The following is a 72,089-nucleotide window of genomic DNA, read 5'->3' as shown; positions in this document are numbered from 1 at the left end:
TCGACGATGTAGCTAACGACTTTTTTCATCCAAATCTAATGAAATGAAAAAGGTTTCTTGAGAATGTTCTCAGCTTTCCATTGATATAATGTCTTTCAAATTAGGAGTTAAGTAAGTAATTATTACATATTTTCTAATGGAGTTAGCTACAAAGTGTTGATTGACATACTAATTGAAAAATAGCTATAACTTTCAAACCATATAAGATTTTTGAAATCCAAAAGGATGCGTCACATTCTATGCTTTGAGTAGTATAAGAAAAAAAATTTGAATTTTTTTGAATTAGTTAAGGTGGTTAGACATGGGAGTTTTGTAATTCTAAAAATAGTATAGTAGAAAATTCATAATCAGTTATTTATTTAGAATAAAAATACCCAAAAATATGCGTCACATCTGGGCATGAGTCTACTTTTTATATCTATAATTATATTTAAAAATATTATCTTTTAATTTTGATTAAGGTGGTTAGACATACACCTACTTTTTATTTTTGCCCTGAAATTTTTTTAGTACTACATTAAAATCCAAATTTTTGACCAATCAAATAATTTTTTCTCTAGATAAGGCCTAGTAGTTTAGAAACTACATTCAATTTCCTATAGATTATTTTCTTAAAAATTTTTGATATAAAGTCCAGAACCACTTTAAAATTATGTGTCAAGTTGACATAACCCTAATTTGCTAGTTTTCCATTGCCACTTAAGGCCATAGTTTGGTTGACCATGATCCTGCACATGCCCAAAATGGTATTTTAATTTAGGACTTCTCGCATATACGTTATTTTAAACCTTAATTTTCTTATTTTTCTTTTTGGTTATGTACTTAGTAGAGGTAGGTACTAAAAACAAAGTAACAAATTTTATCTTATCTCCCTCCCATCACTACTTCTTGATATGATGTTTTCTTCTCTCAATGCTTCAAACTCATATCAAGGGCTTTGACATTTAAACTTGGTAATAGTTGCTATTATGAAGGTGTTTTGATTAGATATATCTTGCTAGAGATAGTGGTTTATGTTGACTTAAATATGAGACATATTATTATACAAGACTTTTTTGGTGTTATTTTGATTACAGTAATAAGGTTTTAAATATTTATTATCTTATTTTTAACTACCTTTATTACCTTAGTATTGAGCATTTGTTATCTCTTATTTCCACTATGAGTAGCTTTGGGAGTTGATTGACCTTTTTTTTTGGGTGTCCCTAATTTTGTGGTTGGAAATATCACCCTATAATATGAATATTGGGTTGGAATAACATAAATTTTAAATATGATTAGATTGACTTTCTATTTATCCCTCTTTTGAACTAAAGTTTTAAGAAGGCAATAGTTTATATGGTATAAATAGTATATAATTTATTTTTACCTATACTATGGCTATTGCCTTAGAGAATTTGAACTACAATAAAATTTTCTTCCCCATTTTGTGAAGAGAATCCATTCCTTTATTTCAATGGCTCTTCATATTTGATTTTTTAACCCTGGTTTGTCTTGGTAATAATTTAACCCTAGAAATCTACATATGGTTATTGGTAAATATTTGAAGCCCTTATGGGTGCTTTGATTATGGAAACCATAGTTCTCCTATGATTATTCATAAGTCAAGATGATGGGCCACCTTATGAGGTATATTTATTTTGTTAAACTTGTTTTTAGGAAATATGAAGTAGACTTAACTCTTATTTTAACTTTAAAATATTTTTGAAAAAATTATCTTTCACTTATAATTTAATATTTAAAAACTACAACATTAAATATGATTTAGTTAATTTCTATTATGGCTTATTTTTCTTAGACAACAAATGATCATATAGTATGAGCAAGAGACTACCTTTATTTTTTGTGGATATGTTGGGTTTTTGGCTATGATTGCAGGATACAAGACTTAAGAGAGGCTTTAATCAAACACCATCCAAAATGTATTTGTTATAATCTTATGTAAAGTTTCTACTATTGAATTATTATAAATAAGAAAGACCCTATCTTCTAAATGGACAACAAAATGCAATCATTCCAAAAATTATATTTTATAATTTTTTTTGTAAAAGAAGGCATGACTTCTTAAAGACCCCACACAAGGTATGAGGCATTTGTATTTTGATATATAAGACATATGTCCTAAGTCAGACTAGGGGTTTTCTTACCCCATCCCTTTTTCCCCAGTGCTTGTACTTTGAATAGGGTTAAATTGCAAAAAAACAAAATACTTGTAATATTAAGAAAATCAAGGTAAAAGCTTATTACTGAGAAAAAATAATTAAATTATTTTTCCATTTAAATAAAAAGATTTTAATTTTATAATAAAATTAAAAAACCCTAATAGAAAAAAATCATTAAAAGAAATTTAAAAATCACCTTGCAAGGGTTTGACTATAAGTCACTTGTGGACTTTACATTACCCTACATACGTAGGTCATATGGGTCATATACCTATGATTACAAGACCTACAACCACATGTACATTATATTGTGTAGGGCTTGTGATTGTAGGTACTTGCATACTTGCGAGTTAAAAATATTTTTTTATTATTAAAAAACTAAAAAAAGGCCTTGAGTAACCTTTATTTAAATAAATCTTAGTTTTTTTAAATTAAAAAATAAATAAAGAACAAACAAGAAATAGCCTACAACACAACGATAAATTGTGAGTGTTTATTGAAGAGGTCTTGGGTTCAAATCTACTCACGCTCATGTTTAATGAATGATAAAAACAATTAATTCCAATACATAATAATTAATCTTGGCTTCGGCCTCTTATTGATCAAAAATAAATAAATAAAGAACAAACCATACCATAGGCCAAGAGGAGTTTGTCATTTCAAGGGCAATATTGTCAAATATGAGTAAATGAATAATTATTTATGAGGTTTATGGATGTTCTAAGTGTCATTCCAATATCACATTTGAGCCAAAATACCCTAAGTTTGTAGATCACTCATGGAACTATTAAGCAACATCCACCTTTGAAAAACCCTAGATTTAGTCTTTGTAATATGATTTGAGTGAAAAAAATGACAATATTGATTAAAAATAACCTTTTGAATCTAATGGTGGTCTCAAATTTGACTTAACAAGCCTCAATATTGATGTACAATAAAAATTATCTCCAAGATGACTATGCAATGACACTCTAATGGATCTAATACCATGTAAGAATTTTCATCTATCTCTGATACTATTGGTGTAATTAAATATTACTAATTATTAAGTTTACTTATGACAATGCATTTTTATATTAACTATCATGTAGACACATAGGAGTTTGCATTTGATTTTAGGATATGGTGTTGGAGAAATTCACTTGAAGTGGAGTTAGTTGTCATCTCATTTTTTATTTTATTTTTGTGAAATCCACCTATTTATCCTATTACATTATTATTGTCTCATTGTTATACATACTTTATTGTACAATGGGGGATGATACACCACTTGGGGATGTGTGATTATACCTAGTGTGATTGATAGGTTACCACTTGCATATCTCCTAGTTATTATAGGTTTCTTATATATTTAGGCATATCTACATTGTACACATTTGAATTATTGATTCAACATCCATTATCATTTGATTAATATTGAATCAAAAATTTGATCTTTTTATTCTATCTCTCTTATTTGTGCTATCAATTGGGCTTCTATATCTTGGTGTTGTCGTTCTTTGCCTTAGGCATATTCTTATGTGGTATCAAAACCATAGGAGTTTCATTGCATAGTCATTAGAGAACTATTTGCTTCATTTTTTAAGGGCCATAAATTAGATACAAGATATTTGTAGTTACTGGGAGTGTCCAGAGAAAGTTCTAACTTCACCATTACACTTGGGTAACCATTTCGATTAATTTTGACTATAAGTTTTCTTATATTTAGAAAAACTCAAAATTGAGGCAAATTTTTGTTGCAAATTAGGCAAGTGGGAAGCCTAATCTACAGAATTGCTAATCCATTTTCAAAAAAAATCCAATTGATTTTTTAATTGGGGCAATTTTTTGTCATGTTTTCATACTTTTTTTTTTTGAAAAAAATACTTTTGGTTGGGCTCCTCTATATTATATCAATTTATAGACATTCTAACATCACTGCAAGAATGCTCATCATACAACCAAGTAGAGTAAGCTATTTGTTATTGTCATCACGTGATTCATTATTTAAATAGAAATATAATCCCAATTCTAAATAATATAAAAGTATTTATTTTAACGAGCCCATCATGATCCAAACCCCTGCCTACCTCACCCAACAAACTGGCCAATTGACACATCTTTGTTAGACTCATCACTACATTCATAGAGACATTTAACCAAATAGAGTAAGATATTTGCTATTTTCATCATGGGATTTATTATTTAAATATAAATATAATCCCAATTCTAAAGAATATGGAATAATTTATTTTAACTAACCCATCATGATCCAAACCCCTTCCCACCCCACCCAACAAATTGGGCAATCAATACATCTTTCTTAGACACATCACAACATCCATAGGGACATTTAAACTTACCTAGCTTAGTGACTTCATCCCTAGCACAAGCTTGACCCAACATAGAATTTGGTGGCATAAGACATTGCTTTAGTATTCTACACATGAGAAAAATGACAAGACTCCACTTGGGTCAAATTTCTAAGGTACATCCAACACAAATTAGGCAACCTCCACACATCCGATCATCCCTTGGAAAATATCTACCATTAGCACATTATTTGTTAGTGTGTCTCAACGGTCATTCTTTTGACATTGAAAAGGCATTTGGAGATGCAAGGTGTTGCTAAAATTGTCCCCAAACCTAGGACTCCTAAAACCCCCATATCCTCAATGATTTAAAATGTTATTAAGGACTTCAAAACAATATCACTTCCCAACAATAGAAAGAGAAAGGGGGGAAAAACTTGCCTTCTTTTCTAAAAAGGCCAAAGTGACCATCTAGGAGATTGTAAGTGAAAAGGAGAAGGAAGAAAATGAAGAAAATAGTAAAAATGGAAGTAACGCTTGGCAATCACATTGATTGTGTACCTGCGTTGTTGAAAAAGGAAAATTAAAGAACTTTGTAGACTATGAAACAAAGGAAGATGAGTAGTGGGGTGGTGAGAATAATGAGGAAAAGAGAAGTGAGAAAGCCGACAAAGAGGAAGGGGAGGAGGAGAAGAGGAAAATCAAACTAAAGGCATGTTTTAGAGAGTATAAAAATGAGGCAATTGATCTCACACATGATATGATGATAGAAAAAGAGGAGACTGATAAAACTAAGATAAAATGGGCCTATGAAACCCAACAAAATGGGACATGTTTGAATGTAGAACGTCTATTAATGAGTTGGAAAAGGTTATAGCTAGGGTCACTGACTTGAAAGAAAAACATAGAGTGTCTCCAAATTTAGTTTGAGGTTAATACATAGTTCAATCACCTCCCTATGCTTATTATAGAAAAAGATCTTGGGAAATGATGAGAAAAATGAACAAAACTAGAAAGAATTATTTAAGTTCCCCATTGAAGAATTGTCCAATTGTAAGGAAACTTGGCAATGAAGAATATAACCATTTCCACATAACCTATAATAGATCTGAAATAAATACGAAATTAAAATCACATGCAAGAGAATAGACAACATACCCAAAAATTGTGACACAAGATATACCCTGGGAAATCCTCATTGAGGGAAAAACCCAGCCTCCAAAAGCATCCATCACCATGTATTATTCAGCAAAAATATCATTGCCATACAACCATGGAAGCCTTCATGGCTATAGCCACAACCGAGAAAACTATGTGAACAAGCATGAATCCACACATCCCATGCCATGCTTCCAACCTTCACAAATGCTCCCTTGGCTAACCTGTCAAGCCTTGTACCACTCAACTCTTGCCTTTCTTTCTCTTACTCTCTACAACAACTACCCTTGTGACTGCTTATATAGTAGCGAGTCCTAAAAAACCACTAAGTAGTATTACATAAACCATGTGCTAAAACTATGTGCTACCTAACCCACTGACCCCACATTTAATATTGGGCATTTAATTCTTTTCTCCAATATTAAAAAATTACATAAAATATTATCACAATGTTACAATACAACTCATCAAGAATATTCCATGGGAATCTTTACATGTTGCACATCCATCTAGGTGGAACATTACATGATAAAATAAAATAATAAAATATAAAATATTATGCAATGTGTGCAACACCCATTATCTCAACACCAATGTCCTTGACCAAGTTGGCTGCAAAGTGAAGGATGCTTGCTAGGGATAAACTCCCTTTAGTTTTTTTCCATTGTTGTTTATGGCCCTAGGTGGCCCTATGTGAAAATATACAAAGATGCTAAGAATTTAATTAGTTTTAGATAGCTCATTGGACTATGGCTCCAAAGGTTAAACTTTTACTTTTTGTTATGTTGCTAATTGTTAGTTTTTGATGTTAGTATGCTCAAAATGTGTTGTAATTATTTACATTGTTAACTTTATGTCTTTTAGACATTGTTTATATCAATAATACCCTTGTTTTGCTACTTAATAATGTAAAAAATAAAACCATCAACAATAGAATAAGAACAAAAGAGAACATTACATTTTTCAGATGTTAGACTTGAAAAAGAATCACATTTTTTGTTATGTTGCTAATTGTTAGTTCTTGACATTAGTATGCTCATAATGTGTTGCAATTATTTATAGTGTTAACTTTATGTCTTTTAGACATTATTTATATGAACAATACCCTTGATTTGTTACTTATCAATGTTAAAAATAAGACCATCAGAGATAGAATAAGAACAAAAGAGAACATTGCATTTTTCAGATGTTAGACTTGAAAAACAATCACATTGGATGAATAAAATATTTTAATAATATATGTAAGACTAAAATAGCATATAAGATCCTTAAATAGCACCCACCCCAAAACCCCATGCTAAGGATCTTAATGGCTCGTTTCACTATTGGAATTAACAAATGTAGCATTTGTCTGTTATTGGAATCTGTCAAATGTAAGATTTGTTAATCTAGAATTTGATTTTGAGAATGTGATTGGACCCATTCGGTTCACCTAGAATTTGATGGGAAAGATGTTTTTGGTATGTTTGGTTGTACAAATTTAGAATACTCAAAAGACATGATTTTTAGGTTCTTAGTCATCTCTACTGATGAAAATTTCAAGAATTGCTATTATATTCAAAAGACACAATCGCCATATCAACAATTATCTATGCATGCCTAGAAGAAAACAATTCTTCATGTACATTGAAAAGAATCCTAGTGCAAAACATTGAGCGAGGGTATGAAAGGAACTTGAAGGAAGGAAAGCTTGAACAATGATAAGACCACTATCTTCTATCCACATAGTCATAGATAATTTGTTGATAACCTTCTCATCATAGCAAAACTACCAATAAGGACCCTGCTAACATACACCCAACACATGGAAATAGTGAATATAAAAATCCTTGACAAAAATAATGTGTGCAAGGTTACAAAAAACAAAAGAGCATTCATAGTGCAATTTCAGAGTGTTGGAAGAGAGGCTACAAATATAGAAATCCATTGTGGAAGCCCTAGATATGTGGAGCGGGTTTCAATCTGATCAATGGAATAGTGCATAGAGTGAAATCCTTCACCAAACCTAAAAAAATTATGGAACATGGATTAGGGGAAATGGAAATTGGAATTGCCAATCCCAATTACACTTTGTGAGGTAGAAACAAAAATTCCTCATTTAGACTAAAATGGAAATACACAACTCAAATGTTAATTCTGTTTTGGCACATTCAAATGGGACAAGCTAATCTCCAAACAAAAAGTGAATGCTATGATGTATAAGATATAATATACCATACATACATATGACATTCATCATATCATACACTGACAGTAGCAGATGAAATAGAGGAGAACAAATGGTGATGACAAGAGAAGTGGTGACGACAACAAATATTTTAAATTTTAAAAACTTCCACTTATAAAACTCCCCCCAAAAAAATTTCAAAATATATTTTTGAATCCTTCCCACCTTGCTTCTGCATTTTCCATTTTCATTTTCTTACAGTGATTTTTTGATACATTTCATGTGGTGGGCAATGCTTTTAGGAAGCGACTATTCTTCTGCATTTTCTAATACATTGGATTTGGTTTGAATGAGGTGAATTGGATTTCCATGAGTTCAATGAAAGAGAGGTTTTTCATGGAAAAATAACATTTTCATAGCTTCCCAAATCCTTCGACCCAAATGGCATCTTGCATCGATTGGAAAAACCCAAGTGAAGATAGACAAATCGAGAAAGAGAAGGGTGGTGTTGAAGTAAAATTTGAATTCCAATTTTGTTGGAGGTTTTTTCTGATGTCTCCAACTCTGGACAACCATAAGAATGGCCACAGAAGGGCATGAGGTGAGAAATGTTTTTTGGACACCCAAGAATGATGATATTCATTCTAGTTTTAAGTTTTATGGTTGTCCTAAGTTCCCCTACACATTAAATTAATGTATGCCTATTATTTATCCATGTAAGAAAGAAAGAGAAGGAAACAAGAAATGTGAACTCTTTTAAAGAGAAAGCAAGGCATTGAAGCTTGTTCAAAGGATGGATAGAGGTAGCTCACCCTAGAATCGATAGCCTAAGGAAATGTTAGATCTGTGCAATATTTGTTTTGCATGAAAGAAGTGAAGAAGAATGAAATTAAATCAAAAGGTTTGATCATAATTCCTCCATGGATCTATGCCTCAGGCTTGAACCAAATTACACAAGTTAGACGTCATAAAAGATATATCTCAGAGCATTGTGATACACACACATATTTTTTATCTTATTGAATGAGAGATTCTAGATCATATTTGATTTTTTATCCTACTAATGAGAAGTTTTAGATCTCAGAACAAACTATTCATTTTGATATCTTTCTATAGTTATAGTTTTCATTTGAATTTCAAGATATTTGAATATCTATATTCTAATTTATAGCATTAAGTTTCTTAAAAGACATTATCATTTTTAGCATTGTCTTTTTTATAAGTGCCTCCCCATAGATCAAATATGAGAATCAACCAGAGCAAAACTAGTTGATAGTGAGAAAAATGTTTAAAGGTTATTTATTGTATTTTGTGTATGTATCAACCTTGGCATGTTTAATTGCATGCATATGATTTTTTTTCAGCGGGTTGAATCCCGCACATCTCAGGTAATACATTGTGCAAGACTTTTAAAAGTTCATTTTAAACTTCTTTTAAATCGACTCATTTTAACAAAGTGTGGATTTTTATCAAAAAGATCACAAAAAATGGAGCTCAAACATTTCCACCACTATTAAGGTTCTTATATACCACTGACGCTTTTCTAAGCCACTATGGATGGAGTCAAACTCTATATTGGAGAATATAGATGACTTGGGGATTAAGCGTGTGGTGAAGAGATTAGTTATAAAGTGGAATATGATGAGGATTAGAGCTTAGGAAATTAAGCCATAGATTCTTCTGCACCAAAGAAAATCGGAATTGATTTTAAATTTATTGAAATTTGTGTGATGTTTAATGTGATTTTTCATTTGTTGTTATTTCATATTATTTTAAAATAACTATTATAAGTTTCTCCACAATAATCGTATGAATAATTTTATTTTCTTCTTGTATTTTTTAACTTTTAAATTCATTGTTTTTTGGGTGATTTTTTCTATAATCATTTTGGAGTTTTGTTTAAAAAAAATGAAAGTAAAGATGTTTCTATATTTTCTATTAAGTTTTTAGTTTATTTTATTTTATTGGTAATCGCTTTTGATTGGAGCTATGAACCAGTGGAGCCACAATTGGGGGTCTCATCCCATGGTAATTCTAAGGTATTAACACATCTAATATTCAACTCTAAACACACCTAACTTCACAATCAACTTTGAAATCACATCAACTTAGAGTCAACACTGTCAAGATCGCCAATCACCTTATCACTCCAATCATATCTCCTTATAACTCCCAATCCCTTATCACTCCATGGCGACTCCCCTTATAACTCTCGAACACAAGATGATGGTAACAACTGCATGGATACATAAACCCCAAGGAAGAAGTGCACAAACCAACACCAAGAAGATGCAATAGGCACAGTCAGCAACAATCATGGTGGGAACAAAAAGAACAACAAGCATCAAGACCTTAATCAACTAAGGTTTGTGATGTTTACCATCACACTGTGGGGTGAACCCCAATTTTAAGTTTTATTACGTTTCTAAATTTTGATGAGAAAAAATTAGAAATGTGTAAAAAAAATTTATTTCATATTAATAAATATCAATATACAAAAGTAGAATGAGAATTAAAGTATTCATATATTTTTCAAATTTATATAATTCAATTACTAAAAATTAAGATATTGTCAATATTATTTTTTCATATTTATCAATATAAATATAATAAGAAAATTTTATTTTGAAAAATTTCTATAAAATATTTGTTCTTTAGAATTGTTTGCATCAATGAAACAATGAGTTTCAAGATCCATCGTGACTATAAGCGAGAGATAAAGAGAGCATAAACATAACATAAAAATCATGAAAATAATAATTAATAACTTATTTTCTAACCATGGTACAGCCTGAGTTGGCCTAGTAACTTAGTAACTTATTTAATAATAATTAGTACAGCCTGAGTTGGCCTAGTGGTGGAAAACTTGTACTCTTGAAAGAGAGGTTACAAGTTCAAATCCCACTGGGGGGTAGGGTATGTACCCCTCGTTTGTAGCGCCAAGCGCCTCTCAAAAAGAGTATGAGGTAGTCCCATATCACTGTCACCATGCGTAAACCCAAAAACTATGGCATAGTGTCGTGGACTATAAAACCTCCTTTCCTTTTCCTTTTTATGGAATTTTCTTTTTTAAATTTTGTCTTTAAATAAAATAAGACAACCATATAGTTCTGAATTAGTTGTACTCTTATGTAATTGATTTGATTTTAAAATTATTATTATTTCATCTATTTAAATTCTTTATTTTGAAAGAGAAACATTATATTTTAGATCAACAAATTATATCAGTACTTAATAGTAGGGTTTAACATTTAGGATTGAGATTTACCATAATCCTTTAGGCTCATTTGGTTGTAGGCATAAGAATGGAGAATAGGAATGAATATTGGGAATAGGAATGACTATTCCAATAACAACTATTTTTTGGATGGGTATACATTCATTTTAGAGGCAAAATGGGAATATGTATTCTTATTCCCTATTCTAATTGACGAACCAAACGAAAAATAGAAAATGTATAATAACAAAACGGGCCCTTAGTTTAGGATTTGGGATTTGGGGTTCGGTATTTAAGATTAGAGCTTTCTATTTTAGGATTATGATTTAGTTTGAGATTTAGGATTATAGATTTAGTATTTGTGATTAGGTTTAAGATTGGGGTTTAAGAATTATAGTTAGGATAGCTTTAGTATCTGGCTTCAAGTTTTTGAATTCTATATACCATTTTTTTCATCAATACGATCTGTCAAATAAATTAGATAACTTATTTTCTTAACCTTGAAAACAACTTTCAAAAAATTTCTCCTTCTACTAAAATTTGATGAATTTAATTAACTCATGTACCCAATTGGTCCAATGCTAAAAATTACTTCTTTTATCTCATAGAAAATAAATTTATTATCACTTTCTTAAATTATTTTATAAAATTACAAAAAAAATGAAATTATTATTCTATACTCTATAAAAGAAAAACACATTTTTAAGATAAAATTATTTTATTATGACATCCAACCCTTTTTATTTAATATGAAATTAATTTAAACTATTTCTTGCTATTCCTACTATTATGTGCAAATAAAATATGAAATATGACAGCTTTTCTTCTACTCTATTTTTTTTTACATTTATGAATAGTCCTTTTCTATTGATAAATAATATACTTAGATACAATTCATTAAAAAACATGGATGTAGCCAGAATCAACAACTATTCATAAAAAAAAACTATAAGAGACAACCCTCAGGCTGCTAAAGTAGTGCCAATCGAGGGTGGTGGTTCATCCTGATCATGAAATCCTCAGTCATCCCTAGGATTGGTTGGTGAGCTAGGAATAGTCTAGCCATCAACAACATTGTTGGGGGCTTGGGCTTCATCCTTGTTATCAATTCGTGAGGGTGAGATAGCCAACTCCAAGAAAATGGGCCATTTACTAGGTACAATACATTGAGCACCAGGAGGGGGAGCCACTAGGCCTAGGAAACACCCTATGCCACCTCAGGGCAGAGAAACCAAGTGGTGATGCCAACAATCATCGTGACTACAAGTAGAGTGGTGACGGGAAGCCTGCAAGAATGGCATGTGTGAGTGGCAGCCAGAAGAGTTGCACCCTCGATGATAGCCCTTGGGTGGAGTAGCATCAACTAAGACATCAAGTGGCACTATGGAAACCATATAGGGAGCATTACCCTAATGATTGAGTAGCTCCTAGAGGTGGGCCACCTCTAGAGCCACCTTGTTAGCTTGTACTTGAATCTGCATCATTACATTATTACAAATGAATGCTTTAGTGTACATAACGACATTTATGTCAAGAAAATTGTGAGTGAAAATAACAACATCCTAATCTTTCCATAAAGTAAACAAAATCTCCATCCTGAAGATATGCCAGATATGAGTAAACTTCTTAGGAAACCTAGGGGAGTCACCCAAAATAACCATATGACAGGAAAAGGGTTCTGGCTGAAAAGGCTTAAAAAAATCATGAATCTAGTGCCAATATTGTTGAGCACATTTACATAAACAAAAAATATGCAAACAAATCTCTGGATGCCCAGAGAAAGGACACCAGGGATCTGGAACCCCAATATGCTCGAGTCGAGGTCTAAGGGGAAGACCTTGAAAAACTAGACACAAAGCAAAGTGGGCAATCTTGGACTTTGTAATGGCATTCCAAATAGTGTCAAAATGCTTTCTCCACTAAGAAAGAGAAGCTTGTAAATGCCAACATTGGTTAAGGGTATCCAACATCGACAGATGGGGAGAAAGCCATCAATACCCCAACCTGGGCTTATAGCTAGTGAAGGGAGTGGCAGGATACCACTTCTAGTCAGTCCACTAAGGAGAAATAGATTGAATACCCACCTTATGAAGTAAATGATCTGAAATTGCAGCAACCAACAAATCAAAAGTCTATCGATCTATGCGGGCAAGACGAAACTAGACTTGCATATCTTCCAAGGATATGAGGCTCATAGTGACCCTGGAAAAGAGGTCCTTAGGTGTCTTGATGCCATGTTTAAAAAAATGCAGAGCACAAGCACCTTGAGTCTTGGCCAGAGGGACACCCTAGATGGCAAATAGAGGAGACCACCAAATGTTATGTTGATTCAAAGAGAGTATGTCCTAAAACCCATCACCAGACCAGTGAAGCCAAGGCTTGATAGCTTCCCAAGCTTTCCAAATGCTCTTGATAACAAAAGAGCCCTGTATGTGCATAGGTTCAAAAATGATAAGAAGGGTTTGAAAGCCAATCCCCTTCCATGCAAGCCTATTAATAGGAAACCCAGAATAAATGCAATGTCAAACCAAAAATTCCAAGATTTATCTCTAGTAATGACATTAATGATCCATTTGGCACAAAGAGAAAGCCCTTGCTTCTGAGTGGAAAGAAGGCCAAGGTCTCCAGACTCTTTGGGAAGACAACAATAATCCCAAGCCACTCTGTGGAAACCATGATGATCAGAGCCAGAAGCCCAAACAAAGTCACGTAGTAATCACTCTAATTTTAGATAAGAGGTTTTGGAAGGAGCCCAACAGGAAGAATAATACACATGCATAGCCGCCAGAACTTTTGAGAAAATTTGGAATTTCCCACAAGAGAAAGGGGTTTAGTAAGCCAATAGTCAAGCTTCTTTTCAATCTTGATAAGCACAACATTACGTAAATCAATTCGTGAAGCTTGAAAGGCAAAAGGAATGCCCAAAAAGTGAAAGATCTCCATATGAGTGACCCATTTCCATTGGAACTAGTCAAGCCATGACAGCGCTAGAAGAAAAGATTATCGAAAATAGAGCATTTTGTGCCATTGAATAGTAGAGCCAAAGGCTTGACAAAAGGTATCTAGACATTACAAAGCCTTAGTGATGTTTTCCTCATCCTCCAAAAGAGTGAGAAACGAATCATCAACAAAGTGTCCATTGACCAACTGGGAGGAGGAATCTACCAAGGAAATGTCATGAACCAAACCAAAAGAAATGGAGTGGGCTAGCAAGTATCCAAAACCTTTAGTAGCAAGAACATATAAAGCTAGAGCTAGAGGGAAACCCTACCGAATGGAATGAAAGAGCCCAAAGGCTTTAGATTGCAAACTATTGATAGTAATACAAGCACTAACATCTCCAAAAAGCATTTCCATAGATTGAAGGAAAATGGGGCCAAAACCAAGAGCTTGGAATGAAAGAGCCCAAAGGCTTTAGATTGCGAGCTATTGATAGTAATACAAGCACTAACATCTCCAAAAAGCATTTCCATAGATTGAAGGAAAATGGGGCCAAAACCAAGAGCTTGAAGCATGGCCAAGATGAAAGGCCATTTGATCTAGTCATAAGCTTTAGCAAAGTCAATTTTCAAAAATACAAATAGCTGATTGGATTTGTGAGCCCACTCCATGCCTTCCCAAACAACAATTATGTTGTCAAGAATGTACCTGGACTTAATAAAGCTAGTTTGATCTAGCCGCACAATTAAAGGAAGGAGATGTTAGATTTTGAGCAAAATCTCCTTGGCAATAATCTTATAAGACACATTAAGCAAGGTAATGGGTCACCAATTACAAATATCTTTAGGATCTCCAGCTTTAGGTATGTATTTGATATTGCCTTTGTTAATAATAGCTTCTAAAATCTTAGAATGATAGGCTTCAAGATAAACTTTGTGCAGGTTTGGACCAATCGATTCCCAAAGGTATTTGTAAAATTCACAGGGTAACCCATCACACCCAAGGGATTTGTCATCGGCCATAGAAAAAATTGCCTCCTTGAGGTCTCAGATGGTGAGAATTTTCTCATAGAAGGCTCATTGCTTGACTGCTAGGCGATTTGGAGTAATAGTAATACACTTTCTAAGGGCTTCCTCCTGAGAAACCAAATTTCCCTGTGAAGCAAACACATTTTTATAGTGGTGAACAAAAGCTTGCAAGATGTCAAGGAGATTGGAGAGAACAGAATTGTGTTGTTTAATCTTTTAAATCCTAAAATGGGTATGACGGGCTCTAAGAGCCTGGAAAAATTCTTTAGAAGCCTTATCGCCAACCTCCAACCAATGGAGGTGAGCTTTAATTTGAACCTCACAAGTAACATAGTTGTCTGCAACCTGCTTGTCATGATGACTCTTAGCAAGCTGAATTTGCAAATCAACATCAAAAGGGTTAAGGGTGAGAGCTTCAAAAGCTTTTTTGAGAGTTGTGGTAGTGGATTCATAAGATTGACGTTTGAAAACTGTCAATTACCTCCCATAGATGCAATAAAATTGAGTAGTTCTAGTGATGGCATCATTCCACCATTGAATCCAACCTATCTGAGAATGCGGACATGGCTCCAAATTCCAAACACATAAGATATGAGCAATAGTGGAAGCATGCATAAGCATTGATGTGTTGAGGAAAAACTAAGTCTTGACAACATGTTGGACAACTATATGCCAAGAGATGGAAAAATAAATGGGATAGTGGCCTCATAACATCACATCTAGCAAGGGAATGACATGTAGATCTCAATCCTCAGAAGAGGAGAAAAAAGATTGTGTGGTGAGTATAGCATGATCGAGATGTTTTAAGATGTGGTCAGAGCCAGGTTGAAAGTTGGACCAAGTGTGCCAAATGGGTAGTGTTGGGATCATAAAGGCTCAATTTATTACGCATGCAGTACTAGCCTTCCCTTTCCCCAGCTATCTAGTGAAAAGGAAAAATTCCATCTTTATCGGAGGCCAACTCAACCATATTGAAGTCACCACACATAACCCAAGTAGCTGGAGGTAAGTTGTTTTCCATCCAACCCAACAATTGAGATCTTTCGACAACATCATTGGAAGCATAAACATTAACTATTCTAAAGGAATGATTTTTGATAGAAAGCACAAGCCAAATTATTCTGTGTGTGGGGTTAGAACCATGCAAAATAATAGTAGAATGAAGACGAGGTGACAAAAGAGTAACTACACCACCTCTATTAGTTTCATGCTAAGAAGGAAACATAATGTTATCTGACCAAATGACGTGACATGTAGAGGAAAGCATGAAACCAAAAATTTTAACCTCTTGCATGAAATCTAAATTACCAAGTCTATGATAGGTATCCCTGACATAGTACTTCCTGGAGAGGTCTATAAGACCTTGCACGTTCCATGATAAAAAAATTCATGAAAATTCTTCCATATCTTGCTCGTCCTCAAGAGAAGTTATTTTGCAAGAAATGGAAGCGTGGTTGAAGCCAGTAAGAAAATCCTCTAGACTAATAGCTCATGTTTTCTCTGGTGTCTTAGCACATCTAGGAGGACTGTGAGAATGCCTCACATTCTGGGTCACAATGGAAGAGGTCGCAAGAGGAGTGTGAATCACCATAGAAGTGTTAGCCCTTATGGCTGCCTTGATCCCATGTGAACTTCTAGGGTTTGAAAAATGGGAAACACTAGGGTTTGAATCCAGAAAAACTAGCTTCAGCCCTACTATGGCAGCAGGTTCATGCTCCTATTGAAATAGGAGGAACTAAAATGACAACCACGTATGACTATTTCGGAACCGAGGGAACTTTTCCCTTGCACCCAACTATAGTCCATTTGTCTTTTCATTTCCCTTCTATAGATTTAACTAGGACCTCCTTAGGCGGGGGTTTAACCCTAGGCATAACCAAAGGGCAATCCCTAATCTTGTGTTCTGCTGATTGATACCTATAACAGGTGTTGGGAAGGTTCAAATAGAGCACCTTTTGAGAGAAGGTTTGAGAACTAATCTATATTTCCACAGAATCTTTGAGATCCTTGGAAAAATCAACCTCAACGCACGTGTGTTTCTGAGGACGAGCATTGAAAAAATTTCATGTTCCTTAGTAATAACTTTGCCATGAATATTGGCAATAGACTCAATAAAAGACCAACATAGCAAGGGTAAACCCAGGAACTCAACCCACACAGGAACCCTAATCTTTTTTTCATCAAAGATGGTGAAGTCTCTCAACCATCTTTGAAAAACAAGCAGGGATGAACACGCAGACCAAGTGCCATTGTTAAACACTGTGTTTGCCTGAGATGGGTTGGCAAAATGAAATAAATAAAAACCTTTAGTAAGGTGGCAAAACAAAATAAATAAATAAACCTTTGGTAAGGTTTTGCACAACATTAAGGTAGACTCCATGAGGAGTCCAGCTCTTGTTAACCCATTCTTAGAGCATAGCTTCAGGAGGAGTCCTACCCACAAAATACCCTATCAAGATAAGTTGTTCTACCCAGTCACAAGCAGCATCAAATTCTTGTAAATGAAATATCAAGATTAGCTCGTGAAAAACCTTTGGGATGAATTTTTGAGGATGTTTTTTCAATGGAGGCACCATGGCTTTCCGAAGCAACATCATGAACACCAGTATCAATAATTAGGTCAGTGCTAGTTGGGGCCATTATAAACAAGCCTAAAAAATCCCATAGTAAATGTGGTTTGACAGGTGGAAAACACAGAGGGAAAGCTTATACAAAGAGCCATACACAAGGAAACTCAAAGGACACATGAAACCCTAGCAAAGCCCAAATTGCTACCACCTCATCTACTCTATTTAACAATTATACTTTGAAAATTATTTTATTATTCCTTTTAATTATGCAATAAAAATTAATTCGTTGACTTATAAAATAGGAAAATATGCTTTCTAATATGAAAATTATGAAAGTTTACTGTATTAAACAATACAATAAGAATACTTTGATTTTATATTTTATTAAATAATTATACTTTCTAAATTAATTTATTATCACATCTAACTATTTTATTAGATAAAGTAACTATATTATAAAATAAAAATATGAATTTAAAAAAATACAATTATAGATAACCGATTAGAGACATCTTTCATGTGATAAGTTCTACAATTCTCGGCCAAATACAATTGTGCAGTTTTAGGCATTCTTGGGTGCACAAACATATTGTGTAGTTTTGTGCACCGAAGGAGCTGCATCGAATGAGTCAAATATCCAACGAATATCTTTCTACTCATTCAACATTCATAGGTTGAAAACTATGGTGCATCTTTGTGCCTACACAGGATCGCAGGATTGTTTGAAGTGCACAGACTCCTTTTTATGCTCTTGTGATATTGTGCAATTTCATGCATCGAAGGAGCTACATCAAATGAGTCAAATCTTGAATGAATATCTTTCTACTCATTCAACATTCGTAGATCAAAAATTGTGGTGCATTTTCATGCCTATGTAGGATCATAGGACTGTCGTTGCAATCTCACAATGTTGTGCAAATTTGTGCGTCGAAGGAGCTACATAGAATGAGTCAAATATCAAATGAATGTTTTTCTTCTCATTCGACATTCACAAGTTGAAAATTGTGGTGCATTTTTGTGCTTGTGTAGGACTGTAGGACTGTTTGAAGCGAAGAAACTCCTTGTTACAATATCATGATGTTGTTAGTTTCGTGCATCGAAGGAGCTACATCGAATGAGTCAAATGTTGAACGAATATCTTTTTGCTCATTTGACATTCGTAGGTTGAAAATTGTGGTGCATTTTTGTGCCTGCATAGGATCACAAGACTGGGACTCCTTGTTGTGATCTCACAATGTTGTGCAATTTCATGCATCGAAGGAACAATAAAATCTTCATACAATAAACCACTCCTTCAATGTCAAAACACATAATTTAGGATAATAATTTTAAAATGAGAAAATAATAATATAAAATAATAGTAATTGATTTTTTTTAATAATATGTTGGTATACAAATTGTTCTTTTATATTATTACTCTTTATTACCCAATTAAGAACAATATCTAATCACAAACAGTTGGAAAGCCTCTTGTAATGATTTAGCTTTCCTTTGAATTGATAGGTACAACTCCCTAAAACAAATTTGCAATGAATTTTGTTTTCTTCCTAAACTATTTTGTGGTATGTTCTTAACCTGAGGACAGTAGAGGAATAACCAAGTTAGACCTAAATTAAATCCAACTCAGGCAGATAATAACTTCTCCATACTGAAACAGATTCACATACCCACACATCTTATGAATCTATAAATCCATTCGCATAATCAACTGATGCTAAACCAAGTCAAACTCAAATTTGAATTACAACTGATGAATCGGGAAAAACTAACAGAATCCTTTCATCAAATGAATTATAACAATACTTATTACATTTATTTGGATTATGGAAAACAAGGGAAATGAAACTCTGTTCTTCCTTAGTTCTCTGCAATACAGAAAGAAAATACTAACTAATCATAATACGTACTGGAACGAAAAATGATTTGAAATAAAATACCATTCAATTGTCTTTGCAACAAATAGTACTTCACACCAAAATTTTTGCCGACCCTTTATTAATCATTCAACTTCATACATATAGATTTTGAGAGATGACCGTTATAATAGGAATTTTAATCGGTTCATCTTCTCAGGAGACAAATGGAAAGATGTCAGTTTGTCATATTACAAAATTTACAAAATCAGTAGAAGTTGCAAAAGAAAGTGAAAGGAGGCATCATCGAATCATTTAGACTTCTTCCCCTTTTCAACTTTCGCCCTATATGCCTTAGCAGCAACTATAATGGGAACTAATTCCTCATGACTAGGCACGTTTACATTAGTGAATCTTAAGAGCCATTTTGAATGTTCTTGAGCCAATTCTTTCACAGAATTTAGGTGTCCTATCAATTCTTCAGCAGCTATGTGTATGCATCCACCTAGTGTCTATAGCTTCGTTACTCTATTTTGAATGCTTGAAGCCATTCCTGACAGGTTACTTAAATATATGGAGAAGTTGTTCTTCATTATCTCCACTCCAATAAGGGCTTTCCCTTGACTGCTAGTTTGTGGATTAGTGTGTAATCCTTTCATTAATTCAAATGCCCTATCTTGAGTTCTCTTCACTTTATCTTTTGTTTCCTTGAGTCCTTTTTCAGCTTCTTGAATCATCTCTAGCTTGAATTGCAGATCCTGGAACCATTCAAATAGGGGTTCAGTTCCTTTTTTCAAAATTTTTACTCCAACCATCTCCTTTGCCTTCATTTGGATAATCATTTTTAGGAGAGAAATACACTCATCACATCTAGCTTTCTTCGCAGTCAAAGTGTGTTGATTAGACAAGATATTATCTTTCTTAGTTTCCAATCGAAGGATAACATTCCCAATTTGACCAATCAGAGCAACTCCATCTGCATTGAGTTTATCAATCCACTCTTTCCCAATTTGACCAAAATGTCTATCTTTCTGGAGCTATGAGATGAAAGCTTGCACTTCCTTTGCTGTAGGATTTTCAGTAGCAGGCACACCAGTAATGGTTGCCAATGGAACAACGAGCTGCCTAATGAATCTTTTGAGTTCTTCTATCTCAACTTTCATCTTAATCTTTGATAATTTGAGGTTTTCTAACTGGCCTTCTATTATCTCATTTCCTGATCTCCATAAGCCAACTTTTGTATCATGTCTGGCCTCTCCAAGATCAATTGAATGCAGAGTGAAATCTTCAGGAGTCATCTCCTCAATCCGCCCTGCTTTATTTGGTTTTGCAATCTCCATAGTCAAATGTCCGATTTCTAGATCCTGCCCAAGTATGGACAAAGTTTTCTGCTTCTTAGCTTTTACTATGGCTGATCCAGAGCGTACCGCTTGAGACACAACATCCTTTTTAGGAACACTTTCATCTTTCCTATTTCTTTTTCTTTCTAAGGTGTCTTCAAGCTAGGACTCCGTACCAATCATCTTAGAAGCCATTCCAAGTGACTCTATGCTAAACATTTTCTTCTTTACTAGAGTCATTGCTACTATTGTTGTAGAGAAGGGGTTCTTTGAATCTTGAGAGAGGAGCCAAGATGAACCTAAGACATTCTCTTCTTCTTGAGTTCTCTTTGCAGCTTCATCGGATTCAGTGGACTCGCTACTACTACTCTTATCATCTCCAATCTCTACTATTTGGATGGGAGAACCAGTTGGCTTCAAAAGAGAAGCACCTGCAGATGGAGTAGGGCTATGATGAGGTGATGAAATTGGGGTAACACGGGGGGATGGAATTGGAGTAGCATGTGGAGATGGAGTTGGAGTGGTGTGAGGAGGCGAGGGTGGAGCGGTGGTTCCATCTTTCAGCTCTTCTGTCCCTTTTTCTTCAGCACCAACCTGAGCTCCAATCATTGGTAGAGAACCTCCTTGGCAAGTTGGAGCTATTGAAATATTCTTCTCCGAGGGTTGATCACCTCCTCCCATAGATTGAGCCAACCCTTGAGTAGCCGAAGTTGTAACACTAGGTGTGGCACTTTGAGAGGAAGTGGGAGTAGTAGCGATTGGAGAAGCTTGAGTAGTCTTGCTCCTGCTCTGGCTTTTTTTTGTTGTCCACTCAACCCATTTCTCAGTTCTCTTGATGATCTGAGCCATCATAACATCAATATCTTCTTCTATATTTACACATGGCTCAGAGCTGATTGGGATGTTTCTCAATTTGGTCAAATATGTATTACTATACATATTTTGCCCATCATCTTCTAGCCCTTCCACATCCAACTCAATGCCATAGGTCTTTATTTGATCTACTGTGAGTGTAGCAAAGGCACGGTCTTGGCTCTTTAGCTCATCTCTGCAATCGGCCCAATAATCTTCTATAGTAGTTACATGTTTGATGACGCTTCCAATTTGAAGCACATCTCTAGCATACCCATTTGGATCAAACATGGGCCTTATCACTTCATACTCCTCCAATCTGTATTTGTTTTCGAATGCTTTGAGTATGTTCTTTGCATCAAATCTGGATTCACAACTATAAGCTCCAACTTTTATGGGGAATTCATACCCCTTCTTTCTCAAACTGGCACTCAGCACATTTACTTGGATTGCTTGCCTAACGATCTCGATGAGCACGATCATATCATCTGGATATCTAGGCAGCTTCAGGAGAAATTCGTCAAACGCTGCAAGATGCAAATAAGAGAAAGATGAGAATTGAATAAAATAACAGCCAAATTGGCTGATGACCGCCATTGCTTCTGGGTTGAACCTCCGCTCCAGACACCCTTGGAGTTCCCTACATATTCTCATAGTGAATGCATCATTAACTCGGATATACTCCGCATAGCTATTCTGTAACTGCAAGCATGGATAAAACTCATAGCTCTTTACATTTTCAGGAAAATTCTCTATTTTGGGAAGTCCTAGCCACAATTGTAGGGAAGCCAACATATATATCAAGAAAGATGACATATAAAATGAATTATAAAACTTAGCTGCACTGAGAGCCCTAGAAAGATGTTCACTAACTTCAAATGCCCAGTCAACGTACTGTGTGTCTGAGCAAATAATTTGCACCATAAAGAAGTATTGTTCTATAAAATTGAGTGCTTCTACCTCACCTTTTAGTCAATGCAAGCGGACCAAAATATCCACAATTTCGGGCTTAAGATCCATGCCAAACAGGGTTTTAGGGACCTTACTTTTTGCTCCCCTGGGCTTTTGGAACCAGGAGTTCATGATCTCCTTCCACCACACCATCTTCCTCAGGGAGAATTCGGACATGGCTCCTCCGATTGTTAGCTCAAAGAACTCCTCTCGTTCCGAAATCCGCAAATAGTTCACCACCGCTTGCCTATCAATTGAAATCAATACCATTTGATCAAGCAATAGGATCTGCTTGGTGTCCGGGTTGTAATGATTGATACATTCCACAATTAGCTTCGGAGCTTGTACTGCGACAGGAAACCTGACTGCCTCCACTAGTCCACTTCCTCGGAGTTTCTCCGTTATAGGGTGAATCGGCTCAGTTCTCAGCCTTGTCTGAAAATCTTGCATATCAAAGAAATGTAATGAAGTATCAGAGTACTTTTCCATGTTGACTTGATTCCATCCAACCCATCAAAACTAGAGAATCTTGATGCCATCTTGCCTGATATTGAATGATAGAAATTCAACAATTGTGATAATGTAAAGGAACGAACCCTAAACTTTGAAGTTTTTTGGAAGCACTATTCAATATAACAGTATAACAGTAAGGCAGTGATTTGAAATTCTGTTAGGTTCTTCTTTATATAACAACCCTTAATATGCCCGTTAAATTCCACAATCCGCACCACACGAGCGAATTTAAGGATAAATCCGTTGGATTAGTAAATATAAGGGTTCTAACAGATTTCTCCTTGTCATTTCACTGTTTCCCTTGGCCCAACGGTAACTCTCCTTTATTACTGACTTACCTTTCCGTTTTCACCCAGTTTTGGAAAAACAAGAACAGAGTACTCCCTGGGGAAAAATCTGCTTGGCTAGATTCCGCTCAAAATATCCTTACAACTTTAACTAATTTGCTTCCATTTCTGTCCCAAACACATCTAGTGATCAATTCAAACACTTACCATGATTGCAGTAGCCATTTTTCATTGGATGCGGAAAATTGCTCTCGAGGGTAGAAAACTCGCAATGGAGAAGGCAATTTCCTTTTTTCCGCTTACGCTTTTGTTTTACCTTTTTTGCCTTAAGCACTTTACTATAAGCCTTTGGAAAACATAAAAAGGGCTTCGCAAGCGAAAAATGGGGTCCACTAGTAACTTTACCCTTCTATTTAGGCTTTTTAGGAAAACTTAGTTCTTGGTTCGAAACCTACCAAAGGAGAAGCTATTTTTTAGTTTTCTGCCGATGCTTATTCTGATCATCCTGGTGAGTTCTGAGTGATTCCCACTATGAAAACATGATAATACTTGAATGATCCATCCATATTATGACTCACCTTTCCTTGTTTCAGCCTACAAATAACATTTATAGATCTATGCAGAGTTTCACCTTCGGGGTGCGAAAACTCGCTAAGGAGAAGAAGAAACTTGATTTTTCGCCAATTCAACTTTCTTTATACTCGGATCAAATGAGCTGCAAGTAAATTCATCTGAGGTAGCATTTTTCAAGAATCTCCATCAAGTAAGGATCTAGACTACCCACACGACTCAAAACTATAAGGAACACCCACCTGGCTATATAATGCGGGAAAAGGAAAAAAATGGAAACCTGATGGAGAAACTTAACACTTGAGGAAGGAAGAACCGACTCGACCGGCCTAAACACAATACGAGTTAAATCCTCCACTTTGCAAAATTGGACTATGTTAAAAATTGGGGCAACATAATAATATAATTGTAAAAGAAGGATTGTCTTTTAAAACTAAATTATGCATTCTGTGTGATGAATTTCCATCAATCAAATTGAATAGAATGAAGTTAGGTATGTTTTTCGTGACAAAGCATTCTCTGTTTAGGGGAGAGGACCTAGTACTTGAACGCGTTCCAATAGTTGTGAATGGAGTTGTTCACTTGATACCTACACTTGTTGACTTAATGTCCAATTTTTTTGACAACATTGTACCAATACTTGTGACTTTAAAGTTGTTAGTACAATGCTAACCACCTAAAATTGAATAAAATGTATCTTTAGTTATAAAAATTAACCAATGATGTGATGCCACATCAGCGGTTCAACTATGGGTACCCTTTATGCATGACCATTGGTCTCACTTTTTTTTTCGGCTATTTTAGACAACTTGGCAAAAAGCATGCTGATGTGGCATCATAACAGGTGATGTGGACTTGAAACCTTAGTTATAAGTAGGTGACTCACTAAGTAAGCTACTGTAAAAAATTGGGAGCGATTTGAAATTTTTACGTGGGGTTTTGATAAGCGCGAAGTTAGGGTGTTCAAGTACTGGGTCCTCTCCCCTACTCCGTTTGTTATGTCAAAGATCAATGGTATGCATATATAATGATAGTCTTTTAGTACGGATGAAAATGATTCGTCAGGAGGATAGATGTGTCCCATTCAAACCACCAATTAGAATTTATAGAAATTAGCAAATACCGATTCCAGTTCAATTTGGACAAACAAACGGACCCTAATAAGAAGCATTTTGTAAACCCTTATTTAGAAATTTCCCGTAGTTCGGAAGACGGACCGAAGTATGGCCAAGGAGTACAAAATTATAAGTTGAGCGCTCAAGGATTTGAGGCAATGACATTTTAAATCTTAAACCCTGGACCATATTGCTAACAAATCTGTTTGTTCTTTTGGAGGGCTTAAAACTTGTTTCCAGTTTGTGTACAAGTTGAAAGGCGGTGATGGCTGTTTATTCTCTCTGGAGAAGGTTTTTGATTAACCAGTTGCGCCGTCAGACTTGGGTATCCTCTTCTGCAACATATAAATGCAAGCTATCAATGCACATCAAATCATCCAACCGTGGTAAGAACTTAAGTCATTTATATCGATTCAGTTTTTTTTCAACAAATCCATCCACTCAGGAAACCCACGGAAACCCTGACCTACAACAGGAAGAACAAACCCTCCTAAAATTAGACCATCTTCTAGAAAACATCAAACAGAAACTGCCCGACTTTCTTATGTTGAACGATGTCATGGAATTGTGTGATAAATTGGAACTTTCTCACAGAGAAAATGCTTATGATATGCTTATTAAGGCCCTTTGTAAGGAGAATTATGTGGACTTGGCCGCTAATGTATTGGAAAGGATGTTTAATGTGGGTTGCATTCCCAAAACCTTAACATTTCGTCCCCTTATATCTGTGTACTCTGAGAACAATCAGATGGATAGGCTGTATACCCTTTTTGATATGATGAAGTCTAGAGGCTGTCCCCCGGATTCTGTTTGTTACAATACAGCTTTAAGAAAACTTTGTTACAGAAAACGGTTTGCGGAGGCATCAGAGCTGCTTGCAGCAATGATTCGTGATGTCTCTGCCTGTAAGCCGGATGCGATTACATATGATTTGATGATTTATGCTGCCTGCAAGACGGGGAAATTTGAAGATGCTTTGCAACTCCTTGGAAGAATGAAAGCTGAGGGCATTAGGCCCCTAAGTGGTACCTATACTTATATTCTAAATGGATTTGTAAAAGGTGGAGAATTTGATAAAGCACATTTGTTTCTTCTTCAGGAGAGTGGAAGTAATCCTAGCTTGGATTCGAGTAACTATGAAACTTTGATCAGGGCTTGTAGCAGTGTCGGCAGAGAGAAAGAGGCGTATGAGCTTTTAATGGAGATGAAAACCAAGGGTTTGGAGCTTCTGGATGATCATCTGTGCAAAGAGGTTTTGGAGAACCATGGTGTTGGTCAAGAAACTTAGTTCACCATTGTTTTCAAAATCATTCTACTTTGCGTACCGTCACTGTAAATCGAAGATGAAGTCACATGGTTTGCCTTACTGTGCATGCATCTCTATCCGTCCTGTAACAGGCAACACTGTTTGCCATTTGATAATGACTTTGAGTTTGACGTTGATTTCCAGTAAACCTTGCAAGCAAAATGTTCTTTGATTCTGGTTTCAACGCATACTTCTATAAGTATATATTTGGAAATTTCTGTACGAAGAATGCCGAGTGTAAATTCATCTTGCAAATTTTGAGTTCAATGCATGTATATTTACATATATGTTTGGAATTTTTTATATAAAAATATGTTTAGATTGTGAAAATTCAAACACTGGTTAATGGGTCTTAGGTCTATTGGTCTTTGGTCTATTGGTGAAGTTGAAAAGTTTTGGATAAGTTCACCGGGATCAAGTCTTGCTGAGTGCAACGAGACTATGATACCATAAGAGACGAGGATGAAGTTGGTATCGTGCTCTAGACGTTTTTGGTGGTGTGGATATCCCCCAGTCCTTGACTCTCAGCTGAAGAGGTTTCAAGCATGAGTGTGCCTGTATCAGGTTGTTAAAATGTCTATGTGGTGGCCTTCGCTAGTTTTTAGCTTGCAGGCTTTGTACTTCTGTTGGGCTGCCTCACAGATCTAAACCCTCTATAAAAAAAAATTCAAACATTGAAGTTTGCTTTTTCCATAAGATAGGATGACATTAGAGTTTAATGTTTACGTCAGATGTTATCATTTGTTAGGTGTGGAAAGATGGAAAACTCACACTCGACTATCGAGTTTTTGCACCTGGCGGCACCTCAAAGCTCAGATTGCAATTGCTCTTAGAAGCCCTGTTGCATACAGGCTTGTTGTTTGACACATTTTTTATTTTTGCAATGGCTTTTAATGTAAAGAATATGTATACCGGGGCTTGAACATGCACTCTTTCTTTGATGTTTTTACTGGATGTACATTTGTGAGCCCCATGAAATGTTTAGGGCTGCAATTAGTGCGCACATATGCATACGATTTCCAACTTTTTCTAAAGATATTATGCTAATAGTTTACATCTAGCTACACCGTTTGGTTTAATTGTATTATGTCTGAAACTTTTATTCCTTTCTTATCAGAAATGGAATTTTGAGTGACTGTTTTGTAAGAAGTATTATCTTTTCTATCGTTTAGAGGTAATGGATATCAAGGTTTCAATATTGAAACAGGATTTGATCCATTCATTGATTTTTGTACTGATGGAATTCTTTTTCGCTTTGTTTGAGTTTATATATTTAATGTGTCTACTGAATAAATTCAGGAAAACAAGCGATACACATGCATAGGGCCAATGCAACTAATAAAAGCTTTAATCTTTTGATTCTTGAAACTGATTCCCATGTGTTTTGTGATGTTATTAGGTAACTGAAGAACTCTCCACATGTGATCGGTTTTCTGTGCAACAAATCAACCTCAAGTTTATTAATTGTTTTTTTCCCTTTTTCTTTGTGATGATGCATGGGTAACTTTTGCTGGTTCTGTTTAATTCATTACCTTTTACAGGTATTTAATGATTCTGTAAGCCAAATAAATCTGCTCTGTTTTCTGCTGTTGCAAATGAAGTGTTTTGTGGTAATAGCAAGAAGTGGTTGGAAGGTTAACCATTTAGGCTGTGGATAAGATTCTTTTGAAATTAATCATAGTTGGAAAGCATAAAGGAATTTAGTTTACATTGAAAATAAACAATCATTAAGATAGTAGGAGATATTTTCTACATGTCAAATTGTGATATTTTTATCAGAATTTAACTGTATAGTTTTTGAGTTAAAATTCATTGACTCATGTTTCGTGAGTAATGATTCACACGAATCCATCTCTTATTAGAAAAACATCTCCTACTTATCACTTGATGAGCTTAAGGGACCTTTCTAATGAATGGTTCATTAAGATAGTAGGAGATATTTTCTACATGTCAAATTGTGATATTTCTATCAAAATTTAACTGTACAGTTTTTGAGTTAAAATTCATTGACTGATGTTTCATGAGTAATGATTCACATGAATCCATCTCTTATTAGAAAAACATCTCCTACTTATCACTTGATGAACTTAAGGGACCTTTCTAATGAATGGTTCATAAGGCTCAACACTTGGTGAAGGTTTTGCAAATGGGGTTGCAAGCAGAGTGGGTGTAACTATGGAGGAAACTTTGTAATTAAGTACACTTAGACTGGTGTAGTACTGGGATGGGTGAACTCTCGTGAAGTCTTGATGCTTCACCTGTGTGAGTATCACCTAGATCCAATGAATGCTAACTATTCCAATTTTCTCATAAGAAATAGATTTGTGTGAATCACTACTCATGAAACATCAGCCAATGAATTTGTGTAGTTTTCATACCACATCTCTTTTGTTTGGATCAATGAAACCTTTAGGTTGTTTAATGTAGACTTCTTCTTCCTGGATTTCAATTTAAAAAGTTGGTTTTACATCCATTTGATATATTTTGAATCCTTTATGTGCAGCATATGTTAGTAGTAGTCTGACTTCTTCAAGTCTTGCAACAAAGGAAAATGTTTCTTCATAGTCAATACCTTCTTCTTGTGCATATCCTTTGCATACTAGTCTTTTGTTGTTCCTTGTTACTTCTCCTTTCTCATTTAACTTATTTTTGAATATCCAATTTGTACCAATCACATTCTTATACTTAGGTCTAGGTACAAGAGATTAGGTATTATTCTTTTCTATTTTCTCAATTTCTTTATTCATTGCCTCTATCCAACCTTCATTTTCTAAAGCATATTTTACAAATCTAGGTTCAAATTCATTAAGCAAGCATGTACCTTTTACTTTGTTCCTTGTTAGTATGCCATCTATCTCTCCAACTATTTATTCAGGTGCATGATGCCTTCTGATGTATTTTGCAAGTTTTGGTTCTTTCCTTTTGTTTTCGAACTAGGTTCACTTGGTTCTCCATGCTTGTGATCTTATGCCTTTTGCTTGGGCTCCCTTGTCTGTGACTCAGGTTCCTTTGGCTTATCTTACTGTAACTTGGGTTGTATTACTTGTGACTCAAGTTGCACTATCGGAATTGACTACAACTTGAGTTGTTGTGCATGTGACTCGGGTTGCACTATCTATGATTTGGTATATTCACTTTGTTGTTGCTTGGCTTCAACTGTTTGTGGTAAAGTCTCGGGTTCCTCATAATAAACAAACTTTCTGTAGTATTAAGGCTCTTTGTTGCTATGTTCTTCACTTCTTTCTACAAACTCATCAATCTTCACATTTGCACTTTCTATAACTTTATGAGTAGAAAGATTCAAACATTTATATGCCTTACTTTTATTGGAGTAACTTAGGAATATACCTTCATCACTTTTTGCATCTAAGTTTTCATTTCTTTATATTTTTCAAAATATAACATTTGCTTCCGAGTACTTTAAGATAAAAAAACATTAGGATTATACCGATACCATAATTCATGAGGTGTTTTGTCTACACCTTTCTTCAGTTAAATTCAATTTAGTGTATAAATTGTTGTGCTCATTACTTCTCTTCAGTATTTTGGTCCAAAATTCTTCTCAATCATTAGTGTTCTTGCACACTTCATGATGGATCTATTCCTTCTTTCTGATATACCATTTTTCTCTAGTGTCATAGGTGCTTATACCTATCTTTTGATTCCTCTTTCATTACAGAAGTCATTGAATTCATTTGAGATGAATTCACCTCCTCTATCTAATCTCAAACATTTCAGATTCTTTCTTGTTTCCTTCTCAAATCTAGCCAAATATAATTTAAAATTTTGAAAAGCATCAGATTTATCTGTTAAGAACATTGCAATCATCATCCTAGAATAGTCATCAACATATAGAATGAAGTATATGTCTTGACAATAGCTTTCTATACCTATGGGTCCACAAAGACATGTATGAACTAGTTCGAAAACTTATTTAGAATTGAAAGTCTTACTTCTGAATGTTCTTTTACTCATCTTTCCAATTTGACATTGTTTACAGATGGCCATCTCAGGTTTCTTCAGATTTGGTATGCCTCCTACTCTTTTGTTATTTCTTATGGTAACCAGGTTATCAAAGTTAACATGACACATCATTTTATGCCATAGCCAACTTTCCTCTATTTGTGCCAATGAACATGTATTTTCAGTGAGATCTAGGTAAAACAAGTTGCATTTTGTCTAATTGCTAGTCCTAACCTAGTTTCCTTTACCATTCAATAGCTTAGCTTGTCATTCATGAATTCTACCATATATCCTATATTGTTCAACTATGCCACACTAAGTAGATTGTGTCTTAGTCCTTCAACCTAGAAGGCATTGTAACATTTGATTCATTCACTTAATGCTATGGATGCTTTTCCATATCATAATTCACTATTTCCAAACCTAACACTTCCACCATCATAGTGTTATAAATGTTCAAACTTAGTTTTGTTACTAGTCATGTGATGAGAACAACCACTATCTATGATCCATATAACATTTTCGCTAACATCAGAAATAAGTGCCATCTTTTCATTTTCCTCATTAAGCGATTCATCCTTAACAACAATATAGACTACTTCTTCTTCATTATCATCACTATCATAATCTTTAGTAATGTAACAAGATTTCCTACCCTTATCTTTGTAGTCCTTGTAATTCTTGAAGTTCGTCTTTCCTTTGAACCTATTATTTCTTCTCTTGTCTTTATCTTCTATGTTTGGACATCTTACAAAAATATGACCAACCTCTTCGCATGAGAAACAAATCAATGGAACTTTTCCTTTAAATTTACCTTTCCCTTTTGGTAATCTTTTTGCAAGCAAGGCTTCAAGGACTTCAAGATCATCATCGGTATCATCTTCTTCACTATCAATTTGTTTGTCTTTTCAGTTTCCTCCTTTTCTACCAAGAGTCAGTTTGGCTTTGAATGCAGATTCAAAGTTGTTGGGATTAGGAGCATAGTTATCAAAGTTGTCCAATTCAAAAGTAGTCAATCTTCCCACAAGTGCATCCAAAGTTATATCATTTCTTGAATTGCATCTCATCTCTTGAATTGCTAAAACTCTAATAGAATAAATCGGAAGAAGAGTTCTTAATACTTTGCTGACCACCAATGCCACCAAAATTTAACATGGACACCCAACTTGGGAAAACCACCATGCAACTAGTTACAATATTTTCATTGCTTTGAAGTGAGCCCTCTTAGGAGCCAACCTTGTTAAAGTTTGCAATACACAATGTTAAGTATGACCTTGTTAAAGGATTTAGATCACCCTATTAGTAGTGTCCTATTTAGAGGTCTTAAAACACTTCAATCTTGAAATGTCACCTTGTTAGAGAATTTACAATTGATTGTTAGGTCAACTTTGTTAGGAGATTTCTTCACAACTACAATGATTAGAAGGTAACAATATTTTGAACCAATTTATGAAGAAACTTCTTTTGCAGATTTAGATCTTTGTTTTGGCTTAACCTTTGGATCCTTGTTTAGAATATTCTTAGTTTCTTATCTTCCACACTTGCCTACTCTATCTTTTCCTTCGATCACATATCCATCTTATTCCACATTATTCACACTCTCCTCAATACTTGATCTTTCTTATATATCATAAGCTTTGTCAAGTCAACTTGAATACCTTTTTAAATAACCATTAAACAACCAACTAGTTGACTTTAATTAGTTAATCAATTGACAAGTGTAGTATGTTGATACTCGGTCAATACTGGGATTAATCACTCAGTTAACACTATGATTCCTTTGATGCCTGACCACTAGATTAATACTAACTATGCTTGGTTAATGCTAAAAGTCCTTCATTTCCTAACTCTTTGGTTAATACTGAATACCCTTCACTACTTGACTGCTCAGGTAATATTGACTTTTGTGTAACATCAATGACAACATATGATTTGAAGAATTGCTTCCAACAAGATTTATATTGCCTTATGAAGCTATAATTCCACTACTTGCTAGAACTCTCTATTTTCTATCTCTATTTCAAGGATATTTCCTAAACTTAGTTTTGACCAGAACAAACCCCCCACCTCCCATCAACCAAGAAAGAATCTTTTTTATTGAAAGTTGTGGATCTCAGAAGGAAAAATAGGTTATAAATTAAAATACCTTTTTTGTCAAACTTCAAAGATCTGAAATTCATTTTAGATTCAGAGATGGTTGAGTAGGGTTGCATTTCATCCTCGCTTTTGAAAGTTGACCCTACCAGACAACTGAATGATTTCTAATTTTTGCATATCCCGTAGTCTCTAATCCATATCATAGGATTTGGTAGTTTTTGAGATCATTTGGCAACCCTTTACAAGATTTCATTTTGCAAGGTATATCATCTTTCATCCTTCATTTCAATGCACATTCATATTTCCTTATATTTCAGATTTACATTTCATATATATCTTCATAAAACCCTCTTAAGATGGAGGTGAGGGAAAATTAATTCCAAGAAATTCATCTTTTTGCATTAGGTTACAAATTGACACTTCCTCTTATGTTGATAAGGTCTACATTAAGAGGTGAGTCTTGGTTTTCCCCCTTCATTTTTGGTTAGGGTGGTTGATTCTATTTCCTCCCTACATAGAAGGCTTTAAAGGATTCAAAGAAAAGTAAACCCCTGGCTGACAAATGCTTGTATAGTCAAGGAATTGTAAATAACAAGCCATCATTTTTGAAAAAGTGGTCATAATAGCCAGTTAGAGCTATGGTTAAAAAGTAATGGCCTCCAAAAGTTGGGCAACCTAAAATTATAAATTGTATTTATTTTGAGCTGACACTAATGTAATAAAAAATAAAAAATAATATAGTTTGGGGTTGGTTGGCCTCAAGGGTTGGGGCTGAAATTCTAGAACCTTTCATGATGGTGGAAAATTGTCTATCTAAGAAAGGCTTGTAGGGTTGTTTAAGGAAGTTTTGGGTGGTTGTTTGTATCCCTGTCTTGCATAATATTATAAGAAATAATGTCCATGTGGCTTTGCATATTGTATTTCTAAAATCTGTCATTCCATACTTCTGGAGATAATAAGAAGCCCACTTCCTGTTCTTGCAAATTGATGTTAGTTCTCTATTTTTGTTGTGTTTCTGGTGTTAAAGGGAGCTCCCTTCATTAAGTGGTATCATAGTAGGAGTTCCTAAGTGTGTAGACAAATCATTGACTGTGAGGCAATTTGTATAAAGATATTGGTTTAGGAGCTCAACGATAAGCGCAAAAATACCTTCACGAAGGGAACATGATAGAAGCGCCAGAGGTGAGACACTTGAGGTTAGAGCCCTCCAGAGAAAAGTGTCAACAATGCAAAAAGAAATTCACAAAAGGATGAATCTTATAGTAAAATATGAAAGTGACAAGGAATTTGAGGAAGAAGGAAATGTTGATCAGGTAGGATAATGCAACACTATGAACCTAGAGGAAGAAAGGATCACTTGTACATTTGGGGGTAATTTTTGACCTAAGTTTTCAATGGCAAGCCAATTTGGCTTGTCAAATTCATTTTTTAAAAAGTGATCCTGATAATGTCAAAATTTTGATGACAGTTAAGTTAGTGTCAAAATTTTGACGTTGTCAGGGATATAAACAAAAAAATGGAAAGTGAAACTTCATCTGTTCATGTGGATAAGTGCGGGTGCGTGGGAGAGAGGCTTCAGGAAGAGTTTTATAGTGTCATTAAAGGTAAGGGTTTTCTGAACAACCAAGATAAGACGATACTTTGCTAGCAACATTTCATTGTCTTGAGATGTTTTGATTGGAATTGAAAAGTAGTTGCATATTGTTTAAAAAAATTCTTCTTTTTGCCACTATTGGAGTTTATATACTATCAAAGGAAGATATTATATCTGTGCCATTTCCTATTCACCAATTTTCATGACCCTAGAAACTTTGTGACAGTTCATGTAAACCTAACCCTGACCAATGTGTTGTGCATTCTCCTTAATCAGGGCTTTGTAATCATGCTTTAATGTGTGACCATCATATTCATTTGTTTGTTTGAGATAGAGAAGATGTCATGGAATTATACTTCAACCTCTATAGTTTTCAATGTGTTATTATAGTTATGTTTTTCCTTACAAACTACATTATTCCACTGTGGCCTTATTTGAGATTTGGTCAAGCATTTATCGTGCATTTGCAAGTTTTGTGCTATGAGTTATTTGTCAATGACATTTTGTCAAAATGCTGGAGGGCATCTCCCATTACCTTTTGATAATCGATCTCTCTTCTCTTCATTATCATGTTTATATGAATCTTTCCAATGTCATTCAAAATTACGGATTGTATGTTAGTTGTGCTATCGAGTTTAGGCTCAAGATCTATCTTTGTCCTTCTTCACTAAATGCGGGTGTCATTCTATTCATTGGTTTAAATCCGCGATCAATTTATGATATGCAATATTCCACCTTGCCAAAATACACAAACCAAAATCTTCAATCTCTATCCTTGGTAAGGGTAAGAGGAACCCCCATCCTTATATTCAAACATACAATTTTCAACTTAGGCTAGCTCGGAGACCTAAGCTCTCGTGTGAAGAGTCCATTAAGATTATTTATCACACTGGCCACAATGTAGATGACAACCATGATGTCTTCATTGATATTATTTGATATCCTTTTGAAATTGATTTATCAAATTTAGAAGTGAATTGATGGTGGATTTTGTCTTTTAAAACACCAGTAACATATTCTTATTTTTGAACTGCTATGTATGCCTTTAGAAGATGCACATATTTTGGGCAAAGTTGGAATTTATGGCAAAAACATTTTGCATCCAGGTCGTACAACCTGAGCACGTACTTCAAGGCTTGTTAGAGAATCCAATTCATTTTATTTGTTTTCAGACTTGAACTAAGGGGTGAACAAGTACATCCTTAATTGTTGTCAATGTTAGGCCACTCTATTGTTGGGAATTAGATAGAGTAGGCACAACTTGTGAATATTTGAGGCCAATTTGGCCACAGACTTGAATATATATAGATGAAGGAACAATGCAAGACCAAAATGAACACAATAGGAAAAGGGGAATATTATTATTAGAAATGATATGCTATGACATTCAGTACAACAAAAATAAACTCCACGACATGCCCTCTGGGCTTATAATGTTATCAGATTTTGGAGAAAACCCTTCTCACAATACCTTCTCCTAACTCCACCAAAAATTGCCTTTACAAAGCTAGAAATGTCCTTAAGTAAACCAAATTAGGTTTAGGGTTAGGAATAAATTTTAGAATTTGTCATTTTGCATCCACCTCCAAAATAGAAGGTTCTAGAAAACATGTTAGAAGTTAGTGTAAAATTAGAAGAATCCAGAAATGGTAGTCCAACTTCCGAGAGGCATAACTTTTGATCTGGGACTCCGATTAACTAACTATTTACATTTTTGAAAATCTCTCTAAGCACTCTATAGCCTATGGATAGCATCACTTGTTCCCCATTTTTTAGGCCCATACAAAGCTGTTTAGTGCCTCAAATCTGACTTTGAAGTGCTCTTAGGAGGTCTCTAGACAACTTTAGATTGCAATAACTTTCAAACCGTAAAGCCTTTTGACCTGATTCCTTTTTTGGAGTGCTTTAAATTACATGTATAATTATCCCTCCAAATTAAAACCTCTAACTCATTATAATTATGGCTCAATTACAAAATAACCTATTTTTTGCATTAATATGTATCCCAAGGTGCTCAAAAACTCTAACACAGAAAACCAATAGTGGAACTAAGGAATCTGTATTTGACCCAAATGGGTATCCAAAAATGAAAACACATTAAATAGAAACTAACACTACGCATATTTCTAGGTGATACAAGATTGCCCTTACACCACTGGATGCTCCTACATTAGACACGCAGGGTAGATTGAAAAGTGACCTTGTCACTTTATAGATGGTAGAGGAAAACCCAAATGGGAAACCTCTTCTATGGATATCTAAGTTGAATCTTCTACTAGTCATCCTTTCCACTTCAAAGGTATTCTTCATACTGCCTATTTTTGGTACTTCAACCCACTTGACTATCCAAAATTTCTTCAATCTCTTCTTTTTTAGAAGTAGGAATTGGACATGGCTCCAACATCAACTCCTCATTTGCACCATCATCATGATATTTTGTTAAGTCTGCAATATTGAAAATAGGAGAAATGTGAATCCCATCTGGTAACTCCACCTCATATGCATTTCTTGAGTCATATCTCTTCAAAATTTTGTAGTGTCCCAATCTCTTCATCTTCAACTTGTTGTAGGTACCCACTAGAAATCATTCCTTCCTAAAATATACCATAACTTGATCTCCAACTTGGAACTCCTTATGTCTCCTCTTTTGATCTGCCCTAGCCTTATACTGTAGGTTCATCTTGGTAGTATGTGCTTGCACCTCCTCATATAAGTTCTTGACATGTTCAACAAAGTCTTATGCCTCAGCACTTGTCCTCTCCCATTGCTCTATCTTCCTTAGCTCTAGTGCAGTCCTTGGACTACTCCCATACATAATTTGGAATGGTGATTTACTAGTACTCCTATTCATAGAATTATTGTAAGAAAATTCTACTTGTCATAGAATCAAATCCCATCCCTTGGGATTACCTCCTACTAAACACCTCAGTGAATTGCCCAGACTTCTATGCACTACTTCTGTTTGTCCATCAATTTGTAGATGATGTGTAGAACTAAATTTCAATTTTGTCTTCAACTTCTTCCACAAAGTCCTCCAGAAATACCCAACAAATTTAGTATCTCTGTTAGAAACAATACTTTTTGGAGACCATTTAGCCTCACCACCTCTCTGAAAAACAAATATGCAATATGTACTACATCATGAGTCTTATGGCACAAAATGAAATGTGTCATCTTGAAGAACCTATCAACTACCACAAATATTGTGTCATTACCCCTTTGTGTCCTTGGCAATCCCAAAACAAAATCCATACTTATGTCCTCCCAAGGCTTTGATGGAATAGGCAATGGTTGATAGAGCCTAGTATTTGACTAAATCCTTTGGTTGTTTGACATACTTGACAACTCTACACAAACTTCTTTACATCCTGTGACAATTGAGGCCAAAAATAATGTTCTCTAAGAATGGCAATGATCTTATCCCAACCAAAGTGTCCTGCCATCCCTCCACTATGCTTCTCCTTGATCAAGTTCTCCCTTATGGAACTCCTTCAAATACACAATTGACTTGCCTTGAACAACATACCATCTTGAATCATGTAATCTAGCCATCTAGTTCTATCTAGAGTAACAAGTTCTTTACAAGCCTTCCAAGCCTCTGCAAAGTTAGGATCCTTAGGGTACAATTTCTTGAGTTCATCAAACCCAACCACTTCAACCTACATTACTGTCAACAATAGTTGTCTCCTACTTAATTCATCTATAACCGTATTAGACCTTTCACTTCTATGTTTTAATATAAATATATAGCTTTGCATGAACTCTACCCATTTCAAATCTCTTTGATTCAATTTATCCTGGCTATTTATGTACTGCAATGCCTAGTGATTAGTATACATAATAGATTCTTTTGGCAAAAAATAATGCATCCACTTCTTTAAGGCCTGAACTATTGCATAGAACTCCTAATCATAAACATAATACTTCTTCTTTGCATCATTCAATTTTTCACTAAAATAGGCAATAGGTTTACATTCTTGGCTCAACAAAACCCTAATAGAACTATCACTAGCATTACAATCCACCTGGAATACTTTGTTGAAATTAGGAAGTGCCAACACAAGTTGCTCTATCACCTTCTTCTTCAATAGTTCAAAAATCCTTGTAGCTCCTGTAGTCCACTTGAACTCTTTTCTATCCCCCCTCACTGTTTCAGTTAGGGGTGCACATATACTACTAAAATTTCTAATGAACTTCCTATAAAAACAAGCCAAACCATGGAATGACCTCACCTTAGTGGCAGACCTTGGAGTAGGCCATTCCAAGATGACCTTCACCTTCTTTGGGTCCATTTTGAGACCCCTAGCTGATACAACAAACCCCAAATAGACTAACTCTGTTTTGACAAAGCTACACTTCTTCAAATTAATCAACAATTTCTCTTCCCCCAACCTTTTAAGGATACTACAAATGTGCAATAAATGTTCATCCAAAGACTTACTAAAAATCAAAGTATCATCCAGATAGACAATAACAAATTTTTCCAAAAATTTCTTTAATACCTCATTCATAAGCCTCATGAAGGTGCTTGGCGCATTGGTCAGTCCAAAGGGCATGACTAACCACTCATATAGACCATCCTTGGTCTTGAATGCAGTCTTCCACTCATCTCCCTCTCATATCCATATATGGTGATAACCACTCTTGAGATCTATCTTTGTAAAGTACTAAGCTCCACTCAAGCAATCCATAAGATCATCCATCTTTGGCAAAGGAAATCTATACTTGATGGTTATTTTATGTATAGCCTGAGAGTCTATACACATTCTCCATTCTCCATCCTTCTTTGATACCAATACTTGACTTAATAATGTATGATAATTTATAGCATACGAAAACTGTTAGACATCATATACGTTCTTTTTCTAGAATTAGTTTTTACCTATATTGCAAATTACACCTATATGTATGCCTTAATTTTCTTGAACTAATCAAATTCAGAATGATGTATGTATTAAACAATGGAAGTATGAGCTTATAAGAAGGTAAAGTAACCAGTAGGGTATGGAGAAAAAAATAAATGAAACCCATAATTAAACCAATGCTTTTGTGGACAATAACTACACCAACATGTGTTAAATCCAAGAATAGGGGAAACAAAAAGATGTGGAATTATAGTTAGTGCAGTAACTCAAATTGCTAATACATAATAGTGAAATTTGCACTAGTACATTTGCACTTGTTTTTCTACCAAAATTTTCAACCAAAGCTATAATTCCTTCTTTTTTCTTTTCATTCCCACGTTGGTCAAAAATAAAAATTCTGTGGTCGATTTGGTCGAAATTTCGACCAACCTATGTATTCTTAAGTTGAATTTTGACCAACTCAATGTTATAACAAAAATAAATAAAAGTTTCATTCATTCATGGGTTAAAAATAAAAAATTTCATTCATTCACGGGTAATGCATTTTCTCACGCACCAATTTATGCCGACTGCTGGGATTCCTTGAGCTTTGCCACCGGAAAGGGCTTGCCACAGACTTGCTTACCGCATGAGTGAGCACCTAGGTGAAGTGTAAGTTGGTTCATAGCTAGGCAGCAAGCCACGAGTCATTGCTTTCTATTTTGTTTGGCTGAGTCATGCACCACAATGCCCTTTCTGATAATGCTTGCATTGTTGGCTACAAATGGCACAAGAAGCAGACAATGAAGGATTAGAGAAGAGGTCTAAATTTGTGACATTTCTCGGCTGGTGCCAAATTGGTATTTCTCCATTCTCCTTTTCAGACACTCTCCAAATGTAGTTGTTTTAGGAATTACCATATATTCTAATACAACTCGTTTCAAAAATGCGTGTTTAAGCCATGAATATGGGATGAATTTATTGTATCCTAAGAATTTGATTTTTAATGGCTATATGGCGCCTCAAATTTTCTTGCGGCTCATCAAAAAATATTGTTCCAAGGAAACATTTTGGTAGAATAAGTGATAGGAAAAAGCTATGATTAAAAATGCATTTGCACATCTAATTTACTCTAACCAAAAACATTCTTAAGCAAAAAAAAAGGATGAAGGATCAAGAACCTCTTCGTGAGCCAAAAAGGTCTCTATTCAAATCAATATGCATATTCGTGCTCATTTCTTCACTAGTCTATAAATGATTTTTAATTTTTAATCTCCAAGATAACCATGAACTAAATGAAATCACCAACATCCAAATCCTTCAGGTTAATTTAAGTGTGTGGAATCCTTCATGCTCAATTGAAGCGTGTGGTTTCCCTTATAGATCTATCTTTCTATATTAAAAGTAGAGAAAGTTGTTTGTATTAGATATCCATATCACAAAACTACCATATTTTTCTCAGTGTATATAGTCCCTTTTGGATAGTTCTGCCTCATTTCAAGGCAACTATACTCAAATGTTAATTTGTTTCTTGGATCAATTTTGTGACAATTTTTAGCATCAATGTTTTGGATCATCCTACGTGATCTATCAACATTACTCTCCTGTATCCTGATGATGGATCATGTAGTATGATCCAAAATGTTGATGCTAAAAATTGTCACGTAATTTATCCCAGAAACAAATTAGCATTTAACATGGATTATGAAGATCTGGTGTCTTACCTGGATTTAAGTCATGTAAATTATTCATGATACATTCTTGGACATTTATTATCGTGGAATTTGCTTCTACATAAACAAGATAGGAAAACATGGCTTCATGCCAAGCAGATCTTAATGCTAAATCTTATAGTTTAAATCTCATTGTGATGATAAAATAGAAAATGTCAGTGCACTTCAACCATGAACTTTACATTGGTTAGCATGGAGAATAAATAGAAAGCAAGCACAAATTAGTAATATATGCATACTTTTGATTTGTATATTTAGCAAATAAGAAAAGAACATAGATTAAATATGAGGGGTTCCAAGCAGGCTGGTTAATACCAGTCTCTTTCTAATTTATTCCTCTAATACAAAACTTTAGGAATACTCAAAAAATTGTTCCTTCCTGGTATCCAATTAAACATCTTCACATTAGTTCAAAAACCCTAGGTCTGAAATTGAATACATGCATGCTGAAGAAGTTTTAAAAAAAATTAGATAGAACTCAACATATCTTAGGAAATTAAAATATACATCAATCTGGTATATTTGAAATAGGATTGAAGCATTTCACAAACCTTTGTAACTGCTCCTCTAAAAGCTCGCACTTGGTAATGGCATCTTTGCATTGCATGCACTCCTCCTGAAGCTCTAGCTCCAAAGCATCCACGTTTTTAGACAACCCTTTCATCTCAGTTTATGTTGCCTTGAATTGAGATTTAATATCTGATTTATGTGAAATCATGGCTGCTAGTTCATTCTCTAATAACTGCTTTGATTCCTTAGCAAATTCAAGCTGCATTTGCAAGTTTGCCGGCATTTGTTCTGATTTAGTAAGTTGACTTTCTATGTGTTCAAGTTTCTCTTTAGTTGCAGCTAGGACTACCTTTTAGATTAGCATTGTCACTCTTCAAATGTGTAAGTGGTTCCTCCAACTCTGTAACTTGATGCTAGGTGTGATCAAGCTTCTCTTTTGTTACAGTGAAGACTCCTTCCAGATTAGCATCCTCACTCTTGAGACGTATGAGCTCCTTTTTTAACTCAATAATCTGATGATGTGTGTGTCCAAGATCCTCTTTGGTTGTAGCCAAGACTATTTCTAGATTTGCATTCTCACTCTTGAAGCACATAAGCTCCCCTTCTAACTCTCCAATTCTGCTTACCTAGGCCTTCAACTCAAATTCCAAAGATGTTTTTTCTACTTGAATGCTGTTAAGCTTCCTAATTATGTATAAATTGGCACCAGCTAGTTGAAAGCGTGGGCTATTAGCCTTTTCTTCTCCTGAAAGATCCTGAGCACTTTCTTGTCTTGTGAAATTATCTGTACTAATCAAATTACGAAGAAAACTAGACTGCATCAGGTTGGGCAATTGGTTGCCAAAATTTGTGGCTTCATTTTGGAAGATTTCACTAAAACCAAGAGCAAACATTTTCCTAAATTGCGATAACAAAGATATCAGTTCAATAATTAACTCTGTAATGTTTTCTTTGCACTACAAAAAGTAATCCACTAATTGAGAAAACTCCTGAATTCTAAAAACTAGTTTATCAGTATTTGATGATTTAAATTTTTGAGTCTTTTCAGGGTCTTGGGCTATAGATTGTAAGAAATTAATGATGCTGACAATAGCAATTGCAAACTCTACATCAATAGAACTAATTCTAATCCCAATATCAAAATGAGAAGTGAAGTTAGCTTTCACAGAAGACCAGATATGTGTCTGAGAATCTCTAGTACTTTCAGCATCTATTGCCATGGCATATTTGACCTCATCTAGTATTTTGTGCAGGTCTGCATCCTCAACATCAATGGCAAGGATCATATCATGCTTTTCTTTGAGACTAAATAGGGCAAATTCATTCCAAGTGTTTCTAGCTTGCAGAACAATTAGATTTTCTTGTAAATGGTTCATTTTTAAAAATAACTTAGAGCATTCCTGATTGACAGTTTGAAGCTTTGATTCTTTTTGTGCAAGAGCTTCTTCTAAGAAAGCTCTATCTTCTTGATTAGATGAAATATCAAAACTTCCTAAAACATTCTTGTCAGTTATTTCATCTAAATTTCCTACTTCTACCTAATCCAATCCAGTTGAATCCATGGAAGCCAATCTCTCCATCTCAAGGAAATCATCCATCAAATCTACCTTGGACACATCACTAAGCTTCTTAGCTTTTCCAATGACTTTTTCTATTTTGATATGATCTAGCTCTGCAATCAGTGCTGAAGCCCATGACTCTGCACTAGGATCACCCTCATTCCTATCCTCAAAAATGGAAGACAAGCTTGGTGGATTGCTTGTGCTTTCATTTCTTGATCCTTCCAAATGCAACTCAAGTGCAGGTTTTCCTTGCCTTTGCCTCAAAGATTCCAATTGTTGTTTAATAGTGGAGAGTTTGGCAACTGTTCTAGCACATGACTCTAGAAGACTTAAGCTCACTGTTTTGCTTTGAGAGAGCATATTTTAGCATCTTGTTCTCTTCTTCTATTGACATCACTTTTCCTGTATGGTATTCAGTTGCTTTCTGAGAATGTTCTTTGTGTCTATCATTTAATGTATCTACTAAAGAACGTGGTGAACCACCACCCTTACTAAGTGACTTCCTCAATTTGATATCCCCAGACTCCCTTCCAGCAGTATCTACTTCAAGTTTCATTTGAGCCAGTGTAGTAGGCCCTGGTAATCATTTTTTAAGTATAACTCTTAGCCTTTGACACTCAGCCTCTAACTTGGTAACTTTCTTAACTGTTTCTATTTGCTGCTTGCTAGCAGCCTGGGCATATTTCTTACTAATATCCCTTTCATCAATTATTATACCCAGTTCTTTGTTAAGTGCATGAATTTTATATTTGAGGCCAAAATTCTCACTTTCTAACATCTCAAGTTTAGTTTGAAGAACTTTAGCCTCATACTCAACTTAGTTTCTAGCTTCTTGCAAATTAGATAATGCTTTTGAATTTTCTTGAAGAGATGTGGATGTTGCATTACTTCTTGCTTCTGCCTCATTTAGTAGCTTCTCCAGTTCTACTATTCTAGAATCAAGCTCACATTTTGATTTGTCCCATTCTCTAGTCTTTTTCACCATAGCCTCATGAAGCTTTTGTTCTTGTTCCTCTCTTGAACTCCTAAGCTCCCATGAAATTACCTAATTGAGTGTCTATATTTTTTAAATCAAATCATATTTGAGGGTTCATGATGAAGAAACTCTGAAATTAGTGCTCAATATTTTGATTCTATCACAACTTTTTGTTTAGCATGTTTAACAAGAGAAAATCCAAACATTATTGCATTAGGAGAGAAAGTATTTGATTTTGTAAACGTTTGTTTACACTGTATTTATTAATCAGAGAAAATATGGTAATTTCCTCTGTAAAGATTCATTAGTACTAATTCAGAGGATTTCGCAACTAAAATCTGCCCCAAGCAATTCTTAAATGCCACAGTCAAGCTTTGAGACTGTCAAGAGAGGTAAAGGGAAACCTAAACAAAAATCTTCTAGTTGTGGGAAGGATTAGTCCAGCGTGATGGATTGTTATGGAAAGGATAACCTCAAAGTATTGAAGGAAAATTCATTGGGACCAAAGTTAAGGTGTGAGAATTTGTCTCCTATAAGATCTTTCCCAAGTAAGAAAACCTATTGATTGTGTCTTTGTCTTCACCACAAGAAAATCTGAACTCCAAAACCCATTAAACATAAGAGGCCCATACTTACATTGAATGAGACTACCACTTTATGTTTTCTAGAGTCTCCAGCTAGTACCATACCTATAAAAGAGTTATTTAGCTAAGGAAATCAAATAAAGATTGAAAAGATTGAAGAAGTAGAAATAACCTCACCTTCTCATGAATTCACTGTAAAAGCCATGGGTGTTAGAGACTCCCCAAGACAATTCTGCACAGTGCCTCCAAATAGCAGAGGATTTCCTTTGATACTAGCAAATTCCAAACACCCAAACCCCAGAATCAACACTTCAATCTAAATATTAGTTATATTTTAATGCAAAAATGCATTCACATGTGAAACATAATTCCCACATAGCATAAGAGGGAAGATTGTTCGTACATGACGGTTCAAGCATGAGTCATGGGTACCAACCCAGTCAGATTGTTGTGGGACAAATCTCTAAAAATGGGGCATACGGGTTAAATACTAAAAAGAAACCTAGCATAAGATGAACCCAAATGGAGAATAAAATATGGATAAAGAGTAGAGCCTTACAAAAATTCTTCTGGAAGTGGACTTGATATTTCATTGTTCTGCAATAGCCTGCACATGTCACAAAAATTAGCGCATTTGTCTCATACTGTAATGCTCATACCTTAATGCTCGGGCATTCATTTCAGAAAGTGATGTCTTGTTCTTTTCCTTAGAAATCAGTCAAAACAGATACAAAAATGTTCTTGTCACAAAATTCCCCAAAAAGACCTCAATAGAGACAAACAGATTGAAGTTTGAAGCCATTGCAACACACTTGCCTGTTGACACAAATGGATATTTTTAGGATATATTCACAATTGACAATGCAATGAGTCCAATTCTTTTAGATGAATGCAGTTTACAGCCATGAAAATCAATTTCACTTGGGTTAAATTTCATTCTACATATGTTGGTTTCAAGTATACATTTGACATCTTTGCTAGAAATGGGTTTATTAAGTAATACGGTAACATAGGGGAGTAACACAAATTGTCAATATTTAGTTTCATCTAGATTACCATGGTCGACAAGTAGATACGAACAAGATGGTTTCATAAACAAAACGTTAGAAAGTAGTATAATTTTTTCCTTAAGAAATGTTAGGGTTAGGTCAAGAATCATGGATGCGATTGCAAAGAAGTTGCATATTCTCAGCGATTGCATATAAAACATGGTGGTAGAATGCAAGTGTAAAGCCAATTTACACACTCACTCAGCATCTTTTTAACTGAGGAAATTTGAATGATTCACACTCATATATAAACCATTTCAAGAAAAGAAATAAGCGTTCTCTAAATGGGAAAATACAAACCAAAATGGTTGAGCACAACCATTGTCGTAGATTTTGAGATTTCTCCAACCCACTACTGTCTACCTCTACTACTGTATACCTAGTTGTTGTAGGTAGTAATACAAAAGAATATCAAAAGTGTATACCTAGTTGTTGTAGGTAGAAATACAAAAGAATATCAAAAGGGTTATCGAGAAGCATGAAGCATATTTAATCTATAGCAATGCTGGAAATTTACCTACCCTTGTTTTGATTTGCAAGCTGCATACACAAACTCACGTGCTAATGGTTGTCTTAGGCTTTTTCTTCATCCTTTTTTGAGAACCTGGGTTTGCTAGGTTTTGGTGTGGGACTAACAATTTGTTTGTTGTTTGAAGATGAGCTTCCCTCTTTCTATGATATTCTAACTGGATTTGAATTTTGCATTACTCTGAAGTTGCAATATTATTTTAAATAGTTTGATCATTTTATGTTGGCTCCTTGGTATTTCAATCAGCTTCTAAAAAAGATCCACCCTATTTTGTTTTGTTAGACATCTTAAACTTTTCTGCATTATTCACTGGTTGACGGATCACAACTCTGATGCCACTGTGAATGCCTTAACTAATAACTTGCAAACTATCACTTAGAGGATAATGTTATGTCAATTTACATTGTAAAATGTTATGTACATATGTAGAGGATAATGTTTTTTAATTTAATAAGGCCATATTGTTGTCTGCATTAATCAATGGAATGCTCTAATTTCAAAGATACCCTTCCTTGTGTTTCTTTCAAAATTTAATTGTATCGTTCTTGCTAGATGCACGTGCCTTCAATGGACAAATACATAGAAACATTGTGTCAACTGTAAATTTGGATTGCAAATTGGATCTCAAGGCTATAACTCTTTAGGCTAGGAATGCTGAGTACAATCCCAAGGTAAGTGGCTTGGATATTATTTCTATTTTCTATAAAAGTGTTATCATTTTACTATTCATGGTCGCTCAGAATTAAATCTCTCTCCATAGAGCAACACACAAGCAAGAGATGCATAACTATAGTAGTATATTGTATGGAGGATTTGAAAATTTAAAAATTACTAAAAAATGTTTGTGGAAGGAAATTGTAATAAAAGCATTTCTATCAACACTGTGTTCTCCAATAAGGATAAGATTGAAAACTAAGAAAAGATGACAACTAAAAGAATAAAGAATATTCCTGAAGTCTATCGTAACAGCTTAGTTGACCATTATAAATTTATAACTAAAATTGCAATATTATTTTACTAACGGGGATGAGAATGAAAAGTCCCCTTCCCATTGTACCTAGCTTGTAAAATGATTAGGACATCCCCAACTTGATGCCCTCAGATAGTAATCTCTGTAAAATCAAAGTTACACATTTCATATATGTAAAAACTGACAGCTACCACCATATTCTGAAAAAAGCTTAGTATTGAAACATAATTATTGCGGGCTTACAAAATATGCAAGGCCCCTCTTAGACACTGATGCAGGAGAATCTTGGGTTTTCTTAATGGCTACTTTGGATTTCATGAGAGGAAGCTTGGTAGTTGCTTTGAAAGGTGCTTGGATTGGTGCTTGACATGCTCTAGGAGCTTGGCATACACTGGGAGCTCAACATGGTCTATGGAGCTTGGGATGGTCTGGGAGATCGGCATGGTCTATGGTTGCTTGGCATAGTCTAGGAGCTCGGCATGGTCTTTGGTTACTCAGCATGGTCTGAAAGGAGCTCGACTTTGCTTAGGAATTTGTTTCCTATTGTAGGACGTGTATCTAATTTTCTAAAATTAGTTAGAGGATTAAAATTCGAGGGATGCAAGAGGGTCTACATTTCTAACTGTGGTTCGAAGCTCGAGTTCTAATTCATTCGGAGCTAGGAGATATCACAATTTTACTAAGACATCAATTTTGGAAATTTATTTGTTGTAGGAGGCCGACTTTGGCATTTAATTTATGTATTTGTATTTAATTTGTGTTCTGGGCTGACCTATGGCTTAGATTGGTATAAGTAAGGGTTGTGGGGAAGTCTTTAGGCATTACTCATCCATGGAGAAAAAGTAGAGGAGCTTGGAAGAGCGAATTTTGAGAAGAGCTAGTAGCTGTGGATTGGAAAACAAGGAGATTGCTTGGTGGGCTTGCGAGCACAAGTTGAGATCTTCCTTGTGGGTTTCTACTAGAGTGCGGATCTGGACTAGCTAGGGTTTGGGATTGGATCTTGAGGGATCTTGCAGAACTATTACTTGCTTTGTATTTTGCCATAACCGAGAACGCTTTACAACTTGGCACATTGCATGTAATCAATTATATTTTATGAATATATTATTGTGATCTGGTATCAAATCTTGCATTGTTGCTTCTTTTATTATGTTTTCACTGCATGGTTGTATAGCTGGGGGCTAGGACATCTCTCCTTTGGGGATTGTCTTGCCTTGCACTATGTCAGACACCAATCCTTAATAAAGAAAGCTATGTGTGGCCCCATTGTCTATAAGAACATTAATGCCCTATCCTAGCAAGATTCTGCGAACTTTGAGAGAGTATGGAACTTGTCCCTTGGGTGGTCTTCAAAGTACAACCAAGATGTTGTAGTTAGTTCCTCCTCTCACTATTTCAAGTTCCTATTCTTCTTTATGAGCTTTAGCTCTTCTGTCTTAGCCTCATCATTATAGGCAGCCTCAATATAATATGGATTTAATAACTGGGTTCCCATAACTCCTAGAAATCGTAACACAATAGACTTACTTCTCAATTCAACAACAAAATTCACATACCCTTTTATTATAGCATTAGATTCTACACTTCTTTTTTAAATTAACATTGTATTGATTCAAACGAGGTGCTCCAGAAATGAATTTGTTCCTTGGCTCTAAAGATTCCAAATCTAGGGACTTTTTGACTACATCTAAAATTACATAGTTAAATCCTGATATTCATATGAACTGTACATAAGTTGAAAAGTTGAGTCTTAAATTTATCAAGTTAGTTTTAATCAATATGTTTTTAATTGTGGCTATTTTTAAATTCAGATAGTTGTATGTATCTTTAGAAGGAAGCAGAATGATTTTGATGTTACCGAACAACATTAATGGCAACTATAAGGCAAAATTTATGTTCGGTCAGGATTGTGTCAGTTACTTTAGAACTCTTACTATTACATTTTATCAGTAGATCCATACTGTAGATTGGATTTCTCACACAAGGAAAAGCTTGAATGTAAAATATAGTCAATGGTGTGTATTCGTGATAGTGATAGCAGATGCATTGATGATTATCCTTAGCTATAATTTGAATCCTACAGTTTGAAATCCATCAAGCATCTACAACCCATTGTGCATGTTGATAGCAATTTAACCTTCCTGCATATAGTAATTATTCAAGAAACATCCTTCAAAATCTAATTTATGAATGTCTAATTTGTTTCACTTAAGCTTTTCCTATAACTTACATGTAAATCATTGATGCAAAAAACTAATGTCATTACCTCTCTCTTGATTGGTAGGTTTTCCTATCATCCTAGTTTTTAAATTCAGCTTACTTTTTGGATCTTTATGTTTGATGAGTATTGGGTCAGTGGTTGTCCAACTACTTCTATGATCCATCCTAGGTATTTTCTCACACAGAAAAAATTAGTGCTTAATTTGTCTATAATGTATTTGGCCTTATTAGTGTCTTAACATCATTTGGTAGAATTAGAACATATGGATGAACTTTGAGTTACGAGGTCTGAGTTAGGAATGGGTAACTATTTATAATGGGTTAGGAGCTTTGAGTTTTAGCAATCTAGATAGGTAAGTCAAAAATAAAGAAAACAATTTGGAATGGATGTCTCCACAACTGAAATTCACCTGTTCATGCTCTACAAGACAATTTAAGCACCCTTACTTTCATACCCCACCCCTTTTTCAGAAAGCCCAAAAGTAACAATATTTTTTTGTTATTTGCAACTTGGCACTTTAGTAAAAGTTACCCAACCATAGCCTATAGTTATAATCTTCATTTAGTGTTTTGAAGATGTGTTTTGGAGTTGTAAGCCGATAGTTCCAATTTAAGCCAAGTGGATTTGCATATTTTATTTTTAGTTTTATATTTCACAAGACTATCTCTATTCTATAATGTGCACACCAGGTGCGATCATTCATTTCATCCTTGATTAAATATCTCCTTGAAGAAATCTAATCAGACATGGTGTTGCATGTTATATTTCATAATTGAATTGTGATGGAAGTATGATATTTGGGACTTTGTTAAATGAATTGGTATCCTTTCTTTGCCTTTCATAGAGACCCATTGACACCAATGTCATGAATGCCTTCAGTCAAACAATTCATGTTCTTTGTACGTGTTTTGACCATCTAGATTAAAACATTTCATAGCAAGTCGATTGTGTAGAGAAGTTGCAGGTGTATCTCATGCACTGAGCCAATACAGTCAAAGCCATTTTTGACATAAAACATTACATATCATGCTTTCCCATATGCATATCCATCAATTAGCATTCCAAGCTCTGTTTTGGGCATTCTATCAGAAAAAATTGATATCTTACTAATCTCATTGCACTATGTATTTCAAGTGCCAAGCTTTGTCTTTACTAAGGCCATTGAATGGTTAACAATCTCTTTGATGTTTCTTGCATTTTCTTTGTACATCCATGCACTATCTCCATGATTCCATGTTTGGTCCTTAGCCTCTTTGCAATAACCAAATGATTGATGATTGCCAAATAGTGCCAACATACTATGTGGAAAGGCCCTTTCTAGATCATATTTCAATGCAAAAATTTATCAAATAGTGGTGCTTTGAGCGGACAATGATCATCTTCAACCATGTGACTTTGGCTCATTGCTTCAAATTTCTTAGAGGATATAGAAACTTACTAACTATAAACAACAGGTATGTTCTTATAAAAAAACCCATAGTCATTGTAAATAGCAGGTATGGACTTAATGCATATTTCATGAGTTGTGGTTCATAAAAACCCATACTCATTAGCTTGAATTGTTTGTTTAATACCCAATGCATTGAGGTGAAACTTACAATTTGAATTCATAACAACCATTTCTCATCAACTTAAATTGTTTGTTTAGTACCCATTGCATTGAGGTGACACTTACAAGGTTGAAGTATTGCAACTTCCTAGAAGTTTTCCTACTTAGTTCCATGATGATCCAACTTTCCTTGACCATAAACTTTTCCCCAAGATTAAGCCTTCTTAGCTTGCCATGCCATTTGCAAAACCTTCAACAAGTTATGTGCCTTATTGCAGAATTTCAGGGTTATTCTATGGGTGATGATGGTGCAGACCATGGGCATATCATGATAATAGTTGAAGGATGGAACACATGGCATAAATCTAAGATATTTATTTGCAGTTACATGAGGACAAAGAGCAAAGGGTACAATCTAGTTGCAGGGTCTGCTAATGGAGTACTTAAAGACTGGAAGAAAAGGAAGAAGACTACCAATCCAAAGGGACTTGGATTGCTTTGATCCTTGGGAGAATGATGTAGGAGCATCAAGGTCAAGGTTGAAGGCATGAGAAGAAATTAATGTCTCAAGATAACCAACATGACCATGTTAGAACATTTGATGTAATAAGACCCTATGAAGGTTCTTTTTGATATGTTTGTAATCATTATAGTTCAAGTTGTAAGCCATTCTTGGCATCAAGATGAAAGGACAAGGGTCATTTATGTAATGTAGTAAAATTTCATGGGCAAAGGGAGTCCTAGAATGTACTAGGTTAGATTGATCTGTAATTAAGTGAAATCTGAATTCTTCTTTTGACTCTTAGGCTAACCCACTTAGGCCTATTTTTGAACAAATTTCAATTGCAATTATTTCATGGCTGAAATTGTAATGATCTTAGGCTCATGAGTTTTTGAGATTTACCCATCTTTTGAGCTCACATGTTCTTGATTGAAGATTGCATTAATATGTTTCAATCTTTTAGTCATCTTCATTAGTTGATGCATTAATCAGATTAGTCATTGCTATCACGATTAGTCACAACATGTTGCTGTTAGCACCTAAGTAACTTTCAGCTTGTGACATCTCTTTGAGCAATTTTTCAAATAACTAAGATACATCGTCTATAAATCCACATTTTGCAAACATCTAGGCCTTCTAGAAATTATAGGATCATTTTAGTTACATTTGAAAACATTAATCAACAATTTCCATATGTGCAGATATAAACATTAACTACAACATGTCCAATTTATTTGTAGGTATATTTTCCTATGAAGAAAGACCGCGCCTGTCAATATGAACTTAGAACAAAATAATGAGATAATGGTTTCATTGTGGGCTCAGTTTCGAAGAAAACCTGATAAATGTTATTGTCCTTGTAAAAAGTGTAAGGGCTTAAAGAATTGAAGAATTCTAATCACACCAACCCAGAGTCATTGTAGGCAATATGGTCATGTTGAAGGGGGCCATGTTTTTTGTCCATTGCTGAATGTGGATTTCCTACTAGAGGAACATGGAGGTGTGAATATCCAAGCTGAGGTTAACACTCCCATGGAAGAAGATGATAATGTGCCAGAGGACATGATTGAAGAAGATGGTATTGGGGTAGGTGATGAAGAGGCTCACAATGATGGTACTAGTGAATCTGATAATAATGATGAAGATGGTCTTGATATACCTTTACTTGAGAAGGCACATGAGCCCTTATACAAAGGCTCCCAAACAACTATACTGTCAGGTATAGTGTTGTTGGTGAACTTAAAGGTTATGAATAGTATATCCAATGTAGCAATGTCACGTATGCTAAGGTATGTCATTTTTTTCATCTTCAATGTTAGCATACAATTACTATTCATTATATTAACAATGCATATTTGTTGTTGTAGGTTGATTAGTGAGTTTTTGTTACCACCATCAAACATTTTGCCTCGTTCGTATCAAGAATTATCTAACATTATGGATCAGATTGGAATGAAGTACCAGACAATACATGCATGTCCCAATGATCACATTCTATATCATAAACAACATGAATTTGCAACAAAATGCCCTAATTGTCATGTTAGTAGATATCTGTCAGATCAAATAACAAAAAAAGTGCCTCACAAGGTTCTTCGGTACATTCTCATTATTCCACATCTTGAACGGTTATTCAGGTTTGCTAGCTTGGCACAATTTATGGATTACCATGCACATAATAGAAGTCAGGATGACATTATGTGAATGCCTGCCGATGGTTCTACATTTAAAGAGATAGAAGAAACATGGTCACACTTTAAAGAACCTTGTAATCTGAAACTTTTATTGGCAGCAGACGGTGTCAATCCATATGGAGATATGAGATCTGTTTACTCAGTATGGCCTATTTTTGTTATTAGTAATAACATTCCTCCTTGGATGTCCATAAAGAGGGAGCACATAATGTTGTCAGTGATTGTGCTAGGTATTTTTTAATTTTATAGTTATCTAAATTAATTTATAAATAGGGCATGAAAATGGTTATAATAATTACGTAATGTTTATGTTCATTCAATTGCTAGGTAAATACCAAGTTAAATATATGAACGTGTATATTGAGCCCCTAATTGACGAGTTGTTGAAGTTATGGAATGACATCACTATGTATGATATCTCTAGATTGATAGAACATCAACAATTTCAATTCCATGTAATGCTTGTATGGACAATACATGATGCCCCTGGGCTAACTCATTTTTGCAGTATGTTATATTGTTAAGATCACATATTTTTGGTCTGTTATAGTGCTTACACATTACTATTGAATGCTTAAGTTGCACATGATAATTGTACATGATCCAATTATACATGATCTTTTAAGTTTTCAAACAAAGGAAAAATTTGTATGTCCAGTTTGTGGTCCGAAGATGAAATGTTGTCATTCAAAAAATTTAGGAAAGCAGGTGTTTGATGAGTTTAGACACTTTCTCCACAATAATCATAGGTATTGAATTGTCAAAAAACATCTTTTCAATGGAAAATAAGAGACATCATCAAGGCCACGAAGAATTACACCTCATTTATGAAAGTTGGAATATGATCGACTAAATCATCGAGGTAATGTCCAATTTGTTGTCTGAAGTTTACAATTTGTATTTTGATATTGTCTTATATTTACTAATGCTGTAATTGATGCTCATGAAGGTCATCAAGGCATCAATGACCAACTTCCTAGAGGAATGAAAAGTTATCCTACTCAATTTAGTAGGTTACCATACTACAAAGATCTCCCAATTGCACATTTGTTTGATGCTATGCATATTGGAAAGAATGTAATAGAGACACTATGAAAAATGTTGGATGGAAGGCATGATAGAGAACAAATTGCTAAAATTTGTACTGACATTCACGAATCCAATCATGCACTAAAAGTTTTCATTGAATCAAATAGGAATGAAGACCGCATAAATACAAGTGCCCTTCCTTAGTTATTAACAAAGCAACAAAGTGATGCATAAAAAGAAGTCATAAAAAAAACAAAATTTCCAATAGGATTTGCTGCAAATATAAGCACTCTTCTATCAAAGAAAGGTGATTTTGGGCCAAGGTTGAAAACACATGATTGACATACCTTCCTGAAGGTAAGTCATGTTTTCTATATACAGTATATTTGTAAGATTGAATGTAGTACCAATTGCATTATTTAATAATATATTAAAATGATCATTTTTTAATGATTGCAGTTTGTCCTACCTCTATCCCTTCCACAATAGTTTGACAACAGTATTAAACAAGTTATATGTGATCTTGGAAAATACATGAGGTTAGAAGAGTATTTTTTCTTAGATTTGTAGCTTTTAATCTGAAATCTATTGTATAATTTTATTTGAAATCTCCTTTATGTGTTTTTGCATGTTGAATCTCTTTTAGGTGGTTATCATCTAAAGAAATTGATAAAAAAGATATAAAATATTGGAAGAGAAAAATTCCACAACTTATGTGTAAAATGCAAAAGTGTTTACCTCCAATGTTTTTCAATGCTCAAGAACACTACCTTATACATCAAGTTGAGGGGATTGAATTGTGTGGACTTGTACAAGCTAGATCAATGTGGATGGTTGAGAGGCACTTGAAATTTATGAAGGGCTTGGTTCGAAAAAGAGCATGTCCTGAGCGTTCTATTATAGAGGGATATATGATATACCAGACCATGGTGTATATCAGTGAATATCTTTCAAAGTTTGTAGCAGGTATCCATGTAGATCACATTTGGGATCCCAACTGTAATGAAAAATTCAAAGGGGAGTACCTGATGGGGAAAGGTAGATTGAGGAGGGTGAGAGGTAATTTTTTTTTTTTTTTTTGTAATTTAACAATTCTTATCCATCATCAATATATATAAGTTGTTTCTAACTAGTGTAATTGTCTTCTTTATAGTTGGTCGTGAGTGGGATGCACTACACTTGTATATTGCAAACAATCTTGATTGGATGACAGTATGGATTGAACAGTCTCAAAAAAATGGTCGCTCATTAACATGGGATGGTGTTGCATCGTTGGTTAAAGAAGCTCATCGTAATGGAGATCTCAATGTTACGCCAATGGTACTTGATCTATATATGGCTTAAGAGATACAAAGGTATGCATAAGATTACTAATCATGAGACATAAGTTTAATATCAACTCACAGATCAATAAGAAGATTCTTGACATGTTTGAATAATTGCAAGTCAAACACCACAAAGCTATGTACTACCATGGCTATAAATTTTGAACAAAAAAGTTAGATGAAATGAAGAAAATGTGTGATTTCGGGATAAGTGTTGTCTTCGTGGTCACCAATATTTCATCTAGAACTGACATACATCCTCAACAATCTGAAAATTGATACTATGGCATTTTGGATGATATACTTGAGTGCGACTTTAATTCATTCAAAATAGTTCTATTTGTTGTCAAATGGTTTAGGTTACGACTGAATTGAAATGATCCTGATAGGACTGTTATTGAACACGATAGTGGATTTACTATGATTAATACAAGGTCATTTGAGCCAGTCAGAGATGAGGCCTATGTTCTTCCAAGCCAATGCGAGCAAGTGTTTTACTTTGGTGTTCCACACAAACTAGGATGGTCATTTTTTGTTAGACATGACCCAAGAGGAAGGCCGGTAAAGTATAATGTGATTGAAGAAGAAGATATTGAAGAAGCACAAGAGGAAGTAAATGATTATCAGGAACGACAGTTACCCAATGATGATGAAGAAGAAGATGGTGATGATTTTGGTCATGCTAACAATAATGGTGATAATGATGATGATGATGCTGATGACAATCATGATCATGGTAATGAAGATGGTGATGATCATGGTGATGATGGTCATGATGATGATAGTGATCAAGAGGATGATGATGGTGATGAAGATGGTAGTGGTGACGATGATGATCAAAGTGACAAGTATGATGATGGTGATGATGATGATGACATGGATAAAGATCATGATGATCAATGAAATGTCCAGGTAGGATCAATGTCAACTATGATGGGGTCTTGTATGATCAAATATTTCTTTCCAAACCATATGTACACATATAAACATTAAGTAGAACATGTCAAATATTTTTTTAGATATAAACATTAGTTACGCTAAATTTTTAACTTAAGACAATTGATTTACATATACAATCTACTTTATTATTAATATTTTTTTTGGTAAGTCTATTACTTCGTTGCTGATTTCTAAGACTTACTAATTTTTTCATAGGGCTATATGGTTGCACCATCTCAGACACCTTCAATAGAGGTAAATATTAATTATTGTAAATTTTAATGTTAATATAAAAACAAATGTCATATTATTATGTTCTTTTCTTTATGGCTTTGGAGTTATTTTGATGAAAGTATTGAATATTTGATGTCACAAATGATAGGAAAAAGTTACAATGATCGCTGATCAAATGAAATCTGAAATACGGGCATCATATCTACATGACATTGGCCTTAGTACTAACCCTGTATTCATCACCCAAAAAATTATGCAAAGATACACTGATGAACTTGTTAACATTATCATCAAGGGTGACAAAAGTGAGGAGAAAGAGGCACTGAGAATAGAATTGGACCGTAGAATCCAATCTTTGAAGGTAAGAAGTAATTTGACTAAAGCAGTAATAGAAGTTCAATAGATATTAATATTTTATAGAATCTTATGGATCATGATCTCTAATTTTATGTGTTTTTGTATAGACATATGTGCCAGTTGCGACATCACATGGTGAACATGGTTAGGGTTGTTGCGTAGTACCTTCGTGTAAGTAACACTTTGTTTGTTTTGATCAACATTATAACACTTACCTTTTTTTTTGTGGACATTTCTCGCTAATATCCCATTTGATCTTTATCCATTGCAAATGTCTTTGCTAACAATATTCTATTCTTTAGCTCATGATGAAGTGTGGACTCCTCCTTCAGTTGGTGGTCCACTATTGTCTGCTACATTATCAGCAACAAGGACCATGCAAACATCATCATCTATGCCCACTAGAACTGGTAAAACCTTGTTTTGCTATATTTTGTAATGTGCTATATTTTTTAATGTCTTTCTACAAATTGATGAACAACGAAGTAGCATATCAGTGCTTAAATGATGTCTACAGAAGCCTGCATACACACACCACACATACATAGATACATACATATATATGTATACCCATACATAGAGAGAAATGGACATAGGCAGGGAGGTAGACCAATAGAGAGCAGTACTAAAATTGTCATTTAATTGTTATGATGTTTCAGTTGATAGACCAACAGAGAGAAGTACTACTGAAGCTGATCCATTTCCTGGAGCAGTTCGTGTGATTAGTATTGGTTCGTATGAAGGGCATTGTTGCTGAATAAGAAAACTATGTTTCCATTAAAAGAATGAAAGCTTCTAGGTGCTTTAAAATTGATATTATTTAAAGTATAAGTTTAGTTTACTTTTACATTACTCATTTTGGACTGATAAATCCTTTATGTTTTTGTAGGTAATAATGCTTTCTTTGAACATCTTTTTCATATGACATTGAGACTATTTGGACCCACCATACGTAAAAGGTACGTAGTTTCATATCATTGCTACATAATTTTTATTTTCTTCTATTTATTATAATATATTAAAGTTTTTTTTTTTTTTAAAGGAAAAAGTGGAAAGCCACTGTAATATTTTATTAATTTGATTCAATGAGGTCAACTGGGAAAGAATCAGTGAAGAAAACCCAGCATCGTCCCTAATGTATACATAGTTTTAGATATTTTGAACAAATAATTACAAAGGGTGAATCAAGTACCACCCATCAGTATATCTAGAATTGAATATCACCTTCCTTCAAACTGGTATACAAGAGCACGATCCAGCAAACTTATCTTCTTGAATTAATTTTTTGAGGGCAGGATGTTTCTCAATTATGGATAAAGGGTGAAGTGATGAAATCAACAACCCATCACAACCCAAATTCAAAAGAAAATCTGCAACATGGTTTCCTTCCCTATAGGTGTGTGAAATACAAACATCCAAGCACTCATCTAGGAGCCTCCAAATTTGAATAAGAATATATTTTAACTTCCAAGAGAAGATAGTCCTATGAATACAAGCACTAATAATGACAGAGGAGTCCCCTTCAATATGTAGCAATCAAAAATTACCTTGTTTTGCTAAAATAAGACCAGCTAACAGAGCTTGTGCCTTTGCCATGTTATTTGTATTAATAGGCAAAGGGGATACTATAATTGCCACAACATCTCCATCTGAATTTTTGATACATGCACCAAAACCAGAAGGGCCAGGATTACCTCTTGATGCATCATCAAAATTCAATTTCCAATATCCCTCATCTAGTGGCCTCCATCTTGTTTGATTACGGGATAATGAAGAAGTGGAAGAATTACCAATTTTCCAACCATTTGGAATGAATAAATGTTTCCATCTTTGAATAATTTGAGAGTTCCAAGAAGTAACAATAGGATTAAATTTTGTCTTTTGCAAACTTGAATTTGTCACCTCTGATATAGATCTTTCAATTCCCTCCAAAAAAAATTCTAAGGAATGGCTCTCTTTTCTAAAAATGCATTTGTTACATTCCCACCAAATAGCCCAAACAACCAATGCTGGGATACATTTCCAAAGGTTTGCAAATAATGATTTGGGATAAAGGACTGGCCAAGCTTGAAAAAGATCCCACAAATTATTTTGGAGAGGAGTACTATAGTGCAGCTTATTCAAGACAAAACTCCAACATTGATAAGCAAATGAGCATGAGACAAAAAGATGATCCACTGATTCTTCACACTCATCACAAAAAACACAGTTAAAAGAGGAGGCAATGTGCAATCTAGCCAATCTGTCACTTGTCAAAATCCTATGTTTTAGTGCAAGCCAAGTGAAACAACCTGCCTTTGGAAGTACAATATGATTCCAACAAAATGAAAATTCCCTACAGGTAACTTTATGTGAAACATTTTGCTACAAAATTTTATAACCCTCTTTTACTAAATAATTGCCATCCTTAGCTAGAGCCCATAAAATCCTATCTTGAGATCTAGAAAAGAAGACTTGCTTGGAAGACAAAATATCTTTGAATTGTCTAATTTCCTGAGATGAAAGTGGTAAAACCGCTAGATCCTTCCAAAATAATTTCCTTGAAAGTTCACAAACATATGCCACATACTGATAAAGTTGAGTACCCTAGTGTAGTTCTGACACTTCAATAATATTTAGAGAAATCAAATTATTGGAAAGTGGAATTTGACCATTCCAAAAATCTCTCCAAAAGTTAACTTTAGTACCATCATTAACTTCCCAAGAAACATAATTAACCACAATATTACAAGAAGCTATCATGAAATCCCATATAACTGAACCTTTAGGAGGATCCAAAATAGAGAGAATTCTAGAAGGATCATTATTATCCAGATACTTTTGTTGCATAATTTTGTACCAAGTGGATTGAGGTTTAGTGTACATTTTCCAAACCAATTTCCCACCAAATGCTTCATTTCTTTTAGTAAGGTCATGCACACCTGCCCCTCCTATTGCTAGAATATGTGACATGTCCTGTAATGAAATAAGTGGGATCTTACAAGAATCATCCATATTACCTGTCCATAAGAAGCCCTTAATCATTTTATAAATTTGAACTAGAATTTTGGGGGGAGCTTTAAGAACAACAAAAAAGTAATTTGGAATTGCAGCTAATACTGATTTAATCAGCAAGACTTTCCCAGCCAAGGATAAACATCTAACTTTCCAAGCAGTGATTCTACTCTGAATACGTTGAATGACAGAGTCCTAGTATGAAGATTTATTTGAACCCATAAAGAAAGGGATGCCCAAATAGATAGAAGGTAATAAATCTTCTGAGAAACCCACTATTTGTTTAATTTTATCAAAAATCCCTTTGTTTGTGTTAAAAAATAGATTTTTGATTTCTGAGCATTAATGGCTTGACCTGACACTGCTAAATATAGATTGAGAACATGAAGAATATGCCTAGCTTCCTGAAAATTTGACAATCCAAATAAAAGTGTATCATCTGCAAATAGAGAATGTGTTATAACAATATTTGTACCCGAAATAAGTGCGCCATGCCAATTACTGAGCTTATGTTGATGTGAAATGGTCCTGCTAAAGGCTTCAACCATAATGATGAAAAGAACTAGGGATAGGGGGTCTCCTTGCCTAATCCCTTGAGTAGAAGAGAAGAAGCCTGCCGGTTTACCATTTATTAATATTGAAAACCAAGCACCCAAAATACATGCCTTAATCCATTTGCACCAATTCTTTGAAAAACCCATTTTGGAAAGCACTTGCAACAAAAATTTCCAACAAACCCTGCCATAAGCTTTCATCATATCAAGTTTTATTACAAAATTTGAGGAATGATTTGAATTTATAGAATTTAGAACCTCATGCGCCACTATAGCCCCTTCCATAGTTTCCCTTCCTAGAACAAATCCACCTTGTTCAGGAGAAATAATGTGAGGGATAATATGTTGCATTCGAAGATATATGGCTTTAGTTATAATATTGTATGATAGATTACATAGTGAAATTGGCCTAAAATCTGCAAATGTTTGAGGATCCTTGATCTTTGGAATAATTGAGATATTTGTGGTATTAAAATATTTAATCATGGTTTTGCACCTTCTTGATTCTTTAACAGCTGCCAATAAATCCCATCCAATGATATCCCAACAACTTTGATAAAACATAGCAGTGAAGCCATCTGGGCCTGGGTCTTTATCTGGAGGAAAAGAAAAAATGACCTTTCGAATTTCTTGAATAGTGAAAGGTGCCATCAACATGTCATTATCTTGAGATGAAATCATATTTGGAATTGAATCAAGAAGCTCATTCATTTGTGAGTTAGAAGGAGAAGGCATGCTATTAGGTGCAAGGAGATACTTAAAAAACTTCACCCCTTCATTCCGAATAAGATTTTCATTAGTAATAAGATCACCTGAAATAGCATCTTTGATCTGAAATATTGAATTGTTAACTCTCTTTTGTTTAGCTGAAACATGAAAAAAATTTGTATTTCTATCTCCATCTTGAAGCCATAGCTCTCTAGACTTTTGTCTCCAATAAGTTTCCTCTCTTGCACATAACTCATCCCAATCTCGCTAAAGATTCTTTTGAGAAACATTTGTATCTTCATTCATACCATTTTGAATGATATGATTATATACATCTTCTAGTTGTTGTTTGACTACTGATTTTTGAGAAAACACATTTTTAAATGCATGCTGATTTCAAATTTTGATTTGAGACTTGACATATTTCAACTTCATAGAAAATTGATGCATTTTAAATCCATCCACATGAGGAGCCTCATTCCACCAATGCTAAACATTCTTCAAAAAAGTTGGATGACGAAGCCACATATTTTCAAATTTGAAGGATGAATGGAATTGATTTTCACTGCTTTTGTCTTTGTAATTGAGAGTTAAAGATATAGGGAAATGATCAGATCCTGGTGATGAGAGAATATCTAAAGAAATATCTGAGCAACTCAATTTCCAGTCAAGTGATAAAAGAAATCTATCAAGACGAGCAGCGATATGTGCAAATCCAACCCTTTTATTTGTCCACGTAAAAGATCCATTCCTTGGGTGAATATCTATGAGATTGTTATTATCCACAAAACAATTGAAATCTTGTAGAGTTTTTGGAGGAGGAATGATACCTCCTTTTTTCTCTACCTGAGATAATAAAGCATTAAAATCACCTCCTATAACTACTTGTTGTAGTTCTTGAATTTGAATAGAATGAGTGATAGTTTCCCACAAACATGCTTTATCCTGAGATGAAGAAGGTCCATAGACATTAATCAAAATAAATGATACATCAAATGTAGATATATGCAGCATCTGCCAATTATTATCTTGCTGGATGAGTTGTGCATTAACTGTGAGAGGATTCCAAAGTAAAGCAAGACCCCCAGAAGCTCCTATTCCATGAGCATGAAAAGATTTCCATTTTTTCCATTTTGCTACTGTTTTGTCAAAATTATCTTGAGATAACTTGGTTTCCTGAAGCAAAATAATATCTACTTGCATAGAATCAACCACTTATTTAATTCTATGCCTTTTGTGAGAGGCATTGATACCCGTGACATTCCATGAGTTGATTTTCATTGTGGACAAGAAAAACATCGTGTTCTCCTTGTCGATCTTTTAGAAACAATAAAACTACTATCCAATGTTGTTTGGATACCAGCAACAATCTCAGTCTTAGTCTTAGAACCCTTTGGCCTGCCTCTAGACTTAGGAGTTTTTATATTGGAAACCACTTTGGATGGAGTCTATAAAATTGATAACGACTGAATCTTGAAATTGTCTTGACCTTCAATAATAGTAGCATCATCCTGCAAGGGTTGCACTTGCTCATGTTGATAATAGGGATCTTGAGAAATCAAATTAGTAGATTTTTGTACTTGTTGATAGATAATCGTTTCTAGCCCCATAGAGTCTTCTAGAGATACTAATTCACCTGCAACACCATTAAACTGATATACTTGGACAAACTTGCTTTTGCTATTAGGGATCTGACCCAGAACCACTTTATTCCAAAATTGAAATTCTCTAAGCAATTTATCAATCACAGGCGAGATATATTCCTCATCATGAATACCTTTTTCTCTTGCAATATCAAAAATGATTGAATTGGCAATTTCAATAATAATTTGATCACAAATAAAGCTCAATATTACAGGAGAAGGTTGAATAGATAAGTGTCGAATAGGCCATGTTAATAAGGAGAAACTCTTATTTTGGAAGGTAATCGATTGCAATGAATTTGGAACCAATAAATGATGAAATTTAGGCAAAATGGATAACCTTGGGGTCACATCAATAGGAGAATCCAAATCATCAGCTGGAGCATCCAACAAAAATAACTTAGATCTATAAAAAGTCTGCTGGAAGAAAACCATGATCCAAAACATTTGTTGAAAGTTAATCATATTCATATGGTTGAATGCAAATGAGATTTGCATACCTAGCCCATTGTGCAAATAATTGTGTTCACCTGGTATTAATTGATGATCCTTAGGCAGAAATTCTGACATACATTAAACATCCTGATTGTAAACTTTTTGAGAACAGTTGTTTGGATCAAAATATATTAAAGCTATTGATCTAACAATCTATTTTTTTTTTTTAAAGGTGGAATTTACAAGCTGTGGAATTAAAAAATCAGCTAATTGCATCTATTGAGGAGAAATTTGGGAAAAACATTTTTGACACTGGCCTACTTCTGAAAAGAGCAGCAAAGCATATAAAGACTATGAGGGATCAATATAGAAGGACTCTTAAGGATAACCCAAAGTACGACCATCCTCCTTTGATTCCACCGATAGAGTGGAATGAAATAATAGAAGATGCAAAGGAGAAAAGGCTATGTGAAGATAGAGATAATGAAGCAACACAGGGCAAAAAGAGGTATGTCATTATAGTATTAAGTACATTGTAATCATGCACTAATTATTGATATTTGTAAATATATAATCTAATATGTTTGAAATTGTTCATAGATTGCAGGACACATCCGTGGCTACAAAAGCGAGAGTAGAAAAGGTTGGCCAACACAAACTTGGCTCTGGTGGCTATATGAATCTACAGTCTCGACTTGTAAGTAGAGTAATGATTTTTTTAATTTTTTTTAATATAATGTTGCAAATAGTTTTGTTTAATGAAGCCATACATGGAAAATTGACATTATCAACCAAAAAACATAGGGCACGGATTTCAATGTGGAGGTCACATATGAAGATAGAAAAATTCCCTTGAAGGAAGGCTATAAAGTTGTGGTTGCACGCCTACATGAAGAATCTATAAGCCTTGCCCAAGAATCCAGTGCACCAAATGATATCTCATAGGTAAATTGGTCAGATGAAAAGTAAATGAAATTAAATAGTTGAGAAGATTCTTTTTTGGTATTAGATTTAAACGTAAATTGACTACATAACAATCTGCATAACATTTTACTGCAGCCTTCATATCCTACCACAAAACCTGCTCGTGACAAAGGCCATGATGTGCATTATAGTGGTTGAGGTATTAATTTGCTATTGAAAATTAATTATGCAATTATGAATACAATTTAACATCTTCAATTGGAATTTGACGTGTATCCTTTTTTTGAATATTTCAGAGCATGTTGAACATCATGCTGAAAGAGTGGACCATGTTCCAAGTGTTCAACATGTTGACGTGATGGCAGATCAAAATGTTAACGTACATGATGTGGCATTGTTAGGTAAGAAAAATGCATTTTATGTTGTACTTGTACTTAATTACAAACTTGTAACAGTTAGAAAAAGAAAAAGAGTATGCCAATTTATCCCATTCACTTGTTCTTGCAATAGAGCCCCCTTTAGTGCAACAACCTCCTACTTCTCCAAAGAGAATGAGCCATCATAATTTGACATTACATGTGCCAGAAGAGGAGGAGAATGAAGTAGATATGGATGCTCCTATGAGCACTTTTCTTAAGAGAGCTCAAAAAAACAAAAAAAAAGAAATGATGTTTTAAAAATGTTCTTTGATAAACCATGTTGGATAATGAAAGAACTTTGTTTTAAGTAATTATGTATGAATGATGCGTATTAATATAAATTTTTATTTTATGTTAATAAATATTGTTATGTTTTAATGAAGTTTTGATTAGTATTGTGTATTAATGAATTTTATATCATATTAATGAATGTTATGTGATTGTATTGATTGAATGTTATAGTTCATAAATGGATGAATGAATGAATGAAGTATGTAATTAGATGGTAATGGGTACTATAGATTGATTTTAGGGGGAAGGGGGTGAGGCTAGATGAGCTTCCACCTTCACGTGGTTGGCCTTGTTAAGTAGAGAATATTATAGTATTCTTGAAACCAAGTGAAGCTCAAACTAACATAAAATGTACACTTTGCATGTCGTAGTTCTAAAATGATCCACAAATACTGCTGCCCATAACATACAATGCAAATGTGATATGAAATTTATGTGTGGCTACCTACAATGTTTGATATTTGATCATTGTGTTCCCTTTATATATTTACCCATTTTTTTTGCCCTCAGCAATAGTTGTCAATAATGATATTCTGAACTATGCATTAGGTGACTTAAATGACCATTATGGGTAAATACTACAATATCATTCTAATAGAAATGGTTGATCAAAGATTCATCTCCATCTTTTGGGAAGACTGCTGACAGGATTGCTGACGAGGGCACATGCTTGCTGGTGAGTGAGCTAGGTTCTATAGCTATATGTCTCTTGTTTTTCCTGTTGATGTTAACTTAGTTGTTGAAGTGAATTGTGTTTATAGGCCAGGTTTGTTTAAAATATTTGATTAGAATTGTCCTACTCGTGAGATTTTTTCCCTTGGTTATATTTTGGATAACTAGTTGAAAATGTTAAACTATTGTGGATGCAATGTAGAGAGTTTGTTTTAACTCATTTGTTAAATGTGTTGATCATGAACTTCTTGTGTTTGAACTACCCTTGACATCAACAATAGTATTTATTCAGAATATGATAATAGCTTTATCAAAGTTTAAGAATTTATGGTAATATTTAGGTCAATAAGTTATAGCATAATACAAAGTCGATGAAATTGTGAATTTTCTGTGAATATTCTGCAAATTTGCTGAATTAGAGGGCTTCATTAATACCAAAGACCCTATCCCTAGTATGTCAAGTGTAGGCCCTAATATGACAAGACTAAGGACCCTGAGTGTATATTATATATATGCTATATATTTGGTCAATATATCTAGCTCAAAGCTTCAAGCTAAACTCTTCATTCTACTGTCTGCATTCAACCTTAGGATTCATGGCACTAAATTTTGTTTTAAGGTTACATTACCATTTTAATATGAATAATGACAGTATTTTATTAATATAGTTTAAAAAGATTAATACGGTTCTAGCTTTTTATGGATATAGAAGTTTTAGGCTTCATATATATATATATATATATATATATATATATATAATCTATGTTTTGCATTGACATACCTAGATTGTACCCTAACTTCTGCTGCTCGAATAGAAACACAGGCTTAAGAAGGGGTCCCTATAGTGATAGTCGTACATCTGCCAATGACCATATATAAATTGATACATGTAACCTTCTTCAAATATTTTTGCATCACTAAAAGTTCTTAATATTTAACAGCTGTGTGCAATCTGATTTTGTTTAACAGAGTTTAGTCAAATTTTATAAAAAAATTGACTTGGCAATTTGAGAGCCCTATGTCGATAATATAATGCCTTTCAATAAGTGTTCTTGAATTCGGCAACCCAAAATTTAATAACCCAAAATTTAATGGTAGATGTTGGGTATTTTATGGTGAGCTGAATCAATTCTTGAAGTTTCAAAAATGGGTCCTCTCCAAATTTGCCACTTTTCATACAGATCGATTTCTATAACAATGCTTGGATTGAGAAAATGAAGGCATTACTTATCCATCCAGTCTTTCTCAATGCCCCCCACTTCTTAACAATATCTTTATCTTTTTACACACATACACATCTCTATGCATAAGAATTTAGAAGGAATCCCTTAGAAGGAACTGAACTTATGATACAACTTTGAAGAACTTCGATTGTGTACTTGAAGGTGCACAAATTGCATGAAGTGGGTATTATAGCACAAGAAACTAATTGTTACTTCTCAAGGTGTGTTTGGACTTGTTTGAATGCATCTTATTTCCACTTAGTTTATTCAATCAAATATGGTGGCAAAATCAGCTTTGATGGCTATTTTATTTTGGGGAAGTTGTGTCATTGGAACATTTCAATTCAAGTATGTTAATGGCAAGAGATCATCAGGAAAATCTTATCTTCCTTAGAGGCAGAGGAATCATTCCCTATCATATGCACCATTGCATGCTCCTAGTTCACACCCTCTTTACCATTCTTCTACAATGGGTAAATGAACTTACATATTCATTCTCTATCAGGAGCTTTCATTTACTGAAGTTGAATTATGGGTGCTCCAAGAGTCAGAGCATTCTAATTTTATCTATTTTTTTTAACATTTCAAGTTGTGTAGATATTACAGAAACCTGAATCTAGTAACACATGTTGTGCCATATGATAGATGTTATGTTTTTTATTATTCCAAAACAATGTTTCAGCAATAGAAATGGAACAAAAAAATTCAGCAAGCCATGAAAGCCACCATCTTAGAGTTCTAATCCTTGCGGCTATAATAACCCCAATAGGTTATAATTTCTTCAAACACCAAAAATCTTTATACTTCAGTTGTTTGACATTTTGTCAAACACTTTGCAAGCAAGCTTTGATACCACTGTAATGAACCTCCTCAAATCTACTCTCAAAAATGCCGAATAAAGCTCAAGGAATTTCATCAAACAATTCACATGCAAGGGACATATGACTGATATAGTATTTCAGCTTGCTTTAAATGACTCTTTCTTCAATTTGCATCAATGAGAATCTTGTGCTAGAAGACTCCAAATGGACTACACAATGACCTAACATGAGTTTGCTACTAATTTTGACAATATTCAGTGCATATATATGATCTAAGCATGAGAAATGAACACCTACAACCAACTGGCATTTTTACAAATAGTTGGTGTACAAACTAACTAGCTGATAAATAATGATATTGAATTGCTTAAATGGCACCAGCAACTATTATCTTCTTAATTTGCAATGAAATTTCTAATACAATGCTCATGAAATATGGCCAAGACTTTTGGCATTTACATGGATTACAAAATGATAATGTTGGTATAATGCACACTTACAGCTGAAACTTATAACACCCTAAAAAACCAATACTAATAAAGGAACCTAGTTGTAGATGGCTGTAATAATTTTCTTTAATGTTGCCCCTTCTATTTTTCTTTTCCGATTTTCTTTTTCGAACTGCATTTTCGGACTGCTTTTTCGGTTCTGCTTTTTTGGGCTGCTTTTTCGTATCTACTTTTTTCAGACTGCTACCTTGTTGAATCTCAAGACCATATCTTTCAATGGCATTAAAATTTTCAGCTTGAAGGGATTTTGTCCTTCAAACTATTGAGACATGATCTCCAAAAAATTTCTCAATTTCTTTGATTTTCCCCAAGCATACTGAAAAGAAGCTCTTCCCTTTCTTTTATAGTGTTCTCACAAGAGCTCAATCCCTTGTTTTCTCAATGTGGGATAAAACATCACTCCCTTTATGTAACTTATGTCTCCAATGTGTTATAAAATAAAGGGGACTCTTTTAATTTAAATATTTCTCGCAAACTATAGTCTATGCATTAATAAAGTTAAATATTTAAATTTAACTTTATAAAATAGCTTTATCAATGCATAAAAAATCTTATCAATGATAAACAAGTCTTCTTGCCAATTTTAAACAATTACCATCAACATACCACTGCCACTAGATGTCCGACCATATCGAAGATGACTTACTATAAATAGTAAGTATGCCCAAAGTTGCCTCAAAACTCCTCAAAAAGACCTGCAACTGAAACTATCTAGGCCAAATGGCCTCTAAGCCCCTTTAATGTCCTGGTTAGCTTATAGGATCGTGGGGAAATAGGCTAATGACAACAACATGCTATGAATACTAAAAAGGGGACATTACAACAGCTATCATCTTTGCACCATTCCTTATTGGAGCCATCTTGCTATTTGCATATTGTAGTTGGGTGCACAAGCTTAATTCATATCTAGTTCATCCACCATCTCAAGTTCAAGCATATGAAAGATGAGTACACATTGATGGTTCAGGTTTTCTTCTCTTTTCTTAATGGTTGAAAAACTTCCTGTTGGATCCTCTTCTATAGACGTTAAGCTTACAATTTTTGAAGTTCGAATAAGCATCATCATAATCTCTTTATGGGATTCAGGGCCAGAGATACATCCATTAAAGGAAGTTTTGGGCATTCTTATTGTAGTCCCTTTTTGGTCCCAAATGGAATTAAAAGTAGTTTACTAATAAAACTTTGAACCAACTTGTCTTTTCAGATGGCAGTAAGGGAATATCACTTGGGCCATTAATTAATCATTGAGCTCTTTCCAAATTACAAAGAGGAGAGAATGTGCATCTACAATCGATTAACTTGCTTTGCATGAGGCAACAAATAATTTTAGTAGTTATAATCTTTTGGGAAAGGGTGGCTTTGGTTGTGTATATCAAGCCAAGTTCCATGATGGATTTTGTGCTACTGTGAGGAAGCTAAATGGTGATAGACAATAGGAAGAGAAAGAATTTTAGGTATGTAAATTAAAATTCTAATTGTCTACATTAGCCCTGTTCTATCAATGTTTTTCTTTGGGATTCATGACATGGCTTAAATTTTCTGTAATATTGAAGTCACTTTTCTTGTTTCGCTTTTGAATTGATGATTCAATAATGCTGATATCTCTTTTCTTGTTTCACTTTTTGGTTTAATGACTAATAATTCTAGGATCTTGACATAGGCAAGAGGATGAATAACCAGGGCCAAAGGCTCACCCAACTATCCAAACCACCCTGCAAGAGTTAACACAGTGGAAAACACAACACAAATACAACACCAAGGAGAGAGGACAAGATATCTTTTATTGATTCATCAAATATTCAGCATACATGCCCAACTGTAAGGCCTTATGGGTTACAGCCAATTACAAATACATTCACATTCAAAGATTCAATTGCGAATTCACACTTTCAATTCTACTCTCTAATCTTCTCCCTAAAAACTTACCTAACTCTAAGCCTAAACACTCTATATATACTTGCCAAAATGGCTTACAGATTATTCTAGAACATTACATAAGAGGAAGGCTGACCCAATAACGGTCTAGACACATCCCAAGAAAATATCTTAATGTAAATGTCGCAAACAAAATAAATCTTGCAAGTCAGCTCGTAGGAAGAACCAAAAATACAGATAACTTGACACACTGGATAACTCGGTGCACATTGGAAAATTGGTACTCGGTAAGAACTGGAAACTAGAACTCAGTAAGAATTGGAAATTGGAACTCAGTAAGAACTAGAAACTGGAACTCGGTAAGAACTGGAAACTAGAACTCAGTAAGCACTAGAAATTGGAACTCGGTAAGAACTGGAAATTGGAACTCGGTAAGAACTGGAAACTGGAACTCGATAAGAACTGGAAACTAGAACTCGGTAAGAACTAGAAATTGGAACTCAATAATAACTGGAAGAAAGAATAAAAGTGCAGGATTGCAAGGTAACCGAGGATGCTCCTGCATCGGACAACCAAGGTTGGACAAAAATGATTCTCCTGAATCATTGAGATGTCCCAACCTGAGCTGAATCCAACTCAAATTGAGAAATCCATGAAGCATCTTCAATAGATCTATTCTTCCACTTCACCAAATATTCATAGTAATCTTTTCCTCTTGTAATCTTGCCAACTCTCTGATCCAATGTCTGTTCAACTTCCTCAATCTGTTTCTTAGGATAATCATTAGGTATAAAAACTTCATCATCTGACTCATGATACTTATACAAATCAACAATATTGAATATAGGAGATATATCCATGTCATTAGGTAACTCAACTTCATATGCATTACCACTATCAAACTTCTTCAAAATCTTACATGGTCCAAATTTCTTCATCTTTAGCTTACTATATGTTCCAACTGGGAATCTTCCTTTCTTTAGATGAACCATCACCTCATCACCAACTTCAAAATCATGATGTCTCCTAGACTTATCAGCATTCTCTTTATACTTCTGATTGCTTTGTTCCAACCTCAACTTCACTTCCTTATGCAAAGAATCCATAAAATTAGCAAATTCTTCTCTTGTAACACTTCTCTTCTCTTCACCAGCAACATCTCTCAAATCTAATATACCTCTAGGATGCATTTCAGTAATAATCTCAAAAGGTGTCTTCCATGTACTCCTATTCACAGAATTGTTATATGCAAATTCAGCTTATGCCAATACCATCTCCCAATTACTTGGCTTATTTCCCACTAAACATCTTAGCGAATTTCCCAAGCTTCTATTCACAACCTCTGTCTATCCATTTGTTATTGGATGGAACGTAGAACTAATCTTCAATTCAGTACCCATCTTCTTCCACAAAGTCTTCCAAAAATAACCAACAAACTTACTATCTCTATCTGAAATAATGCTTCTTGGTAATCCGTGCAATCTCACAATCTCTTTAAAGAAAAGTTCAGCAACATGCTCAACATCTAATGTCTTCTTACATGGTATAAAATGAGCCATCTTAGAAAATCTATCCACTACAACAAATATGAAATCATACCCTTTCACTATTTTAGGCAATCCAAGAACAAAATCCATACTAATGTTAGTCCAAGGTTTCTTAGAAACAGTAATAGGTGTATACAAACCAGTATTTTGACTCACTCCCTTTTCAACTTGACAAACTCCACAACTCTTTAAAAATTTTTGAATATCCTTATACATTTATGGCCAATAATATTTCTCTTTCAGCAAACTCAATGTCTTATCAATTCCAAAATGTCTAGCTAATCCACCACTATGCTTTTCCTTAATCAAATTCAACCTCATAAGACTTCTAGCAATACACAACTAAATACCTTTGAACAACATACCTTCTTGAATGAAATATTCATCGTACTTACTTATGTAGTCTATCAGATTTGGTGCTTTTCACTCTCTCCACACCTCAGAAAAATAAGGATCAACATCATATAATTATTTCATCTCATCAAAACCAAGAACTTCAACCTTCATTTCAGTCAACAAAGAACGTCTTCTACTCAATGCATCAACAACTTTGTTAGTAACTCCACTCTTATGCTTGATCAAAAATGTAAAACTCTGCAAGTACTCAACCCACTTCATATGTCTTTGATTCAATTTATGTTGACTTCCCAAGTATTGTAAAGCTTTATGATCAGTATATAACACAAACTCCTTAGGCATCAAATAATGTCTCCACTTCTTCAATGCTTGAACAATAGCATAAAACTCTTGATCATACACGGAATATTTCCTTTTAGCATCATTCAACTTTTCACTAAAGAAAGCAATAGGCTTACCTTCTTGACTTAATACAGCTCCTATTGCATTACCACTTGCATCACATTCAACTTGAAATACTTTGTTGAAATCAGGTA

General features: G+C 34.4%; 1 protein-coding gene and 1 pseudogene across 1 annotated transcript; one reads left to right on the top strand and one right to left on the bottom strand.

The window, feature by feature from the left end:
* Positions 1–25,040: 25,040 nt before the first annotated feature.
* Positions 25,041–26,587, top strand: LOC149550332 (pentatricopeptide repeat-containing protein At3g56030, mitochondrial-like). The gene has a single exon (XM_089793383.1). The coding sequence runs from the start codon at positions 25,280–25,282 to the stop codon at positions 26,300–26,302; it is 1,023 nt and encodes a 340-aa protein (XP_089649509.1). The 5' UTR covers positions 25,041–25,279; the 3' UTR covers positions 26,303–26,587.
* A 14,243-nt stretch (positions 26,588–40,830) lies between these two features.
* LOC149550331 (filament-like plant protein 5) lies at positions 40,831–44,862 on the bottom strand (annotated as a pseudogene).
* Positions 44,863–72,089: the final 27,227 nt, after the last annotated feature.

The sequence above is a fragment of the Cupressus sempervirens genome, chromosome 7 (genome assembly GCF_028749045.1).
Source record: "Cupressus sempervirens isolate cs-2001-9-10 chromosome 7, ASM2874904v1, whole genome shotgun sequence".
NCBI classification, from domain to species: domain Eukaryota; kingdom Viridiplantae; phylum Streptophyta; class Pinopsida; order Cupressales; family Cupressaceae; genus Cupressus; species Cupressus sempervirens.
Note: the sequence above shows the minus strand (reverse complement) of the source record. Positions and strands in the feature narration are given on the sequence as shown.

Bases quoted from the DNA above. Each gene is read 5' to 3' on its own strand.
- LOC149550332 (XM_089793383.1), top strand. From the start codon at position 25,280: ATGGCTGTTTATTCTCTCTGGAGAAGGTTTTTGATTAACCAGTTGCGC.